General features: G+C 34.2%; 2 protein-coding genes and 1 long non-coding RNA gene across 3 annotated transcripts; 2 read left to right on the top strand and 1 right to left on the bottom strand.

Annotated features, from left to right (window-relative positions):
- The first annotated feature begins 7,865 nt into the window (after positions 1-7,865).
- Positions 7,866-10,045, top strand: LOC141673052 (uncharacterized). Its single transcript, XM_074479785.1, has 2 exons — positions 7,866-9,115; positions 9,227-10,045. Exons 1-2 carry the CDS (start codon positions 7,873-7,875, stop codon positions 9,544-9,546), a joined length of 1,563 nt encoding a protein of 520 aa, XP_074335886.1. The 5' UTR covers positions 7,866-7,872; the 3' UTR covers positions 9,547-10,045.
- Positions 10,046-22,846: 12,801 nt separating this feature from the next.
- Positions 22,847-23,779, top strand: LOC141675304 (uncharacterized). The gene is made up of 2 exons (XR_012555971.1): positions 22,847-23,023; positions 23,518-23,779. It is a non-coding gene; the product is annotated as an uncharacterized LOC141675304 (long non-coding RNA).
- A 25,985-nt stretch (positions 23,780-49,764) lies between these two features.
- Positions 49,765-51,516, bottom strand: LOC141672592 (alkane hydroxylase MAH1-like). The gene has a single exon (XM_074479228.1). It carries the CDS (start codon positions 51,403-51,405, stop codon positions 49,975-49,977), a length of 1,431 nt encoding a protein of 476 aa, XP_074335329.1. The 5' UTR covers positions 51,406-51,516; the 3' UTR covers positions 49,765-49,974.
- Positions 51,517-72,089: the final 20,573 nt, after the last annotated feature.

The following is a 72,089-nucleotide window of genomic DNA, read 5'->3' as shown; positions in this document are numbered from 1 at the left end:
GATTTCATTTATTGAAATTAAGGAGAGAAGTGCTGCCCAATTTATTTCACACCAATTAAAGCCTTATAAACTTGTAACACTCATTATTTAAAGCTCTCTTGATTGTATTTAATATATTTTGATAGAAGCTTTGAAATCTTAGAGTGATAAATAGAACCCAAAATTGATAGTTATTATTTTGGTTCTCTCTATATTTGTTACTTCAAATTATTTATATTCGGAGTTGTAAGTAAACCTATACGGTTTAATTTCTTAATAATAAGAATTATTCCGTGAATCTTTTTGTGTTTGTTTATTTCGTTTTTAAGGTTTATTTTCCGTTACAATTAATCAACGAAAAACGAAAAATCACCCCCTGTATGTATATTTGGACCTAACAGTGTCTTCTTGATATTTGACTTAGAGAATTTGTCAATCACAAGATTATTCTTCTCCAAGCTATATACCTTCATTATGAGGCATGATCAGACTTGATCTTCTTTCAGAGATTTATTATTTAGCTTATTGACCATTTATAGAAAAATATTCCAGTCTAGTCATCTAATCATTTTTACAGACTCAAAGAATACATTTACAGATTACACAAACTATTTCAATTCAACTAATTCTTAGGATTGTCAATTTGATTTAGTCTTATTATATTGAGGCATGTCTTGCACAATAAGAAGCTATAAAACCGTCCACTCATGGACCAATATCGAGAATCTTTTTGGTACAGACAATTCAACTACCTTTAAAACTGGTGGTTGATCAATCCAAGTTGGATTCTAATACCAAGCTTGTAATTATTTTTCTAGACATACTTCAAAATGCCTGAAGAGTTATTGGTAGATTTTAATTCATGTCCTTATTTTGGAAATTGACACATGTTCTAGTCATTTTGGAAATTGATACTTGTTCTAGTCATTTTTTACTTACCCATGATATCCTACATCAATCGTAAATACCATATCCATTAAAATTCATATAATCAATAATCAAATGAAGATAAGGTTGGCCTAAATTCAGATAAAATAACAATACTGCCACATCCACAATGATTCAATACATACATACAGGAAAAAGTTACAAACTTTATGAATGATCAAGAAACTAATTGCTATTTATAGAAACAGACATAAATAAAGTTACAAACTTTATCAAGAATCAACGAAAATAATTTATATTCTAGGAGCGAGACTATACCTAGAAAAACTGATTTTTTTGATGAATCACCACAAAAACACATATATCAGAAAGAGAGACTCAACAATGAACTAAACCGATACACTCTATATTTTTTGGTAAATGGAATCGAGAAATAATGAGACTGATGCTCAGTTATTTTAAATTACCGTGACGCCAACAAAAATAATAAAATGTAGTATGAAAAGTTGTATATCATGAGCGACTTGTTTATAAGTGTCCATAGGATTAGCATGCACACACATCAAAATTGCCTACATATTATTTAAAGAGCACGTATGTAAAATATAATATACATACAGAGCTCAAAATTGAAATTGAGGGGAAAAAATAAAATCATTATGAACTGTCAAATTTTACTTTTTTCAGACTTGCCTTTGTTTTTATCGCTTGATCAAATTTGGATGGAGCTCTTAAATGCGATGAATAAACCGTTTGGATGGAGTAATAAAATAAGATGAATAAATGCACACAACTCAATTGAGTTTTAAAAAATTACTGATTTAATTAGCACTTTCAATGAGGTCGTAAATAGGTAATCATCACTCACTTAAAGTAGCTAAAAATCTGATATTGTGCAAGTACATATAGCTTATCTGCCAAAAGAAAATAAAGAAAAATTTGGGTATTATATGTATGAAAGAAACCAAAGAAAGTAAAAGTATCTTTCACTACAATATAAAGGTTAATTAACTTCAACAACATGCACAAATTAGAAAATGATAACCTAGCACATAAATCAGAGGAATCATGTTTTAGGTGCCTCCTGAACCACCTCACACAAATGCTTTACTGGGATAGAAGAATGGCCTGAAATTATTTGTATACATTTTATTTGATCAGTTTTAAAAGATTAAAAGACTGAAAACTAAGTATAAAAGAGTATGTGTTGATATTCAGTAACTGGCGTGCAATTATGGGGGGGAAGAAGTAGTCGTTTTGTTAGATAAATTAGCGGATGCCTAAGAAAAGAGAAAAATGAATGAAGATGTTTTGAGAAATTCCATGTATGTTGCCTAAGTTTTTACTTTATAGAGATATATAGAATATAGATGTTCGAAAACCGTCGGTAAATGAATGAATTGTATAGTATATATGTTGTTGTGATATATGATAAGATTCCCACACCCGTGCCCTCGTATATGATATACACCGCAAACAATTTTAAACGAAGGTGTATGGCCATGTTGAATTAATGGTCGAGAATGCGTTAATGTTAAAGTACATGTACGTATAAGTGGTTGGAGTGCTAAGAGGTGAATTGTTTATTATGTAGAAAAGTGAAGAGATTTATAGAAGATTAGCAGTTCGTGAGAGTTATTCAATAAGTTTTGCCCGAAAATTTGTAGAGATAAAATAGAGGGAAGGCGTGAGAGAGGATGTTCAAAATTCATTATTTTATTCTTTTCTTAAGAAGCTTATAAATATATTTTTTCAACCACGTTTGAAATTATTATTTTTTAATATTATTATATAAAACATGCACTTAAATATTCCGTGTTGTTTGTATTTTAAAAATTGTTCAACTTTCTGAAAATTATCGATAAAATTTTGATTTATCGTTAAAGATATTTGACCGATCTAATTTTTAAATTTTAATTTATTTTTATAAATTATTTTTATTGGTATATTTTTTGGTAAGGTATTATTTTTATCGTCCCAACTAGGGGTTTCACTCTCGCTCACCCCCGAGATTTGCAAAAATATGTAATGATTTGTAAGACATGTAAGTCTTATTATTCAAAAATTTCTAATTTGTAGTGTTATTCCCTTTTAGTTTTGTTATATCCTGTAACTAAAATAACGAATAAATACAAACAAAATACTTAAAACTTAATAGTTATTTTAAGTACTGAAACCCATTTTAAGTTTTCTCAGGGAGTTACTAAATATTTTGTAATTCTAAATCTATAGAGAAACTTAAATACATGCAATAAACAAAGAGACGTACACTTCACATTTTTGGTATGATTTGTACGAAGTGCAGTAAGAGTTTCCAAACTACCTTATTAAAAGTAGAATGTCAGCACCTTATGACGTTACTCCCGTTTATCAATAAGATATTTTTTAAAGGCTTACAAATTAATAAAGTGAATTAATTATAATTCGAGAATATCTCCGAATATATCATAATCCGATAGTGGGTCCGATCGAAAACTGATCTGATTATCCAAATTGCCATGTCTAATTACTCTCCACAAATTCTAAGGCGATATATTTCAAATAATATAATATGTAAAATATTTCAATTATTTTGTCAATAAACTAAATATAGAAGTATTGCCAAAATAACAATCCATGGAAACATATATTTAACATTTTTATATGAAAATGCATTGAACATTTTCATATGAGCATATATTGAACATCTTAATATGAGTTCATCGGTTTTACTATACTTGACTATTAGAAAAAACCCAACAAACTTGTCTTTTTTTTTCTAAAAACCCTTCGGACAATTTTTTTTTAATAACCCCAATCAACTTTCATAAATAAGTTAAAATATAAATCATAGGTATTAATTTTTCATTAATACATGTTTTAGATAGTAGCATAGTTAAGTTGATTAAGTATTAATTACAATAACTATTTTTTTTTCAAATTATTGATCAACCAATGAAAAATTTGTCTTTTAAATTCTTACGAGACACATAATGACTATGAAATTTTTACGGAGTTGCAAAAATAATTAATAGTTAGAATATTAATAGTTTTATTACATATATTGGTCATTCTTTAAACATTTCAAATTTTAAAAAGAATAAACTTAATACATGGAATTATTCTTGTAAACACAATGTATGCTAATATAAATAATAAAAAGTAATTTTATATAATATTTTTTGGCAAAGTCTTAACATGAACATTGCAATGGAATCTCATAAATTTAAATTTGTAGTGTTAATTTAAATAAATTAGTGTATATTATTTAAAAATTACAAGATTAATATAATATATGTGACTACTCGTATATATATATTTTAGGTAGGAAAATGATTATTCTATGGAGTGAATGTTTTAAAAAAATTATAAATAAATTTATATAATTTTTATTTATTAATTATACGATGGTTACGTTGGTTGCAGTTGACACGTGTACAAAAATATATAAGTAATATTAAAAAATTTGACAAAGATTCATAAATTTAACCATGGTTAGTTTTTAAAGTTTTTTTCATAATTTAGTATAGTTTATTGGGGTTGGTGAAAAAAATGGTTGAAAGGTTTTTTAACAAAAAAATAAGTATGGTCAATTTTTTATATGATAATTCCTTTTTATTGGTATAATATAAAGGAAAATAAATAGATTGTATAATTCAATTCAAGTTCAGTTTTATGATATTTATGGGAGATCAAGATCTTGATTAAAATATTGATAAGCATATTATTTCGCAAATTATGTTTTACATTAAAACTTTATACAATAATATAGTGGGGATCGAGAAAAATTAATGAGAACCCATACGATGCACATGGTATAAGCTAGGTAGAATTAATATGAAAAAAATATATAGTGGTAAAGAAGTGTGCATATTAATGGATATACCCATGTTCATTTCCTTTGAATAACGTATTTTTTAAAATTTAATAAGCATACATATAAATATGTCATTTCACATGAATAAATTAGTTTACGAATAAATTTGCTAACTGGAAAATTTATGTTGAAGCTTAATATATATATATATATATATATTTATATATATATGGTGACAATCCATTGAGGGCTCTCTTAGATAGAGGGTCCGTGGAGAACCATTGTTTAAAAATATAAATAAATAATTTATTTCATTTTTCATTATATAATTACAAATTTTATTTACCAAATAAAAAAATAAAGTTGCACAATTTTTTTAATTAAAAAACAGTGAAATTTGATGAAATAGTTTAAAGTGATTCTGTAGTAGAATCACAGTAAAATCACATTTATCCAAAATTATTTCACAGTAGGATCAAATTTAAAACCAATTATTTTTTTGAAATTTCAGTTCTTAAACGTTTTATTATATTTAAATATAAGTATTATTCTACATTAGCAACGAATTTGATAAAATTCTATAATAGAATTAAATGTTTTCTACGATTCTCTATATATGAGGGTTCTATATTGAAAAAAATGCCTATATATATTATAGGAAAATGATCAAATAGAAACTACCAAAATAGAAACTTAATTGTAAACCAAGAGAAACAACATTGACACCACCCACCCCGTAAATCACATCACCCACCCCCTAGATCACATAACCTATCCAGGGTCTACTTATGCCCCCCACCAAAATCCACCCAGACATACTAGGCCTCACCAAGGCTCGAATTATAATCCCAGATAGGCCCCAGACATGCAAAATATACCTCAATGGGCCCTAGTAGGCCCCACCTGGGCCCACTAGGCCCCACCCGGACCCTAACTCAACCCTGCCAAAGCCCACCCCTGGCCCCACTACCATTCGTATCATCCTAAAACGTAAGTTTCTATTTAGTTTCTACTTTAATGGTTTCTATTGGAGTAGCATATATATATATACACATGATCAAATAAAAACTAAAATTGAAATAAAAACTAGAAACTAGTCTAAGTCATTAGATCAATCTAATCTAATGCCCCCTAAAAGTACCACATCCAACTAATCTGCACCCTCACACACACAATCTCAGTTTTTCTCATCCGTTTTAAATTTGATTTTTCCTGTCAAACGGTAAGTGTTTTTTAAATTCTACTTCACCGTATTTTTCTCCATCTCTCAGCGATCGATTTGCATACCATATATGATATATTTCGACATAATTATAAAAAAATTATTTGATTTTCAATTTTTATTTTAAAATTGGTTTTTATTAAAGTATCTCATATATATATATATAGGGGAGTGATCAAATACAAACTAAAATTAAAATAGAAACTAGGAATCAATCTAAGCCAGTAGATCTATTTAATCTAATGACCCCCCCTAAATCACCCCACCCTACTACTATGCACCCTCCCACACCCAATTTCAGCTTTTCCCCTCCGTTTTTAATTTGATTTTTCCCGTCAAACCGTAAGTTTTTTTTTAAAATCCGATTTCACTATATTTTTCTACATCTCTCAACGATCGATTTGCATACCATATGTGTTATATTTCGAATTAGTTTTGTAAAAAATTATTTGGTTTCTAGTAAATTGATTTCCATTGGAGTAGCCACTATTATATAGGGTTGCGCTCAAATGAGAACCTTTATTATTGTGAGATATCGGAACCAATCATAGCCACTCATTTCAATGCATTATATTAATCCATCATCATTCATTTAATATTTAAAAATCTTTTTTGTAATTCAAGCACCAACCACCACCACTTCCGGTAACAACCTTTTCTGACCACCACCATCACCGGCGACCACCACCACCTCCGTCGACCACCAGAAAATCACCACCGTCAAATATAAAATCACCACCATCAAACCAAAAATCACCACTGGAAAAAATAAAATTACCACCGAAAAATAAAAAATTAACACCTGCAAATATAAAATCACCACCGAAAAATATAAAATCACCAAATTCAACTATTACTTTTTCCCACCAGATCCGACCATGCTCACCATTTTCGACCATTATACCAATATAATCACCACAACATCATCATTACTCATCAATAATCACCATCAATTTACACTAAAATCATAAAATTTACACACTACAACCACCACATATAAATTTTTACCAACACAATAACATCACCAATCACCACCACCATACACCGCCTTCATCATTACAACACACCACCACATAAATCACTAACATTTAAAATATGATCATTATATAATCACCGAGTAATATCGAATTATATAAAATTACCAAAAATGAAATTAAAATCTGAAAAATACAAATCAGGTAAAATTAACGATTGAAATTGAAAAAGAAGAGGGGGTGGGAGAGTTCAGGTGACGTGATGGGTGGCAGCGAGGGGAGTCTTCGTCGCAGGGGATTGGTGTTGGTGGGGAGGGGGAGAGGGAGAGGGAGAGGGAGAGAGAGGGGATCTGAGACCTGAGCTTACCGAAGGTAGGCGACGAAGTGGTGCTGCAGAGCGGCATGAGCTTATTGGAGATAGGCAGCATAGTGACGGTAGAGTGGCAGGTAGGTGCTAGGTGTGTGGGAAGTGGTTAAAGAAAATAGAAATATAAATTTTAAATGAATGATTATGATTTAATTTAGTAATAAAACTGTGTGGTTAAGATTAGATCTCAGTACTCACTTCTCATTTGAGCAAAAACATATATATTTATATATAAGAGAAGAGATATATGCCTGTATTTTTTAAATTTTCAATTAAATAACAGTATTCATAGATAAAAGATATTTTGCGAGAAAGTGCGTTTTGAAATATTTTGCCAGCGTTTTTCTAATATTTTTAATGAAACACAGGCCTCCGAACAATTTTTCTCTATTCCTATGTTTTCTTATACTTAATTATGTTTTCTTTTTGAATGTATCTGTGTTATCTGTTAGATTGACATGGCAGTTAAATTGTAAAATCACATTTCATGGATAGAATAAACCTGCTTAGTGGTCACTTAACCCTTAAATTTAGGTATTAGTGGGAAACATGGGCTCTCCCTCTCATTTCCTTTACTTAAAACTACAAATGCTTTCACTCTACAGAAGCAACATTACTAGTTCATTTTGTCACAAAAAATTTAACAATGGCTATCACCTATCCAACACTTCTTTTCATCATCATGATTTTTTCATCAACTTTATTTTCTTCAATATTTGCTGCATCAGTTGTAGAAGATCTCAATAATTTACAACCACCACCAAATTTTAACCAAACCATCTCGAATAACTGCCAACTTAATCCATCCTTAAGGTACTGCAATGCCACACCTAATGATCTTCATGAAATATTCAAGTTTACGATTGTTGCAAGTCACCTGTGCCGTGAATCGAAAAATCCGAATTGTGTTGATTCATTTCCTAAGATTAACCTCAGAGATCGTCCGAAGATTGCACCACTTTACTTGTCATTCTCTTTCTTTTGGAAATATTGCCCCTTGACAATTGTTGTTATTGACATCTCTCATAATTCTCTAAAAGGTGAGTTCCCTTCTGATGTCTTTCATTGTACACAAATTCGAAAACTCGACTTGAGTCATAATGAGTTATCAGGGGATGTTCCGGTACAGAACTTTTCACTGCTCAACAATCTTACAATGCTTAATCTTTCTTATAACTATTTTTCTGAAACAAAAGTATCCGATGCTCAGTTTCTTAAACGGTTTAATTCTTCGGGTTTTATTCATTCGGGCCTCCTCCCGGATCACAAGAAGTTCAAGATAAAGGTTTTGTTGTTGTTAATTTGTTTTCCACTATTTGTGATTCTTTTGGTGGTTTTATTGAGTTGGCTATGTTTCTGGAGGCCAGACTTTTTGCCTAGAGCTTTACGAAGGAAACACAAGTTCACACCGTCTATGCTAAAGGCTGAAACAGAGGGATTTTCTAAGAAGAATTTAGTGAGAAGAAGTGCTGGAACTGATATTTACAAAGGTGTACTTAGAGATGGAAGCAAAGTGAGAATCGAGGTTTACAAAAATAGTGCTTCTAGAGAAAATCGAAGAAAGTTCGTTGAAGAATGTCGAGTTCTTATTGAACTATGCCATGAGAATTTAGTTCAAGTTCTTGGATGGTGTGACAACAGACGCTTAAAAGCAGTGGTTACAGAATGGGTTGATGAGTATAATGTTGAAATCTGGTTGTCAACTACAGCTCCGCAGTGGAAATACAGAGTTAGAATCTTGATGGGGATTGTAGAAGGAATGACTTATTTACAAGAGGGTTGGCCTGAAGTTGATTATGACCTTAAAACAAGCAGCATATTATTTTCTCAAAATGAAGAGCCGATGATTTCAAGGTTTCGTGTCGAGGAACACTACAGCTGCAGCAGAAGTAAGTCTGCTATTAAATTTATAACCAATTGCATGTGTACTTTTAAAGATTGTTATATGCATTATGCACCTGTTTGTTTATCTATTTCTTATGTGTTTGTTAATGTATCAGAGATCTACAAGTTTGGCGTCTTGGTATTGGAGATGATCACAAACAGGAGGCCAAGAGAGGAGTTTGAGGGCAAGGAAGTAAGTTTTGTGGAATGGGTAAGAGAGAATTATCCTGAGAATTCAGAGGAAGTGATTGATGAAAAATTAAACAGAACAGAACACGATTTCGATCACGCTACAGAGGCCTTAGAGCTGGGATTGATGTGCACTGATATCGCCCATGGTCAACAGCCAAGTTTAGATGAAGTTTATGATGTTATTTCAAGGCTTCACAGGTGTTGCGTGGCTACATCATCTTCTATTCATAGGTCAGGACACTAAGGCTAGCTTTTCAAGTTAGATTCGTAAGATGTAGAGAGTATTTTGTTTTGTTCAACTATTCACATTAGATTCATTTACAAGGTAAGATTACAGTGGTTCTTGGTTAGACTTTTGATTTGTTTTCAGGCAAGTGATGATTTTTCAGATTATTAGAATGTGCATGTTTCTTTACTTGTACAAAATCATACAGGGAAATGTACCAGTAGTTCCTATTTATTTGATTTTGAAGAGAACTGACGTGAGAATCTAGCTCCTGTAACTCCTTAGTTTTGATGATCACAACACAGTAAGCCATCATGTTGTTATTTGAGAATATTTGCAGGATATAACAGCTTGATATTAGTGCTGTTTAAGTATCATGACAGCAAGCTATCATAAGACAGTAATCTATTTCAGCAAGCTATGATCACGATTGTCAGAATAACAGCAAGCCAAGATGCACAGTCCAGATTCAACAAGGAAGTCGAATTTCATGGAGATTTTATAAGATCTTCATATATATCAGTTGTAAGGACTTCTCTAATATAATAAACGTGCATGTTATATAGAGAGCTCATTTATAAAATGTTTTAATCATTCAAATTGATTTCCTAAAGAATAGGAGTTTGTTTCTCTTTCAAACTCTTTCTCCTATCTTCATTAAAACGTTTTATCCTCTACTAAATAGAAGAGATATTTTCTGTACGTTGGACATCTTTCTTTCTCTTCTATCTAACGTACACATGAACGTTGGAAACCATCCCAACGATCTTACACGGTAGAATTGGATTCTAGCCGTTGTAATTTGTTGAGGCTGTTTTCAAACGTTAATGTGTGGTTATATATGTGGTTTCTTGCAGTTTTTAAAAGAGGACGACTTTGCAAGCAAGAACACATACAACTCCTGATCGTTATTGTTTTCAATATACTCTCGAGCTCTAAATATATACACGTATTTTATTGAAGAGAGTTTATAGTTTGAGTTGTAATCTTTATCACTGATTTGTATTGTTCAAATTGTAATGATTAGTTGCTGGATAAGTTGGCTAGGGAAACAAGGGTTTAGTGGTACTTGCTAGAGGAGTTTGTACTACGGGATAGTATAGTACTTAGAGAGCAGGTTCTTAAACAGGGTTTCAGCAAGCCATTATCAGCAGCTGGGATTAAGGGAGATATATTGTTGTATCTTGTAGTTATAACCTTCATTGATCAATAATATATTCTCTTACCAAGTTGGTAAGGGACCAGGACGTAGACCATAGGGGCTTAGGGGTCGAACCTGACTAAAATTCTTGTGTGTTCTATTTACTTTCCTGCACATTATTTTCTGCATTACATTTAGTCATCTCAGCTTACTATCATTGTCAGATTATAGTTCAGTTGATAAAATCTCAGTAAGCTATTATCGGGTAAAATTTAAAAGTAATCTTAGTTAGCCATAATCACCTATTCACCTCCCTCTAGGTGTAATTTCAGTTGGTATCAGAGCATTGGTATACTAATCTTTCTGTAACAGGAATAGTATTCGATCAAAATGGCTGACAAATATCCCGAAGGAACCTCAGATTACCGAGCACCTCTCTTGCTTGGTACAGAAAACTATAACTGGTGGAAAGGTCGCATGGAAGTGTATCTATCCAGGGAGCCACTAGCTTTGAGAGTTGTTCAGAAGGGTCCTTTTGAGTTCAAGGACAAAGAAGGCAAAGTGAAAGACGTTGATGATCTCACAGAGGCTGAACTAATCAAATACAACTTCAATGGAAAGGCTAGGAATTCTCTCATGAATGGGTTATGTCCTAGTGAATGTGATAAAGTCTCTTCATGCAAATCAGCTAAAGAGATATGGGATACTCTGGAATTGTATCACGAAGGATCCAAGAGTTTAAGAAAGGTGAAATTGAGTAAACTAATGAATGAGTTTGGAAATTTCAAGCTTCAAGACGGAGAAACTATTCGAGAAAGTCAAGCTAGATTCCAGATAAATTTGAATGCCTTAAAGCAGCTTGGCAAACATATCCCACAAGAGGAAATCAACATGAAGATACTTAGTGTTGTGCCATTTATCTATGAACCAAAGGTAACAGCTCTAGAATCCTCTCCAACTATAGATACTATGGATCAATTGGCTGTTTTTGCAGAATTGGAACAATTTGAAAGCAAAATCAAGGAAAGCCAATCAAGTTCTATACAAGCTCCAGTTGCTCAAATGAAGCAAATAGCTCTTCACACTAATGATAGCTTACTGGAATCTGAAGATGAGTCAGACGAAGAACTAGCTTTAATATCCAGGAAGATCAGAAAGATGATCGAGAAGAAGAACAAGCTGAAAAGAGATAAAGGCAGATTTTCCAACAACAAGAAGCCCAACAAGGATTCTAAAGATCATACATGCTTTGAATGTGGAAATCCAGGCCATTATAAGCGGGACTGCTACAAATTGAAGTCAAAATAGCAAACTGTCTTCAAGGATAAGAAGAAAGCTAAAGCTCTAATGACTTGGAGTGATGATGACTCGGTTTCCAGTGATGATTCAAGTGGAGACATGGTCAATCTTGCCCTAGTTGGACTTGATGATGATTCTGTTCGAGGAAATTCAGAAAGTGGATACCTAGAAAGTGATTCAGAAGAAGATTAGAGTGAGGTAAACTCTTGTAAATATAATTTATCTTCTGAAAATATTGTTTTGGAACCACTAACCATGCAGGAATGTAAGAATGTATCTATGGGTGAATATTATTCTCTTAAAGCTGAAAATAGCAAGCTAAAAGAGAAGAATAATTATCTCAAGACTATGGTTCAAGATTTGATGAGCAAAGTAGATACTTGGATTAACAAGAAGGTACCTACACAAGCTGACAAAGAGGCTGAAATCAAGGATCTTCAAGCTAAAGTTAGTCATGTGGAAAACTTCAACAAAATTCTCCTCAAAAGAAACAAGACTCAATTAATGGAGATCACAGAGTTAAAGAAGGAGATTGAAGCAAGGGATGAATGTTTGGAGCTGTTCAAACTCAGAGAATCAATAGATGCAACACCTTCAAATCAAGCAGAAGAACCATCTCAGCAAGCTGAAATCATAAGTCAGCAAGCTGAAAAGATTGATCTGCTCACAAAGGAAGTGGAGGATCTGAAAAAGGGCATGTGATCGTTTGTTCAAGGAGAAGAAAGTCTCAAATCTATGATGAACAACACAAATATTCCATTGGTCAGAGAAGGAATTGGAATGAATGCAAACAAGAAGGACAAAGCTCTAAGATATGAAGGAAAATATGGCATACCCTATGATTATGCTATGCCTTGGAAGATATGCAACAGATGTGGAAAGAAAGGGCATCTTGAAAAGCATTGCAAAGTTCAGAATGGACAAAAATCATACCATGAAGGAAACAAACAGAAAACAGCTTACTATGATCAGAATGGCAGAACAAAGACAGCTTACCATCATCAGGCTGGCAGAGTTAAATCACCTAGATTTATCCAAAAATGGATAAAGAAATCTGATTTACATGTTTTATATGTTTTATCTGCTAACCATGTCGGACCCAACAAACTTTGGGTACCAAAAGGTTGAGTTATTTTATTTGTTTTATAGATGTGTCTTGCCGCTCGAGTCAAATCAACTCAATGGATTTTAGATAGCGGATGTACTAGACATATGAGTGGAGACAAAGCACAATTCTTGAGTCTTCAGATGAAAAAGGGTGGAAGAGTGACTATTGGTGATAGCAAAACTCTTCAAATTCTTGGAAAAGGTAAAATAGGTAATAAACACATTTCAATTGATAAAGTTCAATATGTTAAAGGCCTTAATTATAATCTGCTTAGCATAAGTCAGTTATATGATGATGGTCATACTGTTAACTTTGGTATTGATAAGTGTATTATTACTATTGGTACTAACAAAGTCCCCCTAGTTGCTAGAAGGGAAGGAAATATATATATTTTGGACTTTGAGTTGCAGAAAACAGCTTGCTGTCTTGCTGCAATAGACACTGATCCTTATGTTTGGCATAGAAGATTGGGTCATGCTCACATGGACTTACTTAACAAGCTTTCAAAGAAGAAGCTAGTCAGAGGTTTACCCAAAATCAAGTATGTCAAGACTGAGGTGTGTTCGGCATGCCAATTAGGCAAGCAAATTAGAAGTACTCACAAAGCAAAGAAAATGGTATCTACTTCTAAACCCTTAGAACTTTTACATTTAGACTTATTTGGTCCAGAATCTTATAAAAGTATAGGAGGTAAGCAATATGGTTTTGTAATTGTTGATGATTATTCTCGTTTTACATGGGTATTGTTTCTTAGAACTAAAGATGCTGCTTTTAATGAGTTTGATAAACTAATTAAATTACTTGAGAATAAGCTCAATACAAAGCTTGTAGGAATAAGGAGTGATCGAGGTGGTGAATTCCAAAAAGACTTTGTTACTTATTGTGAAGAAAGAGGAATATCACATGAATTCTCGGCTCCAAGGACTCCACAACAAAATGGTGTGGTGGAACGCAAGAATAGGTCACTGCAAGAGACAGCAAGGACTTTGTTGCAAGAAAGCAAGTTACCTAGAAGTTTTTGGGCAGAAGCAGTCAACACAGCATGCTATGTTCTGAATAGAGTATTGATAAGACCTATTTTGGATAAGACTCCATATGAATTGCTCAAGAAAAAGAGGCTCAACATCAGTTACTTCAGAATCTTTGGCTCAAAGTGTTTTGTGCTCAAGACAATTGGTAATGATGGTAAATTTGATGCTAAATCTTATGAAGCTATTTTTCTTGGTTATTCTATGAATAGTAAAACCTATAGAGTTTATAATTTGTCTAAGCATATTGTTGAGGAATCTATAGATGTTACTTTTCAAGAACCTAACAATGATCTTCCAAGAGACGAGGAAGATGATGCAGGTGAAGCTGGACAACAGCAAGCTGAAACAGAGAAGGCTACTCCAAAACAGCAAGCTGAAACAGAGACTGATTCTGGAAAACAGCAAGCTGAAATTGAAACTGCCTCAGGAAATCAGCAAGCAGAACCTTCTACTCCAGTTGATGATGCAATTGTAAAGATGGCAAAGATGACTCTTGATGGTCCTAGAGGAAATAGAGCAAAGGATAAAATGCCAATCTATGATGGTGAAGACTTAGCTCCTCCATCTAAGATAAGGAAGACTTCACATGAAGATATTGCAAAACATTCATTGCCAAAAGCTACACGGACAGTGAAGAATCACCCTCCAGAACAGGTTATTGGTGATATTTCTGATGGTCTCAAGACAAGAAAAGGCACTGCAAACTTTTGTGCTTATGCTGCATTTTTAGCTCAAGAGGAACCCAAAAATGTCAAAGAAGCACTTGAAGATGAAAATTGGATCACGGCTATGCAAGAAGAACTCAATCAATTCGAACGATGTGATATTTGGGAACTGGTCAAGCCACCAAAGGGTGCTACAATCATTGGTACAAAATGGATTTTCAAAAATAAAGTGGATGAATTTGGTACTGTTACTCGAAATAAAGCAAGGCTCGTGGCACAAGGGTACAACCAACAAGAAGGCATTGACTTTGATCAAACTTATGCTCCAGTAGCTAGATTGGAATCAATTAGGATGCTTCTTGCTTATGCATGCTACAAGAAGATCAAGCTACATCAAATGGACGTCAAAAGTGCTTTTCTTAATGGATTTTTGGAAGAGGAAGTTTATGTCAAGCAACCCCCTGGTTTTGAACATGGACAACATCCAGATTATGTCTACAAGCTTAAGAAGGCATTATATGGCTTAAAGCAAGCACCAAGGGCTTGGTACAAGAGGCTTAGTAAGTTTTTGATCAAAAATGGCTTCATTCGAGGTAAAATTGATCCTACTTTATTTACTAAGCAAAATGGTAATGATATTTTGATTGTCCAGATATATGTAGATGATATAATCTTTGGATCCACTAATGATTCTATGTGTGAGTGGTTTTCTAAGTGTATGAGCAGTGAATTTGACATGAGCATGATGGGTGAGCTCAATTATTTCTTGGGGCTCCAAATTAAATAATCTAAAGATGGAATTTATGTGCATCAATCAAAATATATCAAGAATTTGCTGACCAGATTTGGTTTTGACAATGTCAAGCCGAAATCTACTCCAATGAATCAAAATAGCAAGCTGACATCGGATGAAAAAGGTAAAGATGTTGATATCAAGAAGTATAGAGGTATGATTGGTAGTCTTTTATATCTTACTGCTTTTCGGCCAGATATTATGTATAGTGTATTTGTTTGTGCTCGTTTTCAAGCTAAACCTAAGGAATCACACTTAAATGCAGTTAAAAGAATATTTCGATATTTAAGTGGGACTATTAATCTTGGGTTATTTTATCCTATTATAAGCACATTTGATCTTGTGGGGTATAGTGATGCTGACTATGCAGGTTGTCAAACTGATAGAAAGAGTACAAGTGGTGTTTGTACATATTTAGGACAAAGTCTCGTATCTTGGCAAAGTAAGAAACAAACTTCAGTTGCATTATCCACAGCAGAAGGTGAGTATTTGGCAGCTGGTAGCTGTTGCTCTCAAATTTTGTGGATGATTCAGACTCTACGAGATTTTGGAATCAAGTGTGGCAAAGTTCCAATCTATTGTGACAACACTAGCACCATTAACATATCAAAGAATCCAGTTAATCACTCAAGAACAAAGCATATTGATGTTCGTCACCATTTCTTGAGAGATAATGCTGCCAAAGGTAAGATTGAATTAGTTTTTGTACCTACTGAATATCAATTGGCAGATATCTTTACAAAACCCCTTGGCGAAGCAAGATTTTCTACCATTCGAAAGGAACTTGGCATGTGCAGTGTATAATGGCAAGCTATCTTTGGAAATTTGGTAATGTTAGCTTACTATCATTTTTCATATTAGCTTACTATGATTGGTTATTTAAATGACATTTTTTGTGTTAAGTTATTTTTTTGTTAATTATGATATGTCATTCTCTGTTTAATTATGTTTAAATATTTGCATGATTTGCTGATTTAATTGTTAAATGATTAAAGTGCTAATTGTGGTGTTTTAGATAGATTTAAGATGTTATTTTGATAAGTGTTAGAATTAGGATATTTATTATTTGTTTTTACATCTTATCCTAAATTCTCCCCTAAAAAGGCTATCAAAACACGGGTTAGGGTTTTAGTTCTTATTTCACCGCCGCTCAGTTATTTTTCTACTTACCGTCTTCTCTCCAACATCATCAATTTGATCTCATCATGGTTCGAGCAACAAGGAAATCAAATCTTCTCGCCAATCTTTCTGTCTCTAAACAAGATAACACTATGGTTGATTTGGGAAATGAAAGTGCCGATGAAGTGTCTCAAACTCCTGATTCCAAGAAGCTCAAGATCACTCTATCATTTGACTCTCCGGATTTGGAACAGAGGTTCACTGAGAATGCATTGGATTCTCGTCCCATTCTTCCTGGTATTCCAGTCGTCGGTAAGCTTCTTCAACAATCTGGTGCTTTAGCTTTGTTTAAGACTGTTGGTATGGATAATTTTGTGCTTGAATTACCGAAAGTTTATTACCCTGATTTAGTTCATGAATTTTATGCAAATTTGCATGAGGATAAGTTTGGTAATTGTGTGTCCACAGTTCGTGATAAGCGCATTCGATTGAACCCTCCTTTTCTTAGCTCATTAATTAAGTTTGAGAATCCAACTGAGATTGAGGTTTTTACTGGAAAGGGTTATGTTGTGTTGCCTGATTTTTCTATAATGGATCAATTTAGGTTGCTGTTAGGGTCTGATAGCAATATGGAAGAAAATCCCCAACCTCCATCCACTACTTTAGTCACTCCAATGGCTCATTTTCTGTTTAAAATTTGTCGTGCTAATGTGTGTCCTAGAGGTGGAAACAAATCAACTTTCATTTGTCAGGATGTTACTGTGGTTGCCATGATTTTAGCAGGTAGGGCTTTTGACTTGTCTCATTTGATTCTCAAGAATATGCTAGCTGCTGTGAATCAGAAGAAAATAGGTTTGCCTTATGGGTTGTTATTATCCAAGATTTTTGACTCGTTTAAGATTGATCTTAAGTCTGCTGATAAGTTGTCTGTAAAGGAGGTGTTGGATGCTAAAACCTTAGCAATGTCAAACTTGCATATTGAAAAAGGTGAGTTGGTCAGGATCATTCCTACTCTACCTACTGAAACCCCTGCTGTAGATGAGCCCTCAGCCTTTTCTCCAACTGCTGAGATGATGCAATTGCTTAAGGGTATTCAAGATGACAATATTCTGCTTTTTGGACATATGGATGCTACTACAGAGCAAGTGAATCAGCTGAAGTCTGAAATTAAGGGATTGAAAGATATTATGCTTAACTTCATGTCTGCTGCAAAACCCTCGGCTTCTCAATCAAATGTTGTTTTGGAAACTGGACTAGATGATTTGGTAAATGCTGCTGGAAATGTGGAAAATGAAGATCAGTTAGATGCTTATTTTTCTCCAAAGGATGATGCTGTCAACACTTCTGATCAGCCTTCAACCTAGATCTTTTTGATGCTTTAAGGGGGAGAAATTTAGGAGACTTATTTTATGAGACTTATTTTATGTTGCTTATGTTTATTTCTGTTTGACTAGTTGGCTTATGGTTAAGAATTTCTGTTGACTAGTTGGCTTATGTTTAATCTGTGGTTTGCTACTTGGTTTATGATGCTACTTGGTTTATGTTGGCTGTTATTTAAGACTTAATTGACTTTTAGTTTTTTAAGAATTGATGTAATGATATAATGCTGCTATGTTGGTTATTTGGATATGTATATGTGTCATTTATATTAATTGCAGTAACATCTTATAAGTTTTTGAGATATGCATAGATTTAGGGGGAGTTTTTATAATTCTCCTAAATGTGTGTAATCATCAAAAAGGGGGAGATTGTAACTCCTTAGTTTTGATGATCACAACACAGCAAGCCATCATGTTGTTATTTGAGAATGTTTGCAGGATATAACAGCTTGATATCAGTGTTGTTTAAGTATCATGACAGCAAGCTATCATAAGACAGTAATCTATTTCAGCAAGTTATGATCACGATTGTCAGAATAACAGCAAGCCAAGATGCACAGTCCAGATTCAACAAGGAAGTCGAATTTCATGGAGATTTTATAGGATCTTCATATATATCAGTTGTAAGGACTTCTCTAATATAATAAACATGCATGTTATATAGAGAGCTCATTTATAAAACGTTTTAATCATTCAAATTGATTTCCTAAAGAATAGGAGTTTGTTTCTCTTTCAAACTATTTCTCCTATCTTCATTAAAACGTTTTATCCTCTACTAAATAGAAGAGATATTTTCTGTACGTTGGACATCTTTCTTTCTCTTCTATCTAACGTACACATGAACGTTGGAAACCATCCCAACGATCTTACACGGTAGAATTGGATTCTAGTCGTTGTAATTTGTTGAGGCTGTTTTCAAACGTTAATGTGTGGTTATATATGTGGTTTCTTGCAGTTTTTAAAAGAGGACGACTTTGCAAGCAAGAACACATACAACTCCTGATCGTTATTGTTTTCAATATACTCTCGAGCTCTAAATATATACACGTATTTTATTGAAGAGAGTTTATAGTTTGAGTTGTAATCTTTATCACTGATTTGTATTGTTCAAATTGTATTGATTAGTTGCTGGATAAGTTGGCTAGGGAAACAAGGGTTTAGTGGTACTTGCTAGAGGAGTTTGTACTACGGGGTAGTATAGTACTTAGAGAGCAGGTTCTTAAACAGGGTTTCAGCAAGCCATTATCAGCAGCTGGGATTAAGGGAGATATATTATTGTATCTTGTAGTTGTAACCTTCATTGATCAATAATATATTCTCTTACCAAGTTGGTAAGGGACCAGGACGTAGACCATAGGGGCTTAGGGGTCGAACCTGGCTAAAATTCTTGTGTATTCTATTTACTTTCCTGCACATTATTTTCTGCATTGCATTTAGTCATCTCAGCTTACTATCATTGTCAGATTATAGTTCAGTTGATAAAATCTCAGTAAGCTATTATCGGGTAAAATTTAAAAGTAATCCTAGTTAGCCATAATCACCTATTCACCCCCCCTCTAGGTGTAATTTCAGCTCCTAGGTTCCTCCATTTGGTCTCATTTATTTGACCTTATTTCCAATTATTAATTGTCCTAGAATAATGGGTAAGATGGTCAAAAATACTATTTTTAAGAATTTATAATAAAAATATCATTTTTTGAAGTTTATAATAAAAAATATCAGTCTAATACGTACTTGAGGAATGAATAAGTAAGTTTAATAGGTATTTGTGAAATGGGTATTACGTAATTTTTTTTTAAAAAAAACATGAATTTTTCATATGCGTATCACTAAAATTAAAGGTGTGATACGTATTTTCTGAATGCTTTTCTCGATTTAATTTTTTCTTATTTTTAAATTTTTTTAACACAAATTACCTATTTATAAAATGCATCTATACTATACTATGATAACCGAAATGGAGTATAATTTGGTTCAACGGTTAACCCCTAATTTTGGTTATTAAAATAATAATTAAATAGTGTTATATATCCGTTAAAAAACTAAATTATTAAACTAGTAGACATAATCTACTAATTCTACTAAACTACGACCACAATTTATCTTATTATTAAAAAAAATATTGTTACATATCCGTAAAATACTAAATTGTTAAACTACTAGAAATAATCTAATTATTTTACTAAACTACGACCACAAGTTATACTATAATTTTAATTATAAATTTACAATTATAATATATTTATATAAATATTTTAAAAATATAATATGACGGAATAAAAATTTAATATTAATGAAAATTCGTGTATCACACGAGATTTTAACTAATATTAATAGTGAAAAGGCTATGCTCTACCATTAAGTTATTCCCGCCAGGCTACGGTAGGAGCGAAGCCAATTTAGGAATACAGAGAAATGTATATGTAGTTCTTATATATTTGATTTTGACCTTATATTCAATCATTAATTGTCCTAAGAAGGGGTGAAGGACAAATTTAGCCTATTTTTACACAAAATTGACAAAAATAACCAATTTCTGAAAAGTTGGCCAACTTTGGCCGATGGGATACCCAACTGTCAGTGGAGTATCCACTTTATATAAGATACCCAACTGGCAGTGGAGTATCCCATATATGAAATACCCAACTACCAGTGGAGTATCTTATACAAATTGAGATACCCAACTGACAGTGGAGTATTCAATCGGTCAAAATTGGCCACTTTTTTCAGAATGACTATTTTTGTTAAATGTTTTCAAAAATCGGCTATTTTTGTCATTTTTTCAAAAATTTTGTAGTCAAGTTTAAAAATCATAATAGGTCAAATATTTAGAAATATGGTATAAGCTAAAGCTTGAATATGACGAGACAAATCAAACATAACCACAATAACCCAATTCGTACTTTACTGGATGAAAATCTAACACACATATATCCGGTTAACAAACGAATTGGAAATTTACCAGTTTTTTGTTGGAGCCCTTGATTAAGTTGACCAATATCGATGGATTCTTCACTTTGCACATATACATTAAGTATTATCGAAGCACATGATCTACTATCCCTTTTGCCGTTCGTTTTGGGAAGGCCTCGTTTATTTCGATATAACTCGATTATGTAACTTAAAATTTCTTAGATTTAAAATGAGTTACACTATTTGGTTTAATATATTTTAAATTAAGTAAGAAAATTTCAAGTTATATGGTTTTTGTAGTTATCACAATATAGGAGAAATTAGATACCAAACTCAACTATGATCACCACAAGTTACATAATTATCAAATATAAAAATATTAATTACTTACCAAAATTAACTACGTAACCTCTAGTTACATATCAATAAATCAAATACATATATTTTAATTACCTTGAAATTTAGAATTGTAACTTTGGCTCTATTTTGAGTGCTGTTAGAAAAATACTGGTGAAAAAAGTGTTGTAAGGAAAATTAGATGATGTTTGATAATTTTTTTAATTTATGGATATTTTGAGATATAATATATTAAAGGGTTAATTGCACTTTACACCCTACTACTATGTTTCAAAAATAAATTTGTACCAGAACTTTAAGAAATTCAGTTTGCACCCTCGTACTTCAAATTTGGGATTTATTATGCACCACTTTTCAGAATTTTGTGAATTGGGTAGGGGTAAAACCGGAAATTCAACAATATACTTAATCAAAATAAAATTTAGCTTGTTCAAATATTATTTAAAATTATATATTATTTTATAGCAACTATAAAATAATAAATTTTTAATTTTCAAATAACACTATTAATTTTACCTTCGATTATCATTTTTTTAATATCAATTTCAAAAATTTTATTACTTTACTTTATTAAATTTAGTTATATAATCAAAATTAATTGTTAAAATATTTTTTTGTAGAATTACAAAATACTAGAATTAATAATATAAAATGAAATCAAAACTCAAATTACTATTATCATTTAAAAAATTAAAAACTTACAATTTTGTATCAAAATTCAATTTTTAACATTATTTTAAAATATATGAAATTAATTTACTTAATATTTTTGCTGAATTTCCGGTTTTGCCCCTGTCCAATTCAACAAAATTCTGGAAAATGGTGCATAATGAATCCCAAAGTTGAAGTATAGGGGTGCAAACTGAATTTTTCAAAGTTCTGGTACAAATTTGTTTTTGAAACATAATAGTAGGGTGCAAATTGCAATTTACTCTATATTAAAATAATATTTTTGAGAAAGTTTGATGGTGAAACTGATAGTTATTTCCTGCAAAAACTGAAAACAACTTTTTATAAAAGCATGGGGGACATATTTTTGCTAATAGTAGTTTTTAGACCAAAAACGATTTTCGAGATAGTATGTTTTAGAATTTATCAAATATCTTTGTGAGAGTTTTTAAGCAAAAAACTGTTGCAATTTAAATCACCAAGAAAAGTGTTATGTACCACCGAAATGAATCCCAAATTTATTTTTAAATAACACATAATATCTTTTTATTCATGGGCTCATATGTATACATCAGAGATTTATTTAATTTAAGAAAGATTGTCTGATAATATAATAATACATCATTTGGAAATTATTTTAGAAATAATTTTGGAGACGACAGCCTATCTCTGTCAATAATATTGGAAGATCGTTTCAATATGTCAATATATATTTGAATATTTATCACATCACAATATCTTTTAAATTAAGGAAGGATACCATCCCATACCAAATCATATCTATAATCATATCTATAATCATATTAGTTCGGAAAATAGCAAATCTTCAAAAACATATCTCTCCTACTGCATTCATGAGCGATATTAAATCACGTAACACCAATTCTGATCCTATTTAAACAGCATATTCAGAAGCTTGAGTTAGACACTACGAAGAAAATTACACAGCTAGTAAACATGGGCGCGTTTGCTAAATGCTTTCTCGTCGGAATTTCAGTATTTCTATTGCTTGTCAACATGGGTCAGTCTTCTGTTTAAAATTTTAATTGATGTTATATTGCATATCTTTGAAGTATGGGATCATTCATTTCGATTTCTATTTCTTCGATATATAGAATGTACTAATCTTTCTCTCCGGAGTCCGGTGTTTAAAGAGATTTGTATGTCCCGAGGGAGTGTTTGGATGCATCATAATGAAATTGGAGGGTACGAGAATACTCAGAATAGGGTTAATGTGAAATAAAATGAAATTAAAATTCAAGAGTTACCCACGTTGAAGGAATGAGTTTCTCGTTCCAACCACTAAATTATTAATACAAACATTTTCAATTGGATTTAAGGTTCCGATTCCCGTTAGCCGGACATATTGATCATGAACCAAACAATTCTAAAATTCTAGAATTTCCAAAAAATATTAACAAAGTATTTTTGAATATTGTCTGAGATGGGAATGTTTCCTATGGAATTGACCATATAGTTTTAACAACTTTTTTTAAAATGGGAATGTAATTGCAGGGGAAAGTCAACCAGTTTCAAGCTGTCCACCTTACATAAAAGGAAGTGTGGTACAGAAGGAGAAAATGCCACGAAATTGTATTGGCGCTTGTAATGAATTTCCAAGTTGTGCATTTCAATGTGTTCTCGAGGGTTATTCAAGCGGCGACTGCACCACCAAAGGACATGATCCTCCTTGTGCATGTTGTTGTGACAGATTTATAAAATAAATTAAAGTTTTAACGTAATTGTCAATACAATAATTGGACATTGTTGTGTAGTATCATTTGCTGTTTTCTCATTTTTTTTATCTCAAGCTGTGTTTATTAGTTATGATTTACTTTTACTAGGGTGTGCAATGACACCATAATTTATAATACACCAAGTGATATACAATAAAATTTATTAATTTATATGGAAAACTGGTTATTTATATTATTTAATATCACATTTTAAGTAAATAAACTGGAAGGTGAGAAGGGACACCCATAGAACTAACAGCTCCTAAGACATGAGCACCTTTGATTCGGTTTATAGCAAAATGAACCTCACAATTCCCCTTTGGCCAACGATATGAAGACTTTAGTTTTTTTCTATATAAAAATAATGAATTAATAATAAAAAGGCAGACAACATTTATTTATATAATTAAAATTCAATAAACGTATAATCATATTATTGTTGAATAATTTTCTTGGATAAATAGTCAAACGATTTTTTGAAAAGATATATATATATATATATGTTTGTAATCCTCCGATAATTATTTTGAACAATCAACCGTAGATGCATCTTCATAAAAACACTTATCGCTAAATCAATATCATGAAATGCAGATATGTAATCCCGAACAACAAGAAAAATTAATAAAAAAACCAAACTCTCACAATGAAGTAGAGAGTAAACAAAATTCAAATAAATTGGTAATTCGAAAGAAAATAAAAACTTAATAAAAAACAAACAAAAAAGAAAGGATTGAGGTTTTTGCCGGTAAAAATCAATTTATATAAAACTTATAAACATATTTTGTAGTTTTTGATAAAGTATTTAATTCTCTCATATTTTTTCAAAATAAAAATGTATGAAAAGTCATTCGTCGTCTAAAAAATAATTGAGTCGAATAAACATAAAATATATTATATTGCTGATGAGTCAAGTCTTCTTGTAGGTAAAAGCAAACCATTGGTGGAAATTGATATATACATTTATTGCTTCGTCACAAATATTTTGAGCCATTGACCATAAATACAATTCATAAGAACTTTTATCATTAATTTAAAATCTTGAAAGTATAGAAAATTTAACATTCCAAATATTAAATCAGAGCAAAACACAACTAACTCTCATGAAGAAAGAGGAAAGAGAAGAGAGAAGAGAGGGTCAGATTTTATTTACATAATAGTATTACATGCATAAAATGGTATGTTAGGTCATACACACTGTAGAAGGGGGTTGAATACAGTGTCTAGCACAATCAAATTGAATTAAGAACATAAGTATGAAACACATAATAATCTTATTAATAAAACAGTATTACAATGGAACCGTCCTTTTTCAGTGATGAACAAATATCACGAGAGCTGCTAGGGTTACAATGAATAATATTCTCGAATAAGATAACACATATAGTGTAAACCTTATGTTGTTTATATAGACACACAGTTACACGATAATCTTCTAATTGATATCGAACATAAATCTGCATCCTAAAATATATCAACTAGTTATCTTTTCTTCCAAGTATTCTATTCTTCATAGAATTCTTCTTTATGCATATCTCTTCTTGTTTTAGTCTTGATCTTCTTTCCTTCAATCAGCCGCCTTCCTTATTTGAAAGTCTCCTTAAGTCCTGATATTATCTCCTGATAAATATCTTCTGATAACTTAAGTTCTGATAACTTAAGTTCTGATAACTTAAGTTCTGATAACTTAAGTTCTGATATCTTAAGTTCTGACTCTAGTATAAGTACTGATTTCCAGTTAAGTCCTGATTTGTCCTGTTAGTTAAGATCTGAAAACTAAATACAAATCATCATTAGACATGACATCACAAATATATCTAACAATCTCCCCCAACTTGTAAATTAGCATAATATACAAGTTCAACAAATATTTGATGATGTCAAAAATATTAAGTACAAATGCATGAGAATTTGACTAGATAACTACAACTTACAGTCCTTACAGCTTTACCATCCTTAAAGTCTGATATCAGCTTCAGTCTGCATATCCTTCAAAATTTAAGCAGTTGTAGATCTTTAACTTGGCTTTAGTATGTGATCTCTCTAATGTCAGGAGTTGTTCTAAGATAATTCCTTAACAGACTTCTCTCAGCATATTCAAGTTCATTCTTCATCCTCCTTTTTGCATCTTTAAGTTCAACTGTATCTTTACCTGTTTGGAAGATAGCATCCCTGAGATTATTTATTTTTGCTTTCCTTATATCCTGATCCAGTCTGATGATATAGGCTTTATCAGACTCTAGATTGAATTCAAGTCCCTTAATACCAGAAAATGTAGTGATGATTTTTGCAGTATTAGGCTTCATTTCAATAATATCACCATTGTGATCTCTGTATTTAGGAAAGTATGGTCTGTCAGACTTTACAGAGTAAAGTTTCTTCTACCTTTGAATATCAGATTTTAAATAACTGGCAGCACCGTTTGTTGATCTGTTTTTCACTTGAAGTAGAAATAGAACATGTTGCAATTCTTCAAAATACTTCAATCGAATAGCATTCTTCCTAATCTAGAATACCCTCCCATCTGTCATAAAATATAACATGATATCTTCTTTCAAAACAGAGTGGTAAACCATTTGTACAGACTCCAATTGATTCAATCTTTCAGGAGTTGTTCCTACTCCTGGTTCACTTAAGGAAGTTGGATCATTAGTAGTATTGTTTACTCTCTTCTCTTTAGAACTACCCAATCCTGATTTGTCTCTAGCTTCCTTTCCTCTAATAACTCTTGCATAAAAACCACTTGATGTAGTCTTCAAAAGTTGAGTAGATTGTTGAGCTTTGATAAAACCAGGTAGTAACATCCTTGAAGGTTTAACATGAGCAATGTCAGAGGTTTCCTTTTCTTTATCTTCTGATATCAAGCCAACTTGAGCTATGTCAGAGGTTGCTTGTGAAAAGAATATGTCCTAAGTCCAATCATGAATTAGGATTTAGGAACAACTTCCTGTGTAATCTGTTTTGATTTCATTGATATTAATAAAAGACTTATTTTGTTTTTATTACGGGCTCTATCTATTTAAGTGTTTAAATAAGATATACCATAGTTTAGAGTAAAGCTTTTTATGGATTATGATGAGATCATATTAGTGAGACCTAAAAGATGATAACTCTAAACTTAAATAGTTCCTGATCGTAGGATTACTAACTGGTAATTAATAATCCGCAAAGATCGGTACATACTATGCTTGCTTCATTATGAAGGATGTCTGTTCTCATAGACATTTGTGTGGTGACATTATAGCTAGTATGTAGGTGCTTATTATAGAATAAGTTCACTGAACATGACTCGCCCAGCTGAACAACTGATGGAGTTCACTCACGTGTCAGCAGTTGTTCACATAGTGATAGTTGTGCAAGTATCCTTAGACTTGAGGTCATCATAGTCATCTTGTGTACACTGAACTATGCTTTGGTTTAGTTCTTAGTCTCCAGGGACAATTATTAGGGCTCTACTGGGTATAGGAATTTGTACACGAAGATAGTGTATGATCAATAAAGGATCTACCCCTTCCAGTGAAGGAAACGAATGTTCAAGGCTGATCCACTTATGCTAGTTCAGGAATCTCTGGCCAGAGTGAATGAAATTAGAAAGGAGTTTCTAATTTGCATAGAACTAAGCATAGTAAATGGTAAGCAAGTGATTGAATTAGATAGGCTTGACACGAGATCCATGCCTTATATTTAATCGGGACATTGTAGGGTAGAAGGAGTTTATTGTACGGTAACTATTCACTGAATAGGTTCTTGGTATTCTAAGCAGTGAATTCATATTATCCGGATAGTCGCGATAGGCTGAGAAGTATCCCTCACGATGTAGAATAAATGTGATTAATTAATTAATCATATTTAATAAATTAGAGAATTTATATAAATAATGATAAAATAGTTTTATTATTATTTATTTCTACTACCGGCTTAATATTGAACCTACAGGGTCACACCATAAAAGAGAATGATTTAATGGTGGAGGAATTAATTAATAATGACTAATAATTATTTATTTGTGAAATAAATAATTAATTGGCAAATTTAATAATTGATTAAATGAGATTTAATTGATTATAAATTAATTAAGAAAAGTTCTTAATATTATTAATTAAGGATTTAATTTTTGGAAATTAAATCAAGAGAGAGAATTATTTCTAAAGTGTTTAGAAAAAGGATTAATAATTAAAAGGTGTTTTAATTATTAATGAGAATAATAAATGGGATAATAATAATAATATTTATGGGAAAATTTCAGCTGAAAATTTTGCCTATAAATACACTATTATAGACCCTATTTTTATTCGAACCCCAAAAACCCAAAAAGTTTGGAAAACCCAATTCTCTCCACCTCCTTCCTCCTCCTTAACATCGTTTTCTTGGTGGATACCGGTGGAGTGCTTCATACTTGAGGAGCAACTGCTAAGGATCTCTGATCGTTGTCTCCGAATTATTTTAAAGGTTAGATTCGATCCCTCGAATTTTTATTCATGATCTGTATACTTTTATTTGGATTTTATATGTGTAAAAAGTGTTTTGCCATGCCCCCGCTGCGTTTAAAATCCAACAATGGTATCAGAGCATAGGTTGTATGCATATAGATCTGTGGTAAAAATTTGAGAATTTTATGTGCTTGTATGAATTAATTATGATTTTTACAAGTTATATCATGGATTAATTTTGTCTGATGAGAAATCGTTTCTCAGAATAATTTTGAATGTTGATCTGGATTCTACAAGTGTTGTAGATCGTCTGGGTATTTTTTTCATAGTTTTATGATGTATAGATTTTTTATTATGAATTTTTGAAGTTCTTGTAATTAAAATTCGTAATTAAATAATCATATATATATATATAAATTGTAAGTATATATATAAGTGCTTCTGTTGGCTGTCTGTTTGCTGCTGTACGGGGAAGAAGAAGACACAGAACAGGTACGGCTGTCAGAACTGTCACGCACGGAATTCCATGACGGCTGGTGCAGAAAAACAAAAAAAAATAGGGGTGTCACGCATTCCGGGAATGCGTTACACACCTGTGGCGCATTCACGGAATGCGTTACACCTTTTAATTGGTTAAAAGGGTTATAACGCATCACCGGAATGCGTTACAGGGCTTGTAACGCGTTCCTGTAATGCGTTACAGCCCGACTGTTTACATTAAAATTGATTTTCTGGGAGTTTCGTAACTCCGTTTTGGGCGTGCAATATACCGTTGGATTCGTTTTTCCGAGACGGATCTAATGGAGTGATCAATCTTAGTTTATATAAAAGTTTTGAACTATTTATATTTCTGAAAGTGTTTTAAAGCTGTTTTTAATTGCTTTTAAATGCTTCATGTGATATATAGAGATGTATAATGCTTAGACTAATGGGCTAGATGATGTAACATGCCTACCTTGATGTTTATTCATGTTTATATATGTGATATATGCTTAGTTTATCATGCGATAATAGATTTAGGTGAACTTAAATGAACATAAGGCGTTTGTTAGACAACCTAGTATAGTGAAATTATTTCATAACCTTAATAACAATATTATGAATACAATCATGAGATTCTTGTGTTTATGAAACACGTAATTGAATATGAATTTTCTATATGAGAGAAAGGATGATTCTGTCAACAACAGATTTCTATCTGTAAGAAAGGGTTATTAAGTGACGCCTCTTGACAATGCTCCACCCGATCTGGGAATCTTCTGATTATTGATTATTGATTTGAAATATTTAATTTAAAAGAAAGAATCTCTTTATAATATGATTATGATTGTAACGTAATATAATCCCTCTAAAATTAAATAATATCAAGTAGTAATTGGCCAATGACACAACGGGCTTGTGTCGGTCATAGCCTTCCAACATGATAGAAAAGTAGTTCTTATTTTTGAATCATTGTCGTTTCGTGCCACAGCCAAGGGCTTTGATTTCGAAATAAGAAATACTTGTCTATTACATAGAGATGTGTACATTGAATAAGAATCTAAAGGTCGTTACGTGCCACAGCCGTGGGCCTTTGGGGACTGATTCAATTGTACGGAACGTTGGGTTAGACTTGACTTAGAATATTGAGTTTGTCGTGCCACAGCCGTGACTCAATTATTCAAGAGGCTAAAGTTTGATTAGGGAATAACATTAGATGTAATTGACAAGAGTTGTCTGCCTATTGAACATTACATGGCGTTTCGTGCCACAGCCGGGGTTGTGTAATGGAATGTAGGATCCCTATTCCCACTAGCATTATAAATGCTTAATTTTTCACGTAGGGGGTTGAATAAATTAGGTAAACTAGTGGGAGCCACTTATGAATAAAGACCCGTTTCATATAGTGTTTTAAAATGAAATCGAATATTTGCTAAATGTTGTTATGTGTTTATCATTTACAGATTTACAATATACATTATGTCTTCTGCACTATCACTCAGGAGCATACTAGATGCTCACAAATTGACTGGTCCTAATTATGCTGACTGGCTTCGAAACTTGAGAATTGTTCTCAGGATTGAGAAGATGGAATACGTGATTGACTCACCTAAGCCTACTGAACCTGCTAGTGATGCACATAATGATGAACATATTGTGTATCGTAAGTGGATAGATGATGCAAATGTTGCTCAATGCATCATGCTAGCTTCCATGAACATTGAGCTACAGAAGCAACATGAGCATATGGATGCTCACACTATCCTCATGCATCTATAAGAGTTGTATGATGTGGCAGGGAGGACAACTCGATATGAGATATCGAAGGAGCTGTTCGGTTGTAGGATGTCTGAGGGATCATCTGTGAATGACCATGTACTTAAGATGATCAATTTGATTGAACATCTTGGACAACTTGGTTTTGCCATGGATGGGGAGCTGAGCCAAGACTTGGTCTTGCAATCGCTTCCGAGTTCGTTCTCGCAATTTGTTGTGAACTTTCATATGAATAAGTTGGATGTCAGCCTGCCTGAACTCCACAACATGTTGAAGACTGCGGAATCGAATTTTCCCCCTAAGAAGAGTTCTTTCCTTCTAATTGGTGAAGCTTCCAATCCTAAGAAAAGGAAGAGGAACCCTTCCAAGAAGAAGAAAGTAGGTGAGAAAACCCCGGTTCCACCAAAAGCTGAAGACCCCAAGAGCAAAGTTGTTTGCTTTCACTGTAACAAGGTGGGGCACTGGAAGAGGAACTGCAAGGTTTACCTTGCAGAATTGAAGAAGAAGAAGGGTAGTGAGACTACCGCTTCTGATTCAAGTATGTTCATGATAGAAGTGAATATGTCATTAAATCAAATTTTTACTTGGGTATTAGATACCTCCTGTGGTTCTCAAATCTGCAATTTATTGCGGGGACCAAGGAGAAGTAGGACTCTTGAGGAAGAGGAGGTGATTCTACTAATGGGAAATGGAGCAAGAGTTGCTGCTATAGATGTAGAATCATTTCATTTACATATGCCTACGGGCAAGACTATTATTTTAAATAATTGTTATTTTGTTCCCTCGATTGTGAGGAATATTATTCCCATGTTAGACTTGGCTGAATTTTCATTTATTATTGAGAATAATGAATGTTCTATTCTTAGAGATAATATTCTTTATGGACGTGGTGCTTTAAATAATGGTCTGTATAAATGTGACATAATTTACTTCAGATTGAATAAACTAATAAAAGAAAAGGGATGATGAAAATCTCACTTCATAGTGGCACTGCAGTCTCCATTTAGTAGACATGGAGAGATGACTGCAAATTTCCTAGGAATGGTACACACAGATGTATGTGGACCAATGTCTAAGCAAGCCATGGGTGGATTTTCATACTTCATTACTTTCATAGATGATAGATCTAGATTCGGATATGTGTTTGATGAAACACAAGTCTGAAGCCTTTGAAAAGTTCAAAGAATGTAAGTATGAAGTGGAAAAACAAACCAAACATAGTATTATAATTCTTCGATAAGATCGAGGTAGTGAATACTTTAATGGAGTGTTTCTAGATTATCTCAAAGTAAATTGTATAGTCTCCTAGTGGACTCCTCCAGATTGGTATCTGAAAGGAGAAATCGAATTTTGCTAGACATAGTTCGGTCCATGAAGAGCTATGCAAATCTTCCAGTATCCTTATGGGGTTATGCATTGGAAACCTCAGCATATTTACTGAATAAGATGTCTTCCAAAATCTGTTCCTCAAACTTCGTATGAGATATGGAAAGAAAGGAAACCGAGTCTTAAACACGTTAATATTTGGGGATGTCCAGCTTATGTCAAGAAAGTTGACCCAGATAAGCTGGAATATCGATCCGTAAAATGTAGTTTTGTGGGATATCCTAAAGAGACTTTAGGTTATTACTTTTGCACCGATCATCGGGTGTTTGTCTCCAGACATGCTACCTTCTTGGAAAAGGAGTTTATCCTTGAAGGAAACAGTGGGAACAAAATTGAACTTGATGAAGTTCAAGAAGCACAAACTACTACAGATCGAGTGGAAACACCTGTTCTGACTGAACAACCTTTTGTAGAACAGCCCATTCATAGATCAGGGAGAGTGTCTCGCCAACCTGAGAGGTAAATTGGCCTTGTCATTGAGGATGACAATGAGTTGTCGATCATTGATGATGACGACCCTGTAACCTATAATGAGGCTATGAGTAGTGTTGACTCAGAGAAATGGCAAAGTTCCATGAAATCCAGAATGGAATCTATGTATACGATATACAAAAGATAGATTATAGCAGATGGCCAGGTGGAGACCTATAAGGCCAGGCTTTTGGCAAAAGGATTCAAACAAAGGCAATGGATTGACTTTGATGAAACCTTTTACCTATAGCCCTGTTAATATCAGTTCGGATTTTGCTTGCGATTGCTGCTTACTACGACTATGAGATCTGGCATATAGCCAGATGGTTTTCTTTCCAAGGGAAATGAAAACCTAGTGTGTAAGCTGCTGTGAACCATATGTGGTTTAAAGCAAGCTTCTCGAAAGATGGAACATTCGTTTTGATGAGACAATCAAAGAGTTTGATTTTATCAAAAACGTAGATGAACCATGCATCTACAAAAGGGTTAGTGGGAGCGCGGTAACATTTCTTGTATTGTATTGAATTAGAGTTGACATACATAACAACATAGCAGACCCACTCACAAAGCTACTTTATGAAAGTCACTTTGATCGTCATAAAGACAAGATGGGTATTAGATACCAGAGTGATTGGCTTTAGTACACGTGGGAGATTGAAAGGAATATGTCCTAAGTCCAATCATGAATTAGGATTTAGGAACAACTTCCTGTGTAATCTGTTTTGATTTCATTGATATTAATAAAAGACTTGTTTTATTTTTATTATGGGCTCTATCTATTTAAGTGTTTAAATAAGATATATCATAGTTTAGAGTAAAGCTTTTTATGGATTATGATGAGATCATAATAGTGAGACCTAAAAGATGATAACTCTAAACTTAAATAGTTCCTGGTCGTAGGATTATTAACTGGTAATTAATAATCCGCAAAGATCGGTACATACTATGCTTGCTTCATTATGAAGGATGTCTGTTCTCATAGACATTTGTGTGGTGACACTATAGCTAGTATGTAGGTGCTTATTATAGAATAAGTTCACTGAACATGACTCGCCCAGCTGAACAACTGATGGAGTTCACTCACGTGTCAGCAGTTGTTCACATAGTGATAGTTGTGCAAGTATCCTTAGACTTGAGGTCATCATAGTCATCTTGTGTACACTGAACTATGCTTTGGTTTAGTTCTTAGTCTCCAGGGACAATTATTAGGGCTCTACTGGGTATAGGAATTTGTACACGAAGATAGTGTATGATCAATAAAGGATCTACCCCTTCCAGTGAAGGAAGCGAATGTTCAAGGCTGATCCACTTATGCTAGTTCAGGAATCTCTGGCCAGAGTGAATGAAATTAGAAAGGAGTTTCTAATTTGCATAGAACTAAGCATAGTAAATGGTAAGCAAGTGATTGAATTAGATAGGCTTGACACGAGATCCATGCCTTGTATTTAATCGGGACATTGTAGGGTAGAAGGAGTTTATTGTACGGTAACTATTCACTGAATAGGTTCTTGGTATTCTAAGCAGTGAATTCATATTATCCGGATAGTCGCGATATGCTGAGAAGTATCCCTCACGATGTAGAATAAATGTGATTAATTAATTAATCATATTTAATAAATTAGAGAATTTATATAAATAATGATAAAATAGTTTTATTATTATTTATTTCTACTACCGGCTTAATATTGAACTTACAGGGTCACACCATAAAAGAGAATGATTTAATGGTGGAGGAATTAATTAATAATGACTAATAATTATTTATTTATGAAATAAATAATTAATTGGCAAATTTAATAATTGATTAAATGAGATTTAATTGATTATAAATTAATTAAGAAAAGTTCTTAATATTATTAATTAAGGATTTAATTTTTAAAAATTAAATCAAGAGAGAGAATTATTTCTAAAGTGTTTGTTTTAATTATTAATGAGAATAATAAATGGGATAATAATAATAATATTTATGGGAAAATTTCAGCTGAATATTTTGCCTATAAATACACTATTATAGACCCTATTTTTATTCGAACCCCAAAAATCCAAAAAGTTTGGAAAACTCAATTCTCTCCACCTCCTTAACATCGTTTTCTTGGTGGATACCGGTGGTGTGCTTCACACTTGAGGAGCAACTGCTAAGGATCTCTGATCGTTGTCTCCGAATTATTTTAAAGGTTGATTTCGATCCCTCGAATTTTTATTCATGATCTGTATGCTTTTATTTGGATTTTATATGTGTAAAAGTGTTTTGCCATGCCCCCGCTGCGTTTAAAATCCAACAGCTTGCTTCACTATAATATTAGATTTTACTAAGTCCTGATTTTGAACAACATGAGCTATGTCAGAGGTTGTTTGAATATTCTTTTTCTTCAAAATCAGACTAGTATCTTCATCAGATTTTGTTTCCAGATCCATGATTGGCATATACACCTTTACAGGTTCATCAATTTTTGCTTTGCCCTTGAATCTAGGATCTACCTTTACTTGCGATTTGGCTTTGGTTGCCTCAGAATTTGTCTCCTCCTTAATCACAATTCCCTTAGACTTTGGAAGTTTCTTTTCAACAATAAAAGCTTTAGACTTGGATTTGACATTTTCTGCTTTAAGTCTGGCTTCTTCTTCCTTTAGACTTTCAAAGTCCATTCCTGGATTTTCTTTGAGAAATAGTCTTTTTGAAATTTCTTCATCCAGCTTATGTAACTTAGGGTCTTGATAGTAAACTGTTGTTTCCTTCCCCTTAAGCTTCAATGTCTGCATAAACTTCTGTGATTCTTGACTTTCACCCTGTATAGGAACATCAGGCTTTGTCAGAACTTTTTTACTAGAACTTATTCTTCTATCAGCATCAGAGTTTGATCTCTGTGTAGAAGTTTCACCTTTCCTAGATGAAGAACCTTGACCTTGACCATGACCTCTACCCTTTTCGGAGTTTCCCTGGTCATCATTTCCATCATCCTTACCCTTCAGTGGTTGAATATATTTGCATTTGGACTTAATCACTTTCTCCCCCTTTTTGGCATCAGCAGGTAGAAGAAGAGAGACAAGCAATTCCACTGAGGATTGGATCTCATTGATTTGAGTTTGCTGAGAAGCTTGATTCTTTAGAATTTCAGAAATCTGATCTTGTTGCTTCTCTTGAGTCTTTTTAATATACCCAATTCGGTCAAAGGTTGGCTTAAAAAACCTGTTCTTTTCTAATTTTACATTCATATCTTGCTGGATTAGTGATTCTTGAATTTTGTTCACCTTGTCATGAGTTATTGAGTGTTGACCTTGAAGGTGCCTGGTACTCAATGCAGTAACTCTAAGCTGTGCCTTGAAATCATCATTTATCAGCATTTCATCAGCTTTGGCCAGGTGCTCAGCAAGTATGTTCTGAGTTGGAAAAAAATCAACTGTGTTCCACTCCTTAGTCCACTCCTTTCCTCTAGGAGTTTCACTTCAAGGTACTGGTGCATCCTCTCTAACAAAATTCTTGATTAGATCAGCTTTGGATAGAGCTTGTGGAGGTGCATGTCCAGATGGACCAGCTGCATCAGCATCTACATTTGTAGCAGCTTCACCAGTAATTTCAGCATTGTCAGTATCAGAACTTACAAAGCCTGCAGTATCAGCATCCTCTGATAGAATAACAGTATGTGAGGCTATAGAGGTTTCAACATCATCCTCTAAATTCTGATCTGTAACTAAGTTCTGATCAACATCCAAATTTTGATGCCCACCTAATATCTGATCTTCAGCATCTAGATTCAGAATTGGTGTTGTTGAATATCTGCATTGAAATCAACATCTAGAAGTGGTGTTGTTGGTGGAATAACTTGAGTGGGTGGAGCTTCCAAGTACAGAACATCAGGTACAACTAAGTTGTGAATATCTATTTCATCACTTCTACCTGGATCTTCAGCATGTACTGGATCATTAATAGGAGACACAGGAGGTGTAGGCACTTTCTCTGGAATATCCTCTTGTTCTTAAATAGGAGACTTGTGAACTGATTCAGCAGTGGGAAGTAATTTAATTACTATAGGTTCTGTTGGGATCAGAGATTCCTGACCCCCTTCCTTAGCTGCTACTTCCGGGATTTCTTCAGAGTGTGATGATTCACTTACAGCCCTCCTGGCTCTTTGCTTTTTAAGTCTCTTTGTTGAAGCAGAGACTTTGGGAGCTTCATCATCAGAATTTAGCTTTCTAAGCCTTTTGAGGGGCCTAGAACTCCCAGTTTCAGTATCTTTCTGAGAAGAGATCTTCTCAGCTTCTACAACAACAGGTTCTGATATTGGAACCTGTTCCTCAGTATCTGACTCATCTCTCAGAATAATTCTCCTTCTCTTCTGCTGAGATTGAGTCACAGACTGTGTCCTCTTGGGTTTTGAAGATGAAGGCTTCACTGGATGTGCTGATGGTTGTGGTTGAGTTTGAGGTTGTTGAGAGATGGTATGTTCTGATGGTTGTTTTGGTGGTTGTGATGAGTTGGTGGGTTGAACATCAGGATAGACAGTTGTATAAGTGTGTGGATCAGCATTTACCAAGATTTGTTTTACTGATTGAGGAATTTGTAAGGGTCTCAGCACTTGTTTCTAATTATCAGCATTTAACAAATCATTAAAGGCCCTTTTTGCAAGCTTAAAAGGTGAAATTGAATCAGTGGCTAGTTGGGGTTCATCAGCACAACAAAAAGTATATATATGCTGACAAAATCTAGCAAAATAGACTACAATCCTATCTTCTGTCATCCTATCCCCTATGAAACCTAGCACAACACTTGTAAAATTAAAATGAGTTTGATTGATAAGGGAATACCCGATTTGCTGACTCATGATGGGAATAGCATTAAAGTTGGAGCATTTATTAGCAAATGCCTTGGTGATACAATCAAAGAAAAAGCTCCATTCCTTTCGGATATGTGATCTTTTCAATTGACCTAGCTTTCCCAAGCTTTGCTCATAGCCCAGACTGGCCATAAGCTGCTGTAAAACAGGATCCTCCACTGTTGAGAATGTACAGTCTTCAGGTAAATGGAGAGCTTTACGAATAGCTGATTTAGTAACCACATGCTCGACATCTCCTGATGTGAAAACTATGCTTGGAGTACCAGCAACACCACCATCATCATATAGCCCAGTTCTCCAAAACGTCAGCACTCGTTTGCTTGAAATAGATTGAGGTTGGGTCAAAGCGTACCCAATCTCACTATTAGCTAAGAAATCTTGCACAAAGTGCAGATCTGATGGAGCTTCAGCCTTATTCAAGATTGCAGCATAGTTATTTGGTACAAACTTGGCTCTATCTACAATTAAATCCTTGGGCGCCATCAGAAATAAGTGAGAAGTTAGAGTGCCTGAAAGGTGTTTGAGAAAATGTCTGTAAAGAAAACCGTCAGAAAATTTGAGAGAATAAGAAAAAGAGAGAGATTGAATAGAATAGAAATGTGAATAAAAGATTTGAAAATCTTTTATCTCTTTTACTTAGACAACCCACGTGACAACAATTATTGAGAAGTGGAACAGACCTTACACTTGTCAGCCATGCAGCAGTTAAGACAAAAGTTAATGGGCACGGTAAATAAGTAATTATTACTTTGCACATTCAGTTTTTCAAAAAGAAATTGTTCCCACTAAATAAATGATTATTACTGCTTTATCTCACGTAATCCAATATTCTGATAAAATATAACCGTTCGAGTATTGACTTAAAAGAAAACCAAGTGAATAAATACTGCCACATCAATATCAGAACTTGATTATTATCAGAATTTAAAAGTCATCAGAATATGGCTTCTTAACTCAAAAGGTGAATGTTTATTTATGTTATTCTTCACACAAATACTGATATGGTTACAACAGAACTTGATCATTAGAACTTCCATCAGAACATGTCCTCAGAATTTATGCAACTGACACTTAAACTGTTCATCTAAAATAACATTGATCACTATAGTATTTTTCATCATTCATATGGAGTGTAAGTGTGTGCATTAAGCTAAATATAAGATAAAGAGTAAAGTCTGATTCACTACAGTACATCTTAGAAATAAGGCATAACTCAGAACTTTGCTCAAAATCTGTCATTAGTCTGAAGTCCACTACATAATGAGTTCATGCATAAGTCCACCTCAACTGTTTTGTGCTCATTTTATGCATATTTTGAAATTCCTTTTTACAGTGGCTTCTCAGTGTAAGTGAGTCACGACTGCTTATCAGAATTTATGCTATTATCAGAGTATTTCTCCAGTAATCAGAGAATGTGAAAGGTCACCAAGAAAATTTATTTTGCTTTTCTAATGCATATTACTTAATACTAGCAATGCACTTGGGTCTTCCCTTCCACATGTATTTTTCTCTAGATCTCAAAGGAGTACCTGATTTTTATTTCTTTTCTTTTTCTTTTTCTTTTGATAAGTGAGGTTTATCAGCACTTAGTACATCCATAAGATTTACCAACATCAGAACTTAACAGATAAGAAGCACTATTCTAGTTTTTGACTTAGTAATAAGATACACAAAGTAAACCTAACCAAGCTCAATATCAGAATTTGCTTGTGTTAAAAATTTCCACATAAACAATTACTTCAAACATGAGATCTTTAGTATATTCAAGACTACTAGGTCAGCATCTAGCACAGTTATCCTTATTGGATTGAATAGTCACAGAAACATTCATATCATTATCAGAGTTTAGAAATTCACATCAGACAACAATCAACACTTAGAAAATTTCAATTTAAGCACATAATACACAAAGATAGTAATATCTGTAAATACTGATCATAAAGTCTGATGTATCATAACATAAAGTAAGCAGATTTAGAGAAAGAACATGAAACCATTCCAAGTTCATTTACCAATCTTGTACAAGTAGCTTCACACAGTGGTTTTGTGAAGATATCTGCTAGTTATTGATCTGTTGGAACAAAGTGCAATTCCACTGTACCCTCTATCATATGTTCCCTTATGAAGTGGTATCTAATGCTGATGTGCTTTGTCATTGAGTGTTGAATTAGATTACCTGTCATAGCAATAGCACTTTGATTATCACAGTAAATAGGGATTTTAGAATATGTTAACCCATAATCCAGTAACTGATTCTTCATCTAAAGAATCTGTGCACAACAGCTTCCTACAGCAATGTATTATACTTCTGCAGTTGATGTGGAAATTGACTTTGGTTTCTTGCTAAACCAAGAAACCAATCTTCCTCCAAGAAATTGGCAGCTTCCACTTGTGCTTTTCCTATCAATTTTGCATCCTGCAAAATCTGCATCTGAGTAACCTATTAGCTTAAAGTCTGATTCTCTAGGATACCACAATCCCAGATCAGCTGTACCCTTAAGGTACTTGAAAATTCTTTTCACAGCTATTAAGTGAGGTTCTATTGGATCTGCTTGAAATCTTGCATAAAGACATGTAACATACATGATATCAGGTCTACTTGCAGTTAGATAGAGTAGTGAGCCAATCATACCTCTGTAATCAGTAATATCTACTGATATACCAGTATCCTTATCCAATTTTGTTGCAGTGGCCATAGAAGTGGATGCACTTGAACAGTCTTGCATTCCAAATTTTTTTAACAAATTTCTGGTGTACTTAGATTGACAAATAAAAGTTCCTTCTTCATTCTGCTTGACTTGAAGGCCCAGAAAATAGCTAAGTTCTCCCATCATACTTTTTTGATATCTTGACTGCATTAGCTTGGCAAACCTTTTACACAGTTTGTCATTTGTAGAACCAAAAATGATATCATCAACATATATCTGCACCAAAAGTAAGTCCTTTCTATGGTTGAGATATAATAAAGTTTTGTCAATTGTCCCTCTATTAAATCCACTTTCCAGAAGAAACTGAGCTAATGTTTCATACCATGCTCTTGGAGCTTGCTTAAGGCTATAAAGTGCTTTATCAAGTCTGTAGACATGATGAGGAAATTTTGAATCGACAAAACCTGGAGGTTGTTCAACATATACTTCTTCTTCTAATTCTCCATTAAGAAAAACACTTTTCACATCCATTTGAAAGACTTTAAACTTTTTGTGAGCAGCATAAGCCAAAAATATCCTTATGGCTTCCAATCTAGCAAATATCCTTATGGCTTCCAATCTAGCAACTGGTGCAAATGTTTCATCATAATCAATTCCCTTCTGTTGAGAGTATCCTTTTGCAACCAGCCTTGCTTTATTCCTTGTAATTATGCTATCACTATCAGTTTTATTTCTGAACACCCATTTTGTACCAACATTAGATCTGTTCTTTGGTCTTAGCACTAGGGTCCATACTTTATTTCTTTCAAATTCATTTAACTCTTTCTGCATTGCTTGCACCCAATCAGCATCTTGAAGAGCTTCTTCCACTTTACTTGGTTCAGTCTGAGAAAGAAAAGAGTGATAAAGACATTCATTTGATGTTGCTGTTCTAGTTCTTATACCTGCTTCAGGATCTCCAATAATCAAGTCAGGTGTATGTGCTTTAGTCCACTTCCTTGCAGATGGAAGATTATCTCTAGAACTGGATGCTCCCACATGATCCATGCTGTCTCCATCAACATTCTCTGATGCTCCCCCTGAAATTATGCTCTCTGAGTTGGATCCTTCAGAATTTGAGTTTCTAGAATTATCAGAATTTGGCCCATCAGAACTTGATGAATCAAAATTTGAGTTTCCAGAATTATCAGAACTTGATGAATCAGAACTTGAAGAGCCTGTTCTTGGTTCTGATGCTTCTTGAGATGTGGTTGGATCTTCAATATGCCCCCCCTGCACAGGTGCATTTTCCTTTGGCATAGTCACCACAGTTTCAATAACATCAGAGTTTAACCCATCAGAGTTTGCAGTATCAGGATTTAGACTATCAGAATTTACAGAATCATGATCATGATCAAGATCATTGAAATCTTCATTCTCAAATCTCAGCTGATCATGATCATTGAAATCTTCAAGTCCAGTAATCTTCTTATCATCAAAAGAGACATTGATAGATTCCATGACTACCCTTGTTCTTAAATTGTAGACTCTGAAGGCTTTTATGGAAAGTGGATATCCAACAAAAATTCCTTCATCAGCTTTTAGATCAAATTTGGATAGCTGTTCAGGATGAGTCTTAAGAACAAAACACTTGCATCCAAATACATGAAAATACTTCAGATTTGGCTTCTTTTTCTTCACCATCTCATATGGTGTCTTTCCATGCTTGTTGATAAGTGTTGCATTCTGAGTAAAACAAGCAGTCTGCACAGCTTCAGCCCAAAAATAGGTTGGTAACTTTGCTTCATCAAGCATAGTTCGTGCAGCTTCAATAAGAGTTCTATTCTTTCTTTCAACAACTCCATTTTGCTGTGGAGTTCCAGGAGCAGAAAATTCCTACTTGATTTCATGGTCATTGCAGAACTCTTCCATAATCAAATTCTTGAACTCAGTGCCATTATCACTTCTTATGATTTTCACAGATTCTTTAACCAATTTATCCAGTTGTTTGACATGATCAATCAAGATAGATGCAGTTTCACTTTTTGTGTACAAGAAATACACCCATGTGTATATGGTGAACTCATCCACTATGACCATACCATATTTCTTCTTTGCAATAGACATGACATTCACTGGACCAAATAGATCAACATGTAGTAGGTGATAATGCTCAAGAATTGAAGATTCAGTCTTGCTCTTGAATGAAGATTTTCTTTGTTTTGCCTTTTGACAGGAATCACAAAGGCCATCAGGAGCAAATACTGATTTTGGCAGTCTTCTCACAATATCTTTCTTGACAAGTTCATTTATATTGTTAAAATTTAAATGAGAGAGTTTCTTGTGCCAATCCCAGCTTTCTTCAATTGATGCTCTGCTTAACAGACAGATTGCAGAACCATTAGAACTTGTTGAAAGCTTGGCTTCATAAATGTTACCATGCCTGTTTCCTTTTAGAACAACTTTGCCTGTAGATTTGCTTACAACTTCATAGTGTTCTTCAAAGAAATCCACATGATAACCTCTGTCACAGATTTGACTAACACTCAGCAGATTGTGTTTATGTCATGAGACTAGAGCTACTTTTTCAATGATGACATTTCCAAGATTGATATTGCCATATCCCAGAGTTTTTCCCATGTTGCCATCTCCATAAGAAACACCTGGGCCATCTTTCTCCACAAAGTCTGATAGCAGGGCTTTATTTCCAGTCATATGTCCTGAACATCCACTGTCCAGAACTAGGATGTTTTTCCTGTTGCTCTGCAATCACAAAGACCACAAATGATTAGTTTTAAGGACCCAAACTTGCTTGGATCCTTTGGCCTTATTAAGTTTGTTAACATTTGCAGCGGATTTAACATCAGAGTTTATGTTAATATTTTTCTTATCAGAATTTACAGTATCAGACTATGCATCAGAACTTACACTAGAAGGAATAATGCTAACTTTCTTTAAGGAAGGTTTTATTTGATAATAATCATAGTACAAACTATGATATTCCTTACAAGTATAAATGGAATGTCATAAACTACCACAATGAAAACTAGGATTTTGTGGCCTATATCTAACAAACTGACTCTTAACTCCTGATTTTGAAGGTAAGGAGTTTATGTTTTTATTCTTCCTGCAAAAAGAAGCCAGATGGTTAGAATTTCCACAGTTATAACATTTCTTTCTAGGAGCATTAGGAACAGGCTTATAATCATTGCTTTTATTCACACCTTCCTTTCCATTCCTATTTTTCCTAGGTGGCTTTACCTTGTTTACATTCTTAACATCTTTCAGCTTATGCTTAAGCTGTTTCTTTGTCATTAAGCCTATGTTAACTTCAGTTGACATATCCTATTTTGGTTTGTCAGAAGTTAATTTCTCTTTAACTTCTGATTTATCAATATCAGACTTTATAGCTACAAACTTAACAGGATTTACCTTTGGCTTTTGTTTAACAACTATAGGCTCAATTTCTACAGTTCCTTTATTATTCTTATCATCTCCATAACCTAAGCCCTCTTTCCAGTTTCCACTACTTAACAAATTCTGAGTTGTTCTTCCAGAGTTAGTCCAAGTCCTCATAATCTCTCTTTCCTTTTCTAACTCCGTTTTTAGAGATTGATTCAATTTTAACACTTCATCTCTAACATAAAAAGCATCATCTCTTTCTTTCTGAGTTTGATGGAACATAACTAACTCCTTTTATAAATAGTCATTCCTTTTCTTAAAAGCCAAATTTTCAGAAGTTAACCTTTCACATGTTAAAGTTTGATCTCTATAACTAATAAAAATGGTTTTAAGATATCTTCTCAACTCAGTAATATCATCAGTATGAAAAACATAAGTTGTTTGAGGTACCTTTAACTCAGCAGCTTCAGAACTGCTATCAGCATTTGCCATCAAAGCATTGTTCAGCTCATTTTCAGAATCTGAAGTGTCTGTCCAGCTTTTCTTCTTTGTGACAAGTGCCTTGCCTTTGTCACCTTTTCCTTTCTTGCAGTCAGGAGATATGTGGCCTTTCTTACCACAATTGTAGCATTTAACATTTGAGTAATCTCCTCTGTCAGACTTTCCAACTTTGCCTTCAAATTTTGTGAATCCCTTCTTATCAGAACTTCCACTTTTCCAGGAAAATTTCTTTCCCCTTCTGAATTTCCTGTAAGCTATCTTTGTGATACCCTTCACCACAAGAGCACACAATTTCATCATCTCTTCATCAGCATCCATCTCAGATAGACTTTCAATTTCTGAATCCTCATCACTATCAGAACTTGATGACTCAGTATCATACTTTGTGATGAGAGCCTTTCCTTTGCCTTTCTTTGAGACAACCACTTTAGGGGATTCCTCCTCAGCCTTCAGAGCAACTGTCCTTGACTTTCTCCCATGCCTCTTGCTTCTTTGATCCATCTCAAGTTCATGAGTTTTGAGCATACCATAAACTTCATCAAGAGTAGTTTCATCAAGAGCATAGTTGTCTCTTATAGTAGTTGCCTTCAAGTCCCAACTTTCAGGAAGAGCTAAAAGGAATTTAAGATTAGTATCTTCAAGATCATATTCCTTATCCACCAGTGACAGATCATTCAAGAGTTTGACAAATCTGTCATATAAACCAGTTAATGACTCAACAGGTTTTAATTCAAAGTGCTCATACTCTTGAGTGAGTATAGTCCTCATGTTCTTCTTCATTGAATCAGTTCCCTGGCATCTTGTCTTCAAGGCATCCCATATCTCCTTTGCAGTCTTGCAGTTAATTACCCTGTTTGACATGATATTATCAATGGCACTATGCAACAAATGTCTTACCTTTGCATCCTTTGCAATAGATGAGATATCTTCAGCTATATATTCACTTTTCTCCTTTGGTACAGTCTGTGCTGGCTGATCTGCAACTACAACAGAGAGCTTGGTTGGCTTATGTGGTCCTTCTTCATTAATTCTGTCAAGGTATTCTAGATCTATAGCTTCCAGAAACATAGACATCCTTACCTTCCATATGAGATACTCAGAAGGTTTCAGTATGGGAATCCTAATAGTCTCATATCGATTATGGATTTGAGTTTTTGGAGTTTCTTCAGTTTTGGTGGGCTTGGTTGGAGTTTGTGTTTCTTTAGACATGCTTGTTTTTGGATCTTTACTGTATGTATATTAACAGATTGCTCTGATACCACTTGTTAGGTCACACACACTGTAGAAGGGGGTTGAATACAGTGTCTAGCACAATCAAATCAAATTAAGAACACAAGTATGAAACACATAATAATCTTATTAATAAAATAGTATTACAATGGAACCGTCCTCTCTCAGTGATGAACACATATCACGAGAGCTGCTAGGGTTACAATGAATAATATTCTCGAATAAGATAACACATATAGTGTAAACCCTATGCTGTGTTTATATAGACACACAGTTACAAGATAATCTTCTAATTGATATCGAACATAAGTCTGCATCCTAAAATATATCAACTAGTTATCTTTTCTTCCAAGTATTCTATTCTTCATAGAATTCTTCTTTATGCATATCTCTTCTTGTTTTAGTCTCGATCTTCTTTCCTTCAATCAGCCGCCTTCCTTATCTGAAAGTCTACTTAAGTCCTGATATTATCTCCTGATAAATATCTTCTGATAACTTAAGTTCTGATAACTTAAGTTCTGATATCTTAAGTTCTGACTTCAGTATAAGTACTGATTTCCAGTTAAGTCCTGATTTGTCCTGTTTGTTAAGATCTGAAAACTAAACACAAATCATCATTAGACATGACATCAAAAATATATCTAACATGGTATACAAAATTTTATATAAAATGTTATGATAAATGAAGGGGTTAAATATCACTTTGATCACTGAATTGAGGGCCTAGTATCAAAATCTTCATTATTCTTATCAGGGTCTCTAATGTACCACTTTAGTAGCGGATAATGACAACACTGTTACATTGACCAGTTGACCTAACGGAAAAATTAACGACGTCAAAGTGGAGAGTATATGGCGAATACGTGGCAGATACTTGACGTCTGACGTGTTCAGAATATATAATAAGAAAATTAAATAATATTTATGTAATATATATCCTACAAATTGAACAGTCGTCGATGTTTAAACATAACAGAGATAACAAATTGGAGATTAAAAACCCTAATCGCTCAATTGCTCTTAAAGAAACCTCAATTGGCTATCAATTCAACTGCAAATCTGCTTCGATCTTGCTCGAAAATCTTCTTCAGTGAGAGAGTTACGTCTATTCGATCTTGAACAAACTCTACGAGACTGTATATATATGATGCATGTTCTTGTATATTTGTGTGATATGTGTTGATAAATGATATATCATGGTTGTAAATGAAATAATAGGTTTTTTTGTGATTTACATATGTTTATTATTGAAATCGTATTACTTTTTGTTTTTGTTCTTGTGTTTAATTAACAGTATGGATTCGTCGGTTACTATTTACATACATCACCATATGGATTTTGAACATAAACCTAAACCAAAGTATGTAGGTGGTGCTGTAGAAGTTATACCTGGCTTTGACTCTGACTTGTTTTCGTTTAGAGACTTGGATGATTTTGTTGTTAAATGTGGTTATGCAAAATCTGACTTAGTGTATTTTAAAAATGATGGTCTCACTTTTGAGAGTGGTATGAGACTTTTGTATGATGATAGTACTGTGAGAGCTATGGTAGACATACATAAACCAATTGGTAAAATTAAATTGTATATTGATCATTATGATGTGGATGAGGTTATTGATAATCAGGGAGATGAAAATGGTAATGAGGGAGGGGAAGATGGTAATCAGGGAGGGGAAAATGAAAATCAGGGAGGGGAAAATGGTAACTAGGGAGGGGAAGATGGTAATGAGGGAAGTGGGGATGATAGTGATCCTGATGATCCAGAATATGGTTATGAGGGAGATGATGTAGAGACTGAGAGTGATGAATCTGAAGATGAGAAATGCTATGATTCTTTCTGTTACAGTGATGAAGAGTTAAGAGAGTTTGGAGAGAAAAAGATAAAATATAAGAATTCCTTGAAGCATAATCATGGTAATCCTCTTGAAATTAGAGAGAAAGTGATGAGTTTAAGTGATGATTCTGAGTATGCTTCTGATGAGCTAAGGTAAGATTCATCTTTCAGTGAAGATGAAAATCATAAGATTGGCTATGTTGGCCCTCCCAACCCAAGATCAAGAAAAGAAAAAGAAATAGTGTTAAATATGGGCAAAAGAGTGACACAATAAAATGGGAGGTGGGAATGAAATTTGCAAGCATGGAAGAGTTTAGAGATGATGTTAGGCAATATGGAGTTATGGAGAGAAGAAGAGTCCAGTTTATAACAAATGATGCACAGAGATGTCAAGTTAGTTGTGAAGCTGAATAACAAGTTCTACATTTGGTGCAGTAAAGACAAAGACTCAGACAACTGCATTGTCTAGACTTTATTTGATGAGCATAACTGCAGCAAGCCATACTCAAATAAGCTTGCTAGTGTGAAATATCTGACAGAGTTGTATGGGGACAAGATAAGGAAAAATTCACAATGGAAAATCAGGAGTTGGAGATAAAATTGCTTAGGATTAAGATTTTAAGGGTGAGAAAGGCTTCTCTAGAGGGTGTACATGAGGCATTGAAAGACCATTACTCAAGACTAAGGGACTTTGTACATGAGATTTTTACCAGCAACCCTAAAAATACAGTCCATATTAGGACCACAAGGCTGAATGCGGATGATTCCAATAAGTTTAAAAGAATCTACCTTTATTATCATGCTTTAAAGGAAGGCTGGAAGGCTGGATGCAGGCCTGTTATTTGTTTTGATGGATGCTTTTTGATGATAATTTATGGTGGTCAGTTGCTATCAGCTGTGAGGAGGGATAACAATAATCAAATGTACCACATAGCTTATGCTGTTGTGGAAAGTGAGAATACAGAAAGCTGGAAATGGTTTACTGAGTTGCTAAGTGAAGATCTCGGTCTTGGTGATGGTTTTGGTTACATCATAATCTTAGATCAGCAGAAAGGCTTGGATAATGGACTAAAAGAGCTCCTCCCTAGAGTGGAACATAGATACTGTGCAAGCCATTTATATAGTAACTACAGGAAAATGTTAGACATTTAAATATTTTGCATCTTATCTCTTACTTACATATGAATTTTCTGTTTGACATGGTTGTTTTTAATTGCTAGGTTTTCATCTCTGGCCTTGAAGAGAGCATTCTGGAATTCTTGTATGTTAACCTATCCTGCAGCACATGCAAGGGCAATAAAAGAGCTGCAAACGTTATCAAAGCCAACACATGAACATCTTCACAAGCTGGAACCAAAAGTTTGGACTAAGGCACATTTCAGCACATTCTGCAAGGCTAATAATGTAGAAAACAACATGAGTGAGTCATAGGGGCTGAAGAAGAAGTTGGACTTGAAAACATGGAGGCAGCAAACACACACAATTTCAAATTACTTCTAAGCCTTTCTATCTCAGATTCTAGGTCCTTATTTACCTCATCTACTTACATCTTCTCACCCTTGACCATTCGTCTTTTTTCAACAGCTTCCTCCAGATTTTCTTCAACAAGTTCCAATTTTTCCTCCAAATATACCCTTCTGTGATTCAAATGAGTGACTACATCATAAGTCCTCCCATTAAACCCGTCATCAATCCACTCAAAGAAGTGGCGGCCTTGGACCTCCTAAATTCATAGCAAAAAAATCAAACACAGTGCATTTTATCAAAATTTATTTTATAAAACCTTACATAAACAATACTATATACCTTACATTTTGAACATGATAGAATCTTCTCCCTGGATTTTTTAGTGTCCAAGAAGAACCAACCCGCAATGAATAGGGAAGGTATAGTAATGCTATGAATGACCCAGTAGCGAATACTGGTAATAATATCAGCAAAAGAACGTTCTCCCTAGCCCATTCCCATTTTGGGTGGAACAGATAACCCTTGCTAATCTCCCACAAAAATATTGTTGATAACCGAACTTTTTCACTGATTCATTTGAGGTGCTACCGTACGTTTTTATGTTAGGGCTTTCACTTCTCATCATCGACAGTTGCGTAATCTTCAATAAATTACACCAATTTATGCTTTCTCTCCCATTATTGAATTTTTGGTGTAAGAACCCTCGATGTAGAAAGGGGACTATGGTTTCTATCTATTTATAATCATGTGTATCATCTTATAGCCGTTACAATCCACACAAACTAGTCACCCGTTGTTTACACTGTGTCAAACAAATCACTGTCACGTAGATTCGTCCATTAGGTTAAGTAAACAATGTAACAACGTTGTCATTATACACTATTAGAGTGGTACATTAGAGATCCGATAAAAATAATAAAGATTTTGATACTAGACCCTCATTTCAGTGACCAAAATAATATTTAACCCATAAATGAAGTGGGATTTTTATATTGAGTTACTTATATGAATATAGGGGCCCTTTCCAATTCGTAACTCTAACATTTGTGATTTCATGAAATATTTTGTACCTAATTTCATGAACGAAGCATTATCCTTGTTCATAATTTTCAAATTAAATGCATTTATTGAGTTTGAATATTATGAAATAGAAAAATAAATGTAAAAACCGTCGGGAGTGGAGGGACCATAGAGTACCTCAGTATCTTACGTGGTTTATTCCGCCCCATGTACTTCGCTCTAGCCTCCATGTAAACGTCGTCCTCTTTGTGGTTCACGAATGATATTTTTATAATCCAGTTGAATCTCAAAATATTAATAAATTAACATGTTTTTTTATTAATTTCAGTCAATACTAAATAAAATTAATTTGGATACCCAAGTTAAAATTCGTGTTCGACCACCCTATCGCTTATAAACCCCTGGGCCCCGAGACCGTGAGCCCTATTATAAAAACGTTCAAGTTCTTCTGCAAGTGACATGGTGAGCATGGGCATCCATGGATGTGCATTTAAATCAAAACAAGGTGCATGCATTTTGTATGCGGCGTTATACGACTATTTGATCACTTAAACACAAAGTTTAACTCCCTTATTTTATTATATTAATATTGAAGAAGCTCAGGTTTACAACAACAACATTTTATTACATATATTACAAATTCTTAAGATTTTAGAATAAACCAGATATATATCAGAGAAAAAGAAATCCCATCGTACAAACTGCAAACATTGCTTAATTAAGGTTCCGGAGCGTGTAATTAAGCTTACGTAGAGCATAAACAAGGCATTACACAGTACAAATTTACGGTTGAGTAGTTTGTTTTCTGGCCAACTTGACCTTCAAACCATATTTCATTTGTAGAACAATAGAATCAGCGGGGACTATAGGATGACCTTCAACAACCTTAATTCTGTAATTATGTATGATTGTAACTGCTGCAGTTTTCATTTGAGTAAAGGCCATTTCCTTACCTATACAAGATCTTGGTCCTGCATTAAAAGCCGGAAACTTGTACGAAGGCACGTGTTGAATCCCTCCTTGTTCATTTATCCATCTCTCCGGCTTGAACTCTAAGCAATCGTCTCCCCATATGTTCTCCATTCTTCCCATGGAATAAAATGATAACAGAATTTTAGAATTTTTATCGACTGCATGGCCACTTGGAAGAATGTCAGCGTTTATCGGAGCCATATGTTGTAAAGCAATGGGAGGGTAGAGCCTTAAAGTTTCACATAAAGCTGCATGGAGATAAACTAGTTTTCGCAGATTGTCCCTTTCGTCCAAGAACTTCCAACTTTCAGCTTTTAGTGGATGGAGTTCTGTTTCAATCTCTTTTTGAATCTTGGATTCCACCAAAGGGTTTCTTGAAAGAAGCCAAAAGAACCAAGTAAGAGTTGTACTAGTAGTATCTCTCCCTGCAATCATTAATGCTAACAAAGAGTCCCTCAAAAACTTTTCAGAGTCAGCAGTCTGATCCTTGTATGCTTCCATGTATATTCCTAACAAATCTAGTTTATTCACCTCCCGACTGGCTGCAGGCAACTGCTCAGTATTTCGATTTAACAATTCTTTCCGCTTCATGAATATGCATTTATATATGAATTTGTCAAAAGCCTCCCAAGCTTTGCTTAGACTCTTCTCTTTACCAAGTCCAATCCAACTCTGCAGCTTCCAAATGCTTTCAGGAAGTACATGCCTATACAACAGTGCCTCCTCAGTTGCAGGGAATGCCTTTTCGCAAGGAATATATGGTAGACCAAGAGATAGGCTTTCAGGGTCATGGTCTAAAAGCAAGGAACATATGTTATCAAAGGTAAGCCTCTGAAATATCTCCTGCAAATCCACCTCAATTTCTTGTTCTGACACGTTGTCAAGAACTGGGATCAGCCCTTTTCTCACTTTATTTTTTATAATTTCTTGCAACATCTTATTGAAGTCGAGACGTTTGAAGAGTGATATGTTAGTTTTGCGTTGAACTTCCCACAGATGAGCATCAACGTTAAGCATCCCGTCTCCAAAAATTTCAAATATCTTGTGAAATTCAGGGCCTTTGGGGTAATTGCTGAAATTCTTGTTCAAGATGTAGTTGACATTGGCAGGATCAGAAGTGGCAAGCAAGTCCAAGTTAGCAAAAAACGGACCTTTAATCTTGAAAGTGCCATGCCTTTCCTTGAGAATGTTCGTGACAAAGTCATGCACTCTATGACAATTCTTAAGGAGAAGAGGTGTCATGCCCACAACGGGCCAGTCGGTTACCAGGGATTTTATACTTTTGTGCTTGATCCAAAAGTAGAGAAATGATATGGATACAAGAAGAATGAGAAGATCAATGACGATATTGATAGTCATTGCTGATTAGTTTCCCTAATATTGAGCATTCAGTAGCACTTATATACAGCAGTGGGCGTCTGTACTTTGTCTAAAAACTCGACTTGATTAATGTATATCGTATAAGTTGTTGGTTGGTATGACATTAGAAGGTCAAATGCAGTGGATACAGAATTGGTTGATGAACATGATACTAATTACTAAAGCGTTGTTGTCAATTACAGCTCCTCAATGGGAATGCAGAGTTATATCTTGACAAGATTAAAGAATGAGTGGATGGCTTATTTACAACAGGCATGGGCGCTTGAAGTTAATACTAACCTTGAAGCAACTAACAAACCATTCCTGGAAACGAAGAAAAAATGATTCCAAGATTCAGTGTCTGTCCTGGAAGAGCATTCAAATCCCTTAACTAAATCCCATGTACCCAACCAATATACATAATCATCATCTCCAACCATATGCCCTCAGCTATCTTTTTTTAATTTATTTATTACATAACAAGTTTAGTAAGCTATATTTGTAGAATCACTACAATTCTCTGTAATGCTCAACCTCATCATCATATTTAATTGATTATAACTTATTTTGTTTCCATCTCATAACTTAACCACTGCAATAAATTTATAAACAACATGTATAATTAGAAAGTAAAATAACGCCTACTTTATCATGCCTTATACTTTACAAATTCTTTAGCATAGTCCTGTTAGTATCCCCCAGTCCCAGACTGGATTTTGGATAGTGCTATTGACGGAAATGGCCTAAAGTCGAAGCTTAAACACTTGTTCTTGGAGTGGCTTTTTGTCACATCTGGTTGAAAAGGAATGGTCGTCTCCATGCTGTTCCACAATGGTCTGCTCAAACATTAGTTCGGATGATCAAACAAATGGTTAGAGACGAAGTAAGTGCACACTTGCAGTGAATTCCAAATGCTAGTGTGTTTTGTTTGGTTTTCTTTCTTTCTAATTCAATGCTTGGGAAAAAAGCAAGTAATTATTGTTTTACGTACTTCAGAGTAAAAGTCCTCTGTATTAAATATGTTTCAGGTTTTCTTAATTGCTCAGGACACCGCGTTGTGGTTTTTTCACCATTTTAATGTTTGCAAATCCGAAATTTACTCTCATAGGCAGTCCAGCTTATTGTTAATTACAGATTTTTGCATAGGTTCCTAAGAAAATTGTTTTATAAAATAGAATTTTACAGTTTCGTATTTTGTGTTTGAGCAGAAAGTTAACAGAAGAAGAATGCAGTGTGCACAAACATAAATCAGTTTAAAGAAAAAAAATAGAAACATGGACAATACAGTCGGGCTCAAAATTTGTTTTAAGTTGTCAGTTGTAGAGCAATAAATTAACATGAACCTCGTCCAAAAATACTAGGCTTGTTGATTTGCGTATTTTTTATGATTGACTTATTTAAACACGTTCGGGTAAATGCAGATTAGTTAGATAGTTGTCTTAAGTGATGTCCGGATAAATGCATATTAGTTAGATAGTTGTCATAAATGATAAGGTTTCTTTGTATTTTTGTTTGACCGGATAAACAAGTTTATCTCGAAATTAAACTCTATTTTAATAAATCATTTTGATCTATTCAAAACTTATCCTTTCTAAGATTTACCTTTTCCGAATTAACTAACGTGCCTGTTTGGTAACTTGAATTTCATTTAAAATTCTAGATTTGATCAAATAACATGTTTGGATAAGTTAAAGAATTTGGATTTGGATTTCATTTGAAATTCAAAACAATCAAATTTTAGTGCAAATATGAGAATTTGAAATGACAACTCAAATCATGTCATTTGGAATCCATCATTTCAAATGAAATGCTTGTTTCCAAACAAGGCAAACAGTTATTTTAAAAAAGACTTCTTCAAATATTTTCAAACAAACAGATTATACAATCTTATCTCTTCTTTGTTTTGAAAATCAAACCCGTTAGACTTGTGTGTATAAATACACATCTTATTTTTCATATTTCAATTAATGCTTATTCCACATTCTATCTTCATTCTCTAAAAACTCTTCTTTTAAAAATCTATTAAATAAGAAGACACACATTATATTTTCAGATTACAACAAATGGTCACATATATTCTATGAAAACTCTCTTGTTTCTATATCTTGAATATTCAGTCAAACAATAAGGTAGTTTGAGCTGTAAATCTTTATGATTCTACATTTCGTGTATTTATCAACTTGTGCCGGGTTGTGCCAAGGATTTGATTTTAAAGGAATGGCCAAAGGTAGCTAGTGGGTTATGTGATAGCAGTAGTGTTAGGTAGCAAGTGTGCTAGTGGAAAAGGTTCTTTCTTGGCTATTTGTTTGTAACTAAGAAAGATTGTAAGTTCTTTATTAAAGTTGATATAATACACTCTCTATCTAGTTGGCATGCGAACTTGGATGTAGGCCATTGACTAGGAGTAGGGGTCGGACCAAGTGAAAACTCTTCGTGTCCTGCATTATTTTATTTTTGATTATTACTGCTTTATATTTCAGTAATTTACATTCTGCAGATTTATTGAGTCTGTCTCATTCGTTAAAAGGTCTTTTTCATTTACAAAAGAGACCGTCTCATTCGTCTTAATAGTTAAATTATCGAATATATAGATTGTGTCGTCAATTTCATTTGGTATCAGAGCAGGTGCATTTAACCCTTTTTTTAATGTTTATTTTTCTAGCAATCCATGGCTCAGTCAGATAGATATTCAAATAATCTTCCACCACTGCTTCTTGGTGCTGAAAACTATGACGACTGGAAATTTCGCATGAAAATATTTCTCCAGCGTGATGTTGTTGAAAATGGTATCATAGTCCCGATAAAAGATGGCAATCCTAAATTTCTAAAAGAACTCTCTCCTAAAGAAGTCAATTCTCTGAATTATAATGTTAGAGCTATGAATTCACTTCTCAATGGAATGATAATTACAGAGTTACGTAAAGTGTCATCTTATACCACGGCTAAATAAAAACGGGATACTATCAAAGTCATCCATGAAGGTACATCTATGGTACGTGAAGTCAAACTTTGTATGCTAATGAGTGATTATAAAGGCTTCGGGTTGGAAAGAGATGAAAGTGTCAAAGATGCTCAAGGAAGGTTCTTGACCTTAATGAATTATATATCACTTCTGGAAGAATCATTCCACAGTCCGAAATCAATTGGAAAATTCTCAGGGCTATGTCAAAGAAATTTGCTCCTAAGGTCACCATACTGCATGATTCGACTCTTCTTTCTACTATGGATACTCTTACATTCTTTGGTGAATTGGAGGAGATCGAGAATCAACTACGAAAATATAATAAAGAAGATGATATTCCTTGGAAAAAAAACTCTGGCTCTTAATACAAATACTGATAAATCAACCGAAACATCTGATAAAGAAATTGCTCTCTTGACCAAAAATTTCATAAATTTCTCGCTAAACGGAATGCATCAAAATATCCTATGAAATCTCAGTTTCCCAAAAAGTATTTCTAGTCTAGTTCTAGCAGAGAAAACAAGACAAACTCAAGTAAGAATGCATGCTTCGTATGCGGGAAAAAGGGACATATCAAGAAATATTGCTTCAAGCTCAGATCTAAGAAGAAAGCATTGCTGACATGAAGTGATGATGAATCTGATGTAAAAATTGACTCAGATAATAAAGTTTCTCAACTCTATTTTGTTAGAATTGAAGACGGCTCTAGTGACAATGATGAGGTACAAAATGTTCAATATAGTACATGTTCAAATATATCTCAAACTGTACTAACCTTGCAGGCTCAGAATAGAAAGTTAAAAGAAAAGAATGCTTATTTAAAATAAGCATTGAGTGAGGTTCTCAGTGAAATGGATGATCCTATGAAAGATGAAACATTGGCTGCTGAATATAAGTCATAAGCTGAGAAGGTCTCAAAGCTTATAGAAGAGAACGAATATCTCAAGAATAAAATTAAAATGAAAGACGTCTGTCTTGAGGCTTTGAAGAAATAGTCAGTCTCAGTTGAACAAGAAGCTGTCAAAAGAGACAGTGCACCTGACCCTTTGGTTCCTGAACTGAAGCAGAAAGTTGCTCAGCTAGAAAATGATCTAGCTCGGTGTTTTCATGGTGAAGGAACTCTGAATGCTCTTCTTGGTGAAAAAAATCTTTTCTTAATAAAAAGCTATATGATGCAAATCAGTCAAGAAATGTGCTTTCCAAAGTGGTTACAAGAGGACTCCAATGAAGTACAAGATGCCTTATCAAAAATGTCGAGATTGTGGTAAACCTGGTCACACTACCTATGAATCACGATTATGTGGTATCAAGGGCCACTATTCTAACTCATCTACTAGACGTAAATCTGTTCATACTCCTGTGAATATTATTCAGATATGGATTAAGAAATCCGATAGGCATCTTTATAAGATTCATGTACCTAAGAGATAAAGAATCTTTTACAGGTGTGCTTAAAAGTCCATGTTCCTCGTAATAAATGGATAATTGATAGTAGATGCTCTCGTCACATAACTGGTGACAAGTCCAAGTTTCTCTCACTCGAAGTTAAAGAGGGAGGCCTAGTTACACTTGGTGATTTTAACACTGTGCGTATCATCGGTAAAGGTACCATAATTAACAATAAGTTTGCTATTAATAATGTTAGTTTAGTTGATGGTTTAAAATATAATCTTATTAATGTACGTCAACTAACTAATGTTGTTCATAAGGTTAATTTCGATAAGGATGTTTGTTTTATTGGTACCAAGGCTAACGAGTTTGCACTAGTTGCCAAAAGGAAGATAAGTATTTTTGTCTTAGATTTTGATGAACAACATGAAGAAATCTGTCTTGCTTGCAATTAAGAATAACAAAATCTTTGGCATAGGTGTCTCAGTCATGTACATATGGATTTGTTTTGCAAAATATCATATCATGATCTTGTCGGAGGTCTATCAAAGCTCAAATACAAGAAGGTGGAACCTTGTACAACCCATCAGCTTCATAAACAGATGAAAACTTCCTTTCTTGCTAAGAATAAAGTTTCAACTACTGATCATTTCCAGCTACTTCATCTAGATCTATTTTTTACAGAACGATATATAAGTCTCGGAGGTAAGAATTATGCTTTTGTTATAATAAATGATTATTCTCATTTTATTTGGGTGTTATTCTTATGTACTAAAGATAAACCTTTTATTGGATTTAAAGATCTTATTACTAATCTTAAGACCAAGTATTCTTTTAAGCTCAAGATAATTCATACTGATCATGGTGATGAATTCGAGAAGGATTTCATAACTTATTTCAAATCTAGAGGAATTACTCATGAATTTTCAGCTTGACGCACTCCTCAACATAATGGACTAGTTGAACGCAAAAACTGGACAAAACATGAAACTGTTAGTGTTTGTGCCCTAGAGACAACACTATTATGTTTATATTATGAAACATTTGGATTATTAAATATGATTATATGGATTATTCTTTAGTAATTTATTATATCTTTATTTTTTACAATAAATTGTTAGATTAATAAATGTCCTTGGAATATGATATAAATATCTATATCTCTAAGTACGTGACTTAGAAATGAGATTATGAGAATAGTATTGATATTCCTAAAGGTCCCTAGTCAAGTATTATTGTTAAGGGATGATAATAAATACGTTGAGACTAGTGTGTTTGTTGACTGATGATCACATCTCATTGATCATAGGTATGGTGATACTGTTATTCCCAAACAATCTAAACAAGAATTATAGAAGGGGGGTTGAATGTAATTCTGGCTCCTTTTCAATTTCAAGAACAATTCTTCTACAAATAAATAATTATATTTGATTTAGAAATGGTGCGGAATGAAAGTAGTGTAGAAATCAAAACACAAAGTATTTAAATACAAGTACTTAAAAACTTTCCGGTGGATTGAACTTTCCCACCAGAGATATATATTAAATAGAGAACTCTGTGTTACAAAATTGTACACAACTGCTTACAAGTTGAACTACAAGAACAGAGAAATTCTTTAAAGATTTTGCCTTATCTTTTTCTCTGGTAATTGCTTACTAACTTGGATAGATTTCTTGTTTTGTTCTATTTGCTACACTTGGTTTATATATTACCAAGTTACATGATAAAAAGACAAGTAAATAAGAAAAAAACATTTCTAGTCTAATTTCATGCTGCTTCACTTTTCTTTCCAACATCTTTGAATATCTTCAGTTTAGCATAGAAATGGAAATGCTTCTTTGTTCTCTAAACCCTGCAAATAGGCTGCCACATTCCATTTGCATACAATCAACGCATGTGACTGTCAAGTCACTATCAACTGCTCTTTTGAATTTGAACATCCGTTGAAGCTTCATTGAATCATCCGTAGAAACTGTGGTTGATCATCCGTTGAAACTTTGGCTGATCATCCGTTGAGACTATGTGGATCATCCGTTGAAGCTTTAGTTGAGCATCCGTTGAAACTTTGTGAATCATCCGTTGAGACTGTTTTCTTGGAAGTTAACTCTATTTCATTTATACAAGATTACAAGGCATCTGATATTTACAATTAACCAACTTATCTTGTATATCAATCTATTAGTCAACATGACTTAAATATTATACAACATCTAGTTCACTAAGCTATTTAAGTATGCAGAAATGTGATACTAATCTTATTGTTACATAAGCTACTCTTTCAACGGATGTTGAATTGATCATCCGTTGAAAGCTACAAATTCATTTAAATAAAATCTACTAAGTGTTTTGTTCAAGTTATCATCAAGTACATAATATTCCTAACAATCTCCCCCAATTTATGTCTACTGGAATTGTAGCCATAAATTAAGAGAAACTTGATGATAACAAAATAATCTATGAATACAGAATGAAATAAAGTAGATAAAATTTACAAGTGCTAAAGTTTATTGAAAATCTTCACAAAGAAAAATTTGCAGAGTGTCTTACAGATCATTTTCAAGGTGTTCCTCTAGACTGAGCAGATTTAGATAATTTCCTTGATTGTCTTGACTTCTTTCCCAGCTTCACATTATTTTCCTCAATCTGATTTTGGAGTTGCCTGTAAAATTCAGATTTATCCTCATTTGTCTGATCCTGCTTTCCTTGCATCTCCACAAGAGTTTCATTGCTTGAAATCTTTAACTGATTTCCAATCTGAAGAATCTTCTGATGCCTTTTTCATCTTTGAACTCCATCACCCGGTAAGGTCTCAAATGCACCCTGTCTCCAGTGGAAGAAATTATCAATACTCTTGGGAGTGCATTTGGTCCTCTCCAGCTATTCCTTATCTCCTCAATCTTGTTTAGTACCATTTTTTTGACAACTATATTGAATCAAAAGTTTTTCTTGATTGAGGAGAAGACTATCACCAAACATGAATAACCTTCATTGAGAATCCTGTGAAGAGGCCATGTTAGCTCTTTTCCACCCTTATACCTGAAGACTAATCTCTCTGGAAGGTGCTTGTAGACATCAATGGCTCTAACTTCTTCTAGCTCATCCAAATAAAGATTTATATCTGAAAATTCTTTGATGTCACAAATGTAGAGTTGATCTCCCTTGTTGACAGTAGGTTTGGGTTGGCCAAAGACTTGATTGAAGTTTGACATGCTTGACTGTTTTGACTGCTCTTTTCTTTGTCTTTCTTGGTTTGGCAAAGATTGAAATGTTTAGATCAGGAAGAGGCAAGTTGTCCCAGTCTATAGGTTCATCCTTAGGAATAACAGGTTCACCATGAAAGGTGATGTTATGATCAACCTTGAATTCAGCCTCCTTCAATGTAGGTATGGACCTTCTGAAAGGAATATGTCCTAAGTCCAATCATGTATTAGGATTTAGAAATAACTTCCTGTGTAATCTGTTTTGATTTCATTGATATTAATAAAAGACTTGTTTTGTTTTTATTACGGGCTTTATCTATTTAAGTGTTTAAATAAGATATACCATAGTTTAGAGTAAAGCTTTTTATGGATTATGATGAGATCATAATAGTGAGACCTAAAAGATGATAATTCTAAACTTAAATAGTTCCTGGTCGTAGGATTACTAACTGGTAATTAATAATCCGCAGAGATCGGTACATACTATGCTTGCTTCATTATGAAGGATGTCTGTTCTCATAGACATTTGTGTGGTGACACTATAGCTAGTATGTAGGTGCTTATTATAGAATAAGTTCACTGAACATGACTCGCACAACTGAACAACTGATGGAGTTCACTCACGTGTCAGCAGTTGTTCATATAGTGATAGTTGTACAAGTATCCTTAGACTTGAGGTCATCATAGTCATCTTGTGTACACTGAACTATGCTTTGGTTTAGTTCTTAGTCTCCAGGGGCAATTATTAGGGCTCTACTGGGTATAGGAATTTGTACACGAAGATAGTGTATGATCAATAAAGGATCTACCCCTTCCAGTGAAGGAAGTGAATGTTCAAGGATGATCCACTTATGCTAGTTCAGGAATCTCTGGCCAGAGTGAATGAAATTAGAAAGGAGTTTCTAATTTGCATGGAACTAAGCATAGTAATTGGTTAGCAAGTGATTAAATTAGATAGGCTTGACACGAGATCCATGCCTTGTATTTAATCAGGACATTGTAGGGTAGAAGGAGTTTATTGTACGGTAACTATTCACTGAATAGGTTCTTGGTATTCTAAGCAGTGAATTCATATTATCCGGATAGTCGCGATATGCTGAGAAGTATCCCTCACGATGTAGAATAAATATGATTAATTAATTAATCATATTTAATAAATTAGAGAATTTATATAAATAATGATAAAATAGTTTTATTATTATTTATTTCTACTACCGGCTTAATATTGAACCTACAGGGTCACACCATAAAAAGAGAATGATTTAATGGTGGAGGAATTAATTAATAATGGCTAATAATTATTTATTTATGAAATAAATAATTAATTGGCAAATTTAATAATTGATTAAATGAGATTTAATTGATTATAAATTAATTAAGAAAAATTCTTAATATTATTAATTTAGAATTTAATTTTTGGAAATTAAATTAAGAGAGAGAATTATTTCTAAAGTGTTTAGAAAAGGATTAATAATTAAAAGGTGTTTTAATTATTAATGTGAATAATAAAGGGTTAATAATAATAATATTTTATGGGAAAATTTCAGATGAAAATTTTGCCTATAAATATACTATTATAAACCCTATTTTTATTCTAACCCCAATTTTTAGAAAAACCTAATTCTCTCCACCTCCTCCTCCTCCTTAACGTCGTTTTCTTGGTGGATACCGGTGGAGTGCTTCACGTTTGAGGAGCAGCTGCTAAGGATCTCCGATCGTTGCTTTTGGATCGCATATTAAAGGTTAGTAATCGATCCCTATATTTTTACCAGGATTTATATGCTTTTATTTGGATTTTGTATGTGTAAAAGTGCTTTTACATGCCTCCGCTGCGATTAAAATCCAACAATGGTATCAGAACATAGGTTGTATGCATATAGATCTGTGGTAATAATTTCAGAATTTTATGTGCTTGTATGAATTAATTATGATTTTTACAAGTTATATTATGGATTAATTATGACTGATGAGAAATCATTTCTCAGAATAATTTTGAATGTTGATTTGGGTTCTACAAGTGTTGTAGATCGTCTGGGTATTTTTTTTCATAATTTTAGGATGTATAGATTTTTTATTATAAATTTTTGAAGTTGTTGCAATTAAAATTCGTAATTAAATAAGTATATATATATAAATTGTAAGTTTGTATATATATATATATTTGTTTGATGCTGGAAATCATAAGTGCTGCTGTACATCTGCTGTTGTCTGACTGATTGCACGGAGAAAGAGAAAAGAACAAGGACGGCGGCACGCTGTTCGAGGAAGCTGTCAGGTGCGGCTACTGCAGGCGCGTGTGGCGCACGCGCGCGGGGGCGTGTCGCGCACGCGCGCGGGGGCGTGTCGCGTATTCCGGGAATTCGTTACACCCTGTGGCACATTCACGGAATGCGTTACACCTTTTAATTGGTTAAAAGGGTTGTAACGCATCACCAGAATGCGTTACAGGGCTTGTAACGCGTTCCTATAATGCGTTACAGCCCGACTGTCCACAATAAATTTGTTTTTCTGGGAGTTTCGTAACTCCGTTTTGGGCGTGCAATATATCGTTGGATTCGTTTTTCCGAGACGGATCTAATTTAGTGATCAAATTTTAGTTTATATAAAAGTTTTGAACTGTTTATATTTCCGAAAGTGTTTTAAAGCTGTTTTTAACTATTTTAACTACTTTTAAATGCTTCATGTGATACATAGAGATGTATAATGCTTAGACCAATATGCTAGATGAAATAACATGCCTACCTTGATGTTTATTCATGTTGATATATGTGATATATGCTTAGTTTATCATGCGATGATAGATTTGGGTGAACTTAAATGAACATAAGACGTTTGTTAGACAACCTAGTATAGTGAAATTGTTTCATAACCTTAAGAATAATATTATGAATACAATCATGAGATTCTTGTATTTATGAAACACGTAATTGAATATGAATTTTTGATATGAGAGAAAGGATGATTCTGTCAACAACAGATTTCTATCTGTAAGAAAGGGTTATTAAGTGACGCCTCTTGACAATGCTCCACCCGATCTGGGAATCATCTGATTATTGATTATTGATTTGAAATATTTAATTTAAAAGGAAGAATTTCTTTATAATATGATTATGATTGTAACGTAATATAATCCCTCTAAAATTAAATAATATCAAGTAGTAATTGGCCAATGACACAACGGGCTTGTGTCGGTCATAGCCTTCCAACATGATAGAAAAGTAGTTCTTATTTTTGAATCATTGTCGGTTCGTGCTACAGCCGAGGGCTTTGATTTCGAAATAAGAAATACTTGTCTATTACATAGAGATGTGTACATTGAATAAGAATCTAAAGGTCGGTACGTGCCACAGCCGTGGGCCTTTGGGGACTGATTCAACTGTACGGAATGTTGGGTTAGACTTGACTTAGAATATTGAGTTTGTCGTGCCACAGCCGAGACTCAATTATTCAAGAGGCTAAAGTTTTTATTAGGGAATAACATAAGATGTAATTGACAAGAGTTGTCTGCCTATTGAACATTACATGGCGGTTCGTGCTACAGCTGGGGTTGTGTAATGGAATGTAGGATCCCTATTCCCACTAGTATTATGAATGCTTAATTTTTCACGTAGGGGTTGAAATAAATTAGATAAACTAGTGGGAGCCACTTATGAATAAAGACTCGATTCATATAGTGTTTTGAAATGAAATCGAATATTTGCTAAGTGTTGTTATATGTTTATCATTTACAGATTTACTTTGTACGTTATGTCTTCTGCACTATCACTCAGGAGCATACTAGATGCTCACAAGTTGACTGGTCCTAATTATACTGACTGTCTTCGAAACTTGAGAATTGTTCTCAGGATTGAGAAGCTGGAATACGTGATTGACTCACCTAAGCCTACTGAACCTGCTAGCGATGCGCATAATGATGAACATGTTGTGTATCGTAAGTGGATAGATGATGTAAATGTTGCTCAATGCATCATGCTAGCTTCCATGAACATTGAGCTACAGAAGCAACATGAGCATATGGATGCTCACACTATCCTCATGCATCTACAAGAGTTGTATGATGTGGCGGGGAGGACAGCTCGATATGAGATATCGAAGGAGCTGTTCGGTTGTAGGATGTCTGAGGGATCATCTGTGAATGACCATGCACTTAAGATGATCAATTTGATTGAACGTCTTGGACAACTTGGTTTTGCCATGGATGGGGAGCTGAGCCAAGACTTGGTCTTGCAATCGCTTCCGAGTTCGTTCTCGCAGTTTGTTGTGAACTTTCACATGAATAAGTTGGATGTCAGCCTGCCTGAACTCCACAACATGTTGAAGACTGCGGAATCGAATTTCCCCCCTAAGAAGAGTTCTGTTCTTCTAATTGGTGAAGGTTTCAATCCTAAGAAAAGGAAGAGGAACCCTTCCAAGAAGAAGAAAGTAGGTGAGAAAACCCCGGTTCCACCAAAAGCTGAAGACCCCAAGAGCAAAGTTGTTTGCTTTCACTGTAACAAGGTGGGGCACTGGAAGAGGAACTGCAAGGTTTACCTTGCAGAATTGAAGAAGAAGAAGGGTAGTGAGACTACCGCTTCTGATTCAGGTATGTTCATGATAGAAGTGAATATGTCATTAAATCAAATTTCTACTAGGGTATTAGATACCGCCTATGGTTCTGACATCTGGAATTCGTTGCAGGGACTAAGGAGAAGTAGGACTCTTGAGGAAGAGGAGGTGATTCTACTGATGGGAAATGGAGCAAGAGTTGCTACTGTAGATGTAGAATCATTTCATTTACATATGCCTACGGGCAAGACTATTGTTTTAAATAATTGTTATTTTGTTCCCTCGATTGTGAGAAATATTATTCCCATGTTAGACTTGGCTGGATTTTCATTTATTATTTAGAATAATGAATGTTCTATTCTTAGAGATAATATTCTTTATGGACGTGGTGCTTTAAAAAATGGTTTGTATATATGTGACATAATTTACTTCAGAATTGAACAAACTAATAAAAGAAAAGGAATGATGAAAATCTCACTTCATTTTGGCACTGCAGTCTCCATTTAGTAGACATGGAAAAAGGACTGCAAATTTGCTAGGAATGGTACACACAGATGTATGTGGACCAATGTCTAAGCAAGCCATGGGTGGATTTTCATACTTCATTACTTTCATAGATGATAGATCTAGATTCAGATATGTGTTTGATGAAACACAAGTCTGAAGCCTTTGAAAAGTTCAAAGAGTATAAGTATGAAGTGGAGAAACAACCAAACATAGTATTATAACTCTTCGATCAGATCGAGGTGGTGAATACTTTAATGGAGTGTTTCTAGATTATCTCAAAGTAAATGGTATAGTCTCCCAGTGGACTCCTCCAGATTGGTATCTGAAAGGAGAAATCGAACTTTGTTAGACATTGGTCGGTCCATGATGAGCTATGAGAATCTTCCAGTATTCCTATGGGGTTATGCTTTGGAAACCTCAGCATATTTACTGAATAAGGTGCCTTCCAAAATCTGTTCCTCAAACTTCGTATGAGATATGGAAAGAAAGGAAACCGAGTTTTAAACACGTTAAGATTTGGGGATGTCCAGCTTATGTCAAGTAAGTTGACCCAGATAAGCTGGAATATTGATCCGTAAAATGTAGTTTTGTGGGATATCCTAAAGAGACTTTAGGGTATTACTTTTACACCGATCATCGGGTGTTTGTCTCCAGACATGCTACCTTCTTGGAAAAGGAGTTTATACTTGAAGGATACAGTGGGAGCAAAATTGAACTTGATGAAGTTCAAGAAGCACAAACTACTACGGATCAAGTGGAAACACCTGTTCTGACTAAACAGCCTTCTGTGGAATAGCCCATTCATAGACCAGGGAGAGTGTCTCGCCAACCTGAGAGGTAATATGGCTTTGTCATTGAGAATGACAATGAGTTGTCGATCATTGATGATGACGACCCTGTGACCTATAATGAGGCTATGAGTAGTGTTGACTCAGAGAAATGGCATAGTGCCATAAAATCCGGAATGAAATCTATGTTACGGGATACAAAAGAATGATTAGAGCAGATGGCCAGGTGGAGACCTTTAAGTCCAGGCTTTTGGCAAAAGGATTCAAACAAAGGTAATGTATTGATTTTGATGAAACCTTTTACCTGTAGCCCTGTTATAATCAGTTCGGATTTTGCTTGCGAATGCTGCTTACTACGACTATGAGATCTGGCAAATAGCCAAATGGTTTTCTTTCCAAGAGAAATGAAAACCTAGTGTGTAAGCTGCTGTGAACCATATTTGGTTTAAAGCAAGCTTCTCGTAGATGGAACATCCGTTTTGATGAGACAATCAAAGAGTTTGGTTTTATCAAAAACGTAGATGAACCATGTGTCTACAAAAGGGTTAGTAGGAGCGCGGTAACATTTCTTGTATTGTATTGAAATAGAGTTGACACACATAACAACATAGCAGACCCACTCACAAAGCTACTTTCTGAAAGTCACTTTGATCGTCATAAAGACTAGATGCGTATTAGATACCAGAGTGATTGGCTTTAGTACAAGTGGGAGATTGAAAGGAATATGTCCTAAGTCCAATCATGTATTAGGATTTAGGAATAACTTCCTGTGTAATCTATTTTGATTTCATTGATATTAATAAAAGACTTGTTTTGTTTTTATTACGGGCTTTATCTATTTAAGTGTTTAAATAAGATATACCATAGTTTAGAGTAAAGCTTTTTATGGATTATGATGAGATCATAATAGTGAGACCTAAAAGATGATAACTCTAAACTTAAATAGTTCCTGGTCGTAGGATTACTAACTGGTAATTAATAATCCGCAGAGATCGGTACATACTATGCTTGCTTCATTATGAAGGATGTCTGTTCTCATAGACATTTGTGTGGTGACACTATAGCTAGTATGTAGGTGCTTATTATAGAATAAGTTCACTGAACATGACTCGCACGGCTGAAAAACTGATGGAGTTCACTCACGTGTCAGCAGTTGTTCACATAGTGATAGTTGTACAAGTATCCTTAGACTTGAGGTCATCATAGTCATCTTGTGTACACTGAACTATGCTTTGGTTTAGTTCTTAGTCTCCAGGGACAATTATTAGGGCTCTACTGGGTATAGGAATTAGTACACGAAGATAGTGTATGATCAATAAAGGATCTACCCCTTCCAGTGAAGGAAGCGAATGTTCAAGGCTGATCCACTTATGCTAGTTCAGGAATCTCTGGCCAGAGTGAATGAAATTAGAAAGGAGTTTCTAATTTGCATGGAACTAAACATAGTAATTGGTAAGCAAGTGATTAAATTAGATAGGCTTGACACGAGATCCATGCCTTGTATTTAATCGGGACATTGTAGGGTAGAATGAGTTTATTGTACGGTATCTATTCACTGAATAGGTTCTTGGTATTCTAAGCAGTGAATTCATATTATCCGGATAGTCGTGATATGCTGAGAAGTATCCCTCACGATGTAGAATAAATATGATTAATTAATTAATCATATTTAATAAATTAGAGAATTTATATAAATAATGATAAAATAGTTTTATTATTATTTATTTCTACTACCGGCTTAATATTGAACCTACAGGGTCACACCATAAAAAGAGAATGATTTAATGGTGGAGGAATTAATTAATAATGGCTAATAATTATTTATTTATGAAATAAATAATTAATTGGCAAATTTAATAATTGATTAAATGAGATTTAATTGATTATAAATTAATTAAGAAAAATTCTTAATATTATTAATTTAGAATTTAATTTTTGGAAATTAAATTAAGAGAGAAATTATTTCTAAAGTGTTTAGAAAAGGATTAATAATTAAAAGGTGTTTTAATTATTAATGTGAATAATAAAGGGTTAATAATAATAATATTTTATGGGAAAATTTCAGATGAAATTTTTGCCTATAAATATACTATTATAAACCCTATTTTTATTCTAACCCCAATTTTTAGAAAAACCTAATTCTCTCCACCTCCTCCTCCTCCTTAACGTCGTTTTCTTGGTGGATACCGGTGGAGTGCTTCACGTTTGAGGAGCAGCTGCTAAGGATCTCCGATCGTTGCTTTTGGATCGCATATTAAAGGTTAGTAATCGATCCCTATATTTTTACCACGATTTATATGCTTTTATTTGGATTTTGTATGTGTAAAAGTGCTTTTACATGCCTCCGCTGCGATTAAAATCCAACACCTTCCAAGCAGCTTCTTTTCATCTGGCCTAGGGGTTTCATAGGATAGGTCCAGTGGATTTTTGCCTAAGTTCTTTGGATAATTTCTTTTTGGCTGAAAAATTACACTGGCCTTTGGAGACTTGATTGTTGAGGGCTGACCCATTTCCATGTTTCCTAGGCTCATCTCATTAACTATAATTTGTCTCAATTGAGAGAAGTGAGAAAAGACCTTATCTTGCTTCCCAATTGGGCCAAACTTTTTCTTGATGTTTTCATCAAGCATCTTCCATTTTGCATCTAGCTCTTGCTCTACTGCTGCTACATCAAGCTTTTTCAACTTGTCATTTGACTCCAACTTAGCTGATGCTAGATTAATTAAATCAATGCTGTCAAGAGTTGGTGGCTTAATGAAAGTAATTGCTGGCACAGTCACTTTGCTAACTTGAATGTTGAGCACTTTCTCTCCCTCACTTGTTGACTCCCCCTGGCTAGCTGGAATGATAGAGTCTTTCTACCCCTTTTTGTTAGCACAAGTTAAGTGGAAGTTGAGGTTTGTGCAACCACCGACTGTTATCGAAGACTGTTAGTTCCTTAACAATATGACAAGAATTACAGAAGGGGGGTTGAATGGAATTCTTAAAACTTTTTCTTGAAATAAAATGTTCTAACTTAAATATAAATATAAGTGTATTGATTAGCACAATGCGGAATAAAAACTTAAGTGGATCAAAACACAAGTAATTAAAAATAAGAGTCTTTAAAAACTTTTTGGTGGATTTGAATGATTCCACCAGAGATATATATTATATATCGAGAGAACCCTGTGTGCAAAAATGCTCACAGCTGCTTACAACAATTGAACTTCTAAGACTACAGAGAAATGCTAAGAATCCTGCTTACAAATATTTCTCTGCTTTCTTGCTTAGATCGATAGTGTCTTAGTTGCTACTACTTGGTTTATATATATGACTAAGATTACAAAGTAATAAGACAAGATAATAAAACAAAAACTATCTAGTCTATTACAATGCTACTTCATTACTCTATTCCAGCAACTTTGAATATCTTCATAATAGCATGGAAATGGCAATGCTTCTTTGTTCTCAAAAACCCAGTTGAATAGGCTACCACACTTCATTTGCATCCACTCGACGCATGTGACTGTGTTGTCACTGTCAACAGATATTTGAATTCTTTATCCATCGGGTTCATGATCATCCGTCGAGTTATTGATCATCCGTCGGGTTGTCTATTTGGTCATCCGTCGACTTCATTGTAGGTTATCCATCGGGTAGCAAACTGGCACTTGACTTCATTTCATTTATGCAGAATTACAAGACATCATTTATGTACAATTAATCAACCTATTCTGCATATCTAGTTAAAGTCAACATGACTTGAATACTACTTACAAAATTTATACAATGGTGAATGCAGAAATGTGCTACAGACTTATTGTTACATAAGCTACTGACTCGATGGATAATAAGTCATCATCCGTCGGGACTATAATGAGTCATCCGTCGGGACTATAAATCTTATCCGTCGAGTGCTACATTATTTTACTAAGTAAAATCTACTAAAGTGTTTTGTTCATGAAATCATCAAGTACACAACATATACACAATAATCTCCCCCAATTTATGTCTACTGGAATTGTAGCCATAAATTAAGAGATACTTGATGATAAAAAATAGCCTAAAAATATAACTTTAAGAGAAAGTAGATATTATTGAAAAGTGCTTCAATTAACAAAAATGTACAAAGTTTTGCTCACAGTCATTTTTCAAGATGCTCCTCTAGCTTGAGCAGATTTGTCTAGTTTCTTGAAGGTCTAGATCTCTTTCCAAGCTTTCCGTTGTTTTCCTCAATCTGATTTTGGAGCTGCCTGTGGAATTCCTGTTCATCAGATTCTAAGATATTTAGCTTTCCTTGCATTTCCAAAAGAGTCTCATTGCTAGAGATGCTCAATTGGTCTTCTAATCTGAAGAATCTTCTCACACCTTTGTCATCTATGAACTCCATCAGCCAGTAGGGCCTTAGATGCACTCTTCTCCCTGTGTAAGGGATGATTAGAGTCTTTGGGAGTGCATCTTTAGCTCTAACACTCCTTAGTTCTTCAATCTTCTTCAATACCAATCTTCTTGCAGTAATGTTGAACCCAAAGTTCTTCTTGAAGTATGAATAAACTATAATCAGTATAGCTTGGCTTTCTTGAATGATCCTGTGAAGAGGCCACTGAATCTCCTTTCCTCCTTTGTACTTGAACACTAACCTTTCAGGTAGGTTTCTGTATGCATCAATTCCTCTCACTTCATCTAGTTCATCCAGATAGAGGTTTAGATCATAAAATTCTTTGATGTCACACAAGTACAGATAGTCTCCCTTACTGATTTTAGATTGAGCTTTGACTTGAGATTTGGATTTGAGAGGTGACAGCTTCACTTTCTTGACTGCTCTTGAATTTGTTCTTTTTGGCTTGCTAAGGATTGGTAGATTGAAGTCAGGAATTGGTATGTTCTCCCATTCTATTGGCTCATCCTTGGGCACAATAGGTTCACCATGAATATTCCTGTAGGGATCCGCCACCATGATATCTTCAAATACCATAGAGGGCTTTGATGCTTGAGTTGTAGATGGTGTGGATTCCTTAGGAAATTGATCTTCCAATTCCTTGTGAACAATATCCAGTTTCCTTTTAGTTCTTTTAGCCAATTCCTTCATTCTTGGAGATTTCTTCTGTTGTTCAACTTGCTTCTTTGATTCAATAGCTTCAGATAGTTGAGAAGGAATTTGTTGTGATGTATTTACAGCATGTAGCTTGGCCAAGATAGCAATATGCTCTTTCTTTTTTAGTCTTTTTAGCATCCAGAGCAGCTTGCTTCTTTTTCTGCTTCAATCTAGCCTTTTCTTCTCTCTTTGCTTGAGCAAATTGAGGATGTCTAGCCACCACACAAATTTCTTTCCCATTTGAAATATTGGCAATTCTCCTTTTGGAAGCTGAATCAACTAGATCTTTGTATAAAGCAATTGACCTTGACAGAAGCTTCTTCTCATCAGGCTTAGGTGTCTTATACACAGTGTCTAAAGGGTTCTTCAATGATGATTTTGAGTAGTTTACCCTTGGTTTAAGAATTATTTCAGTCTTTGGAGATTTGATGCAGGAAGACTGTCCTCTTTCCAGATAGTTCATGCTCATCCCATTCACACTAATTTGCTTGAATTGAGAGTGATGGATGGCTGACTTAACTGGCTCCTTGACAAGTTCAAACTTCTTCTATATTTCCTCATCAATCTTCTCCCAATTGACTAAACTCAACTTTTCCTTATCAGCTGCTCTTACGTTGGCTGCTGCTGCATTGATCAGATCTATGCTATCTGTAACTGATGGCTTTGAGATAGTAATTGAAGGTACAATTACTTTACTGATTTGAATTTGAAGCCTCTCCCCCTCACTTCTCTCCCCCTCACTTGATCCTTTCTCCCCCTTTTTGTTATCATCAAGTTGAGTAGAGGAGGGGGTTTGAGCAGCCACCAGTTTTTGAAGTAGATCAGTCTGTTGGGCTTGATGGAGATGAATGGAAGTTAAAGATGCTTCCATGGCTGACATTCTTGTGTCCAAGACATCTATCTTGGTTGACAGATCAGAATTTTTCCTTAATTGCCTCTTGATGTCAAGCATTGTAGCTTCTGGAAGTTTAGAATATATCTTGTCTGAAAGGGCCTTCTTCATCTCCTCAATATCACCCTTCATGGTGTTCACATCCCTAGCATGCTGGAAGCCCTGGATTTGTTGAAGTTGCAGGGAGGCTAGATGTGCCTGAAGGAGCTTCTTGGTGCTAGCATTGGTAGTGGTTTGAAGAGCAGTATTTGTCTGATTGATTAACTGGATCATGGTTGTCTTGAAGTAATGCTCATCACAGTGCTTTGAGAATGCCCATGATGGCATACCTGACCTTGAACTTGAGCCTACTTCACCCCTATGTCCATTGCTTCATCTTCACTATCCCCACTCCCATCTCCAAAGAAATCAGCTGAACCACCAGTCTCATAGTCCACATCACCAGCTGTAGAAGGCAAAGCTGTGATGGCATCCTTAGCTCTCATTATAGACTGTGTGGTATGCACCAAATTCAGCATCCTTTCTGCATTGTCCACTGCCCTGTTCAGCTAGAAGTTGATAAGCTGGAACAGGGTGAGTAAATGCCTCAGCATCAAGGGAAGTGGAATCTATAACAACTTTAGGATGCTGAGATAGTCCTTCCCTGTCTGCATCCTGGACATTCATTGACTCACTAGCAATGACATCCATCCTTATTGCCCCAGTACCTGCATTTCTCTCATTTTATCTCTTTTGTTGCATCAGGGTCTCACCCTGGCTCCCCACCCTCATACCCTCACCTTTACCTACTAAGGTGGGACTCCTCTCACTCTCTTTTGCCAATCCTGAAGTAATGGATTGCAGATTTTCACTCATTTCCTCTCCTTTTTCCTGGGAGCAACCCAGACTCTCACTCAAAACACTCTTCTCTCTCAATCCTAAGAGTGACTGTACAACCACTAAATCTTCTGCATTGGAAATAATTGAAGTTTGAAGTTGTGCAGAGATACTCAATGGATCAGTGATATCCATCGAGTGAGTGGTTTTGCTATCCGACGGATAACTGCTGTTAGGCTTATCCGTCGGGATACAATTACTACTCGACGGATGAGCAATATCCGTCGAGAGAGTAGAAATGAATGAGTTGGGAATTGAAACTATTGTTGACTCTGTGCTAATTGAAGATATTTTAGCCACAGATGACACAACAGTTCCTGAAAGAATTGGC

Source organism: Apium graveolens, chromosome 7 (genome assembly GCF_009905375.1).
Source record: "Apium graveolens cultivar Ventura chromosome 7, ASM990537v1, whole genome shotgun sequence".
Lineage (NCBI taxonomy): Eukaryota > Viridiplantae > Streptophyta > Magnoliopsida > Apiales > Apiaceae > Apium > Apium graveolens.
The sequence above is the reverse complement of the archived record's forward strand: the minus strand, read 5'-3'. Positions and strand labels throughout refer to the sequence as shown.

Bases quoted from the DNA above. Each gene is read 5' to 3' on its own strand.
- LOC141673052 (XM_074479785.1), top strand. From the start codon at position 7,873: ATGGCTATCACCTATCCAACACTTCTTTTCATCATCATGATTTTTTCA. The intron at 9,116-9,226 runs GTAAGTCTGCTA...TTAATGTATCAG, and splicing joins ACACTACAGCTGCAGCAGAA to AGATCTACAAGTTTGGCGTC.
- LOC141672592 (XM_074479228.1), bottom strand. From the start codon at position 51,405: ATGACACCTCTTCTCCTTAAGAATTGTCATAGAGTGCATGACTTTGTC.